Consider the following 72,089-nt stretch of genomic DNA (forward strand, 5'->3'; position numbering starts at 1 on the left):
AATAAATTACATCAATATTATATAAATAGTATTTCTACGAATTATTATCAAATAACGTAGCTCGAGAAAAAATGAGATTAAGACACTGTCATGCTTTGTATAGAACTGCGATGACAATGGTGAAGTTCTCATTAACGAGACTTTCATTAATGAACGTAACAAGCGGCGCTCATTTAATTTCGACATCGCTGCAACCGGATGCACTATTATGACGTATAATAGACATCAGCGATTTCCACACATCCGACAAATCGACAACCGATCGTATCGCGTTCGAGCGCGTGAGTCGCGTGCGGTTAAATCACAGTGTCTCCTAATTACAAAAATTCATAAAAATTGCAGTAGGTATACAGTGAGGATTCTACCCCCGGGTGGTGCTCGAGGGGGGTGAGGGACATGCCTATTTAGGCCCTTTACAGACTTGGGGCACGTCTCGACAAAATTCTACCCGGGATCCTTTTAAAGAGCTAATTACATTTGTCACTCGAGGAATCTGTTCGTCCTCTTCTAGATATAAGTCATAAAAATATTTTTGGATAAAAAACCAAACCGCACAACACTCCTCCGGATATGCAGCGTCCAATGCCTGGAACGCCTTGAAGCACGTATCTAAAGCCTTCAGTGGAGTACGAAGCTGATACCGCACAGTGTCTATTTGTACATAACTAGCATTAATATTCGACAAATTTGGTCCAACAAAAATCAACATTGGCTGCAAATTCAGACCTCTGTTTGCCAGCCACTTTCTATACGTATTAATTTGCCGATTCAAGTCTCCCGGAATCTGTAAAAATGTTTTTTCAAAATATGAGTTCATAGATTTTATTTCATAAAACAGAAATGTTTACTGCAAACGATAATTACAGGAACATGAAGTATAAAGGCTTTTACGGCTTCTGCGACCGACGATACACCAACACTTGCACCTCTTGTTCTCTTGCAGCAAAGTGATGGTAGCAAGTGAAACAGGATTACATCATTTTTGTCTGAAGATTTACATTAAGTAATTAATATAAAGTAACAAAAATTTTTAAGTGTTACAAAAATTGGACAGCAAATATAGTCTTTTCATTAATACCTGCATCTGTAGCAATAACATCTGTAAGTAACTTTCTGCCGTACTGATCTGATTTTGAAATCTCAGCTTTAAGAAGATCAATCAAAACGTTTTTGGTTATATCCCATTTTGACATAAGACCGTCTTCTCTTCCGGGATATAGTTCTTTAAAATCTTGCTGAATCTGTAAATTATTTAAGTCAAGCATACGTTTTCTTTAAATAGCAAAGACATTAAAAGACAAATTCTACATTCTCACCAGCAGATATGCATTAGGTAATTGAAGCACATTCCAATTTTTCAAATAATCGTTCACTAAAACGTCAGAATCTTGCGATACTTGAGAAGAAGATTCTCTTTCTGATTGTGATGCCAAAGGTCTTGTTTTTCTGAGATATTGAAATCTTAAAAAATGTGTCACTGACCAATTACGTAAGATTTCAGGCCAAGATTCAGTGCCGTCATGCTTCAAGCAAGCAATTGCACTTTTAATTGCAGGATTATTTAGATCACAACTGCCTAAAAAACGTTATATATGAGACTTTATTTCAGATGAACAGTTAAAAAAAGTTATATATCTTTAATTATACTCAAAAATGAAAAATAAAATCAATGTAATGTAAGAACGCCGTAAAGTTTAAGCTAGGATCTAAGTAGCCAAATAATTTCCGTGTGAATTTTTAGTACTTTTCCAACTAATACTGCGCGCCAACTTGAATTATTGATCTTGAAACAGTTTTTTTTTGTTAAAACAGTAAATTTACATAATTAAATTGATAATAGATTTAATTTTTGATGCTGATACACATCATATCTAACACTCCCCGACCCTCTATATTACTGTAAAGAATTTATTGCAAAAAATATTATCTCAGCCAAAAAAAATAAATTTTTTGGACCAAAATAAATAATATAAAAATAGTAAAATAAAATTATTATATTTGCGCAAAAAATTAATATTATGTGGCATGTTCAAAAATGTGGTGCAAAACAATAACATGTTACCCTGCTTATCTCTACTATGAATACAAAATATACACAAGAAAAAAAAGTTTTCACAAAGTTATTTTATTATTGTATCAAAAGATAATAAAAAAAGATTTAATGATGAAAAATTTAGACTTCAATATTTTTAATAAAATTACTCAAGACAAAGAGCAATAGATTTATACCTACTACTACCTTTTAACTTTGCAGGATGAGTGATTTGCCCATGACTACGAATGAACGAAGATCCTTTGGAATAAGATGCTGCTGAAGAATTAGTAGCTTTCTTAACTTGATACTTAATATTTTTGATTTTATCGGGAAGTTTTCCCGATGCGTTCCTATGTTTGCCAATAGGTGGACAGTAATATGATTCCTAAATTTCAGACAAAAAATCTATTAACAATTGTAAATCCATTGATCACACAATCAAGAAGAAAGTTAAATAAATGTGATAAAAAAGACAGAAAATTTTGACACTCTAGAATAATAAATAAAATTTTGACTATTCCAAAAGAGACAATTTATTTTTTCTTTTTTATTAAGGCTCCTGAGTACTCACCGTAGCCATGTTGAATCGTGCCGTCAGAAGCGAGAAATGAAAAAAGAAATCGGACATTTTTAAAAGTATGTTGAAGCGAACTGGAGTGTTTTTTAATCCAAATATTTTTTTATATGAAAATGGCACGTAAGAATTCTCAGCGTGTTATTTCTCGCCATTTTTCGCTTCTGACGTCACAATTCAACATGGCTGCGGTAAGTACCCAGGAGCTTTAAGTAGTTAGCAGTAATTATCATTGGTAACTCAAATCTGCAAGAAATCAGTCATAAGTCAACTGTTATATATTTAAACAAATGTCAATGAAAAAATTTGATATATAATTGTTTACTTATAAAAACTTACCTTTGTTTTGCACGGAAACAATTCGCATAACTTAATTGCTGCAATATTATATTCTGAAGCTGTTGGTCTGTTTAAAGAAAACAAAAAAAAAGAATGTAAAATTTCAATATTTTGCTTCTTTTTCTTGAAAGAGCTGAAAGAACTAATACTTACAAATCATTCAACTTCAGAATTGCATTTGCCACAGCTTCAGTTATGGCAGATCTATCCGAATCTGTAAGCATTCCCTTTTTTGCAAAGTTTTGAAGTGCAGCATCACTTTTTAAGGAATAGTTTTTAAGAAGTTCTTCAAAATCCTATAAGAAAGTACAAGAAATAGAAAGATTTTAACACTCCTATAAGATCTGACAATTTTAAAATTAATTATAGGAGCAGAGTAAAGTATTATCTATAAAAGTATAATATAATTTGTTACAGTATTGTTTAGATTACAATTTTAAAATTGCAGGCACGTTAATTAAGTTATGACACTTATCAGTATATACATATGTACTTCCATTATAAATATCGAAATTCCAGCGTAACAGCCAAGAGAGTAACGTTTTTCCGTTCATGCAAAGTATAATAAATGACCATTTGTTTATTTATATGCTATTTGTGAATGTGCACATGGATTTGTGTGCAATTTTTAACGAAAATTAGTGCTATTGCCCGAGTCGAAATTTTGACCCTTCATTAAACCTTTAATTCTAAAATTTAGTAGGAGCTAAGATGTAAAGATAGGCTCAATTATAATGATATAATTTGCTCCTACTTTGATTCTAACGCTGTCTCAAATTTCCCTTTTCACTGTTTTTAGCGTTAAAATAGGTTGATTTATATTAGGAGCTAAGCTAGCAAAATAGGTTTAATTATAAACCTCTATTGACCCTTCATCTGCTATCTAGAATATACGTTCCCCCCACACTGAAAAAAAAAGTAGTTAGATCCAAGAAAATATTTTTTCACATAGTACCAATGGTCTTATTTACTTAATATAATCACACACATATATATATATATATATATATATATATATATATATATATATATGCAGGAATGAGTGTAACACATTATTTTCAACGCCAAATTTATATAGAAATTCTGAAAAATTACATGAAAAGTTCTGAAAAAAATTTTATAGTCCTGGTGAAAATTTTTCTCAGAATTTTTCATATAATTTTTCAGAATATACATATAATATATTTATATTTTCGGAACTTCTGTATAATTTTATATTTTTTTCATATTTTTTAATATAAATCTTAGATTATAAATCAGAAGTCAAATATTTCATGCGATTAGAATTTATTAGAAAGAATATACAATCAGAGGCTCGTTATGTAATGATTTACAATTTAATAATAATAGTAAAAGAACTTGTAACTACTTTTACAATTGCGTTGTATAATATCTAGTAACTTACAAATTAATAGCACAAAAAGAAATGACAAAAACACAAAAATATGTAACACATAACAAAACACAAGAATGTTATAAATTAGAATTATTCAGAATATTATAAATTAGTCAAAGAATACTGATGACACGAATCTGAAAAATAGAAATATTTTAGTTATATATTTATTGACGTTTTTTTAATTTATTTTTGTTCATGAAATTGTTTTTTTACCGTTTGTAGAGAGAATTGTCTCATTATTAAGTTGTATTATTGCGTTATTATTTTCTATAGGTTCATGAATATTATTATTATTTAATGATGATACATCTTGCTTAGTTTTTTTTAATTTTTTAATTTTTCTTTCTGATTGATTTCTGATTGATTTCTGATTTGTCTTTCGATATTTTCTTTTATTTGACGCCATTTTATTAATGAAATCAATTAATTCCTTTTTCGTAATAACAAATTGTACGTTTATCCATTCTACAAAACATATTTATTAAAATATTTATTTTTTTATTTATTATTTTTTAATATATTAATTTTTTATTATTCAAAATATTTTTATTATATATTTATTTGTTTCCTTTATATATTACAATTTGTATTTATCCCTTCCGAACCCTTAACGAAGGGTTAATTAAATGTATAAATATTTACCATATAATCTTTTAAATAACATATGATCAATTGGAGGTCTCTTTGTCCTTTTACCGGTAGCCGAATAATTTGCAATGCTTGAACCGTATATGTTTAATATTACTTCGCGCACTATAATTTTTCAATTTTTGTTTAATTGTGCCTTCATTTCTAAAAATGTTTTTTGTCTTTTTGTGATATAGAATCCTGAATTGGGTGATATTTCTTCCTAAAAATGAAAAAGTTACAAAGCAACCCTGTATTAATAGATATGTATTATTTATTACATTTCATATTCTTACTTTGTCTGCAGCCGCTTCAAAATAATGTTTTGGTAACTGCAAAAATGAAATAAAATAATTTTTTAATTTGTTATTATTATTTATTTATTATTTGTTGTTATTATTGTATTATTATATTTATATACATTGCTACATTTTTATATTTTTTATTTTTATGGTTTTTAACTGTTTACAATTGTTGATTATCTATCTTAACCCTTAAATGCCACATCTCTCAAGAATCTCGTAAATGACATGAGGGGTCTAAAAGACTCCAGCATGAAAAATGTCTCCTTACTCATTGATTTTTTGATCTTTAGTTATAAAATTTTTTTTAATGTTGTTCAAGGCTTAGAAAAGAGAATAAAATGTTTATATTGTTAAAATTTCAATTTCAACATAGTATAAAAAATTAAGTAAACTGAGTACTGCTAAGTGTACAAACGGATAGGTCAATCACTCAATGGGAGCATGAGCTCCATTTTTGGCAAGAACATTTAAAAACATATCATTGTAAAGGGTTTGGGGTCCGCCCCACGGGGCATTTAAGGGTTAAGATAAAATATTTTTAGAAATCTTTATAAACATTACTTGAAATATTTCTTCTGATTCAATGTCCATTTTTTTGCTACTTTCATATGTCTTTTTCATCATAATCAACAATTGTTCTTGAAAATAAATATCTCTTTTAGTAACTGTAAGTAAAAAATAAAAATTTGTAATTAATGCAAATAATTAAAATTTGTAACATTTAGAAACAGTTACTTATTAGGTCATTTGGAATTCTTGAAAATATTCCAATTCCAATATCTTCATTTCCTTCCTCATTTTCGCTTGAAGCTTCTGAATTGCAACTGGATCCAGTTGTTGCAACTGGATCATTAGAATGGGTTGTTGATGGTAATGTACAAAGAGATGATGGTGGTGGTGTATTGGTGTAATTATTTCCATCATGTAGTGCAGTCGAGGGATTGTATTTAGCCAATATATTGGCTGTAGATAAAATATGTGACTCATTTGCAATTGATGATGGTGGTGGAGTATTGGTATAATTATTTCCATCATGTAATGAAGTCGAGGGATTGTATTTAGCCAATATATTGGCTCCAGATAAAATATGTGACTCATTTGCAATCGATGATGGTGGTGGAGTATTGGTATAATTATTTCCATCATGTAGTGCAGTCGAGGGATTAGATGATGGTGGTGGTGTATTGGTATAATTATTTCCATCATGTAATGAAGTCGAGGGATTGTATTTAGCCAATATATTGGCTCTAGATAAAATATGTGACTCATTTGCAATTTTTTCTTCTGTTTGTTTTTTTGTAGACTTTCTTATATTTTCTGTTATTTTTCTTAATTGTTTTTCTTTATCGCGTTCGTTTATTACATCAGCAGAAAAAATTTTTGTAGAAGTATTATGGATAACACCATTAGTTGATATTATTAACTTATGCAATTTATTTTCATTATCTGTAATACAAATAATTTAATTAATTAATTAATTAATTGCAAAGAATTCGTTAAAAGTTCGTTAAGGGTTCGGTTTTATTTATATCTATTTAAACTTATTTTATTTATTTTATTTTATATTTTATTTATTTTATTTTATTTATATTTATTTTATATTTATTTATATTTATATTTATTTTTCTTCATACCTCGGTCGAAAGTTTAACATTTACTCCCTGTGAGAAGTACATGCGCGCTCTCTATAACCTTAAACCTTAACGCCCTTTAACCTTAAAAATAGTCATCAATATTGTTCTGTCGTCAGTTAATTTAATATTAAAATATTATTAAAGTCAATTCAATAATCTAGCACACAAAAATGAACAATATGTCATCTGATGAATCCGTAGACGAGGAAGAAGTTATACGAAATTTCGATGCAGAAGCGCGATTGGTAATAAATACAGATACGTTGCCAAAGAAGTCTGTTGATCGATACAAAGGCAAATACCTTAATAATCTACTGTAATATCTTAACTGAGGAATTGTAAGTCAGAATGTAATGAGGGATTAATGAGTGGGTGAACACGAGATTTATAAAATAGTCAGTATATATATTTCACGTTAAAACTGAGCCCATTGCACGGACTCTTACACGGACTCTTACACGAAGGATACGTTGGGAAGATTATCCTATCCTTCTTTCTTTGGGTATCTTCATTTTCTTATATTTAACGCCATCCATGGTTTCATTATCTAACTCATCTGCATTGCACCATTGTGCGGCAATGTAAACTGAAATCTTTTCTGGCGTAAAAGAATTTATTATATCATCGACCAAAGCCGTTCGCAATTCAGGTGGCATCAAAATGATTTCTTTCATGGGACACTTGTGCAGCCGACGGGCTGTTTTACGTATGTCATCAGTCGACAAACGGTGTATTTCCTTATATATATTATCCGTATTTTGAATATGTAGAAATTCCTATAAATGTAAAATTTCCATATAACTTCGATATTAAAGTACAAAGTGTTCAGCAAATTGCAATCCTACAATCTGCCGAGCATTAAAGTAATTGCCTAAGGTAATTTTTATCATTACTGTTGACAAATAATTAATTACAATTACGCGCGTTACTCATTAAAAAAAAAAGTAACTTGTTAGTTGATTCGTTACGTAACGTTCAGTAAAGATACGAGTTACTTTTTTTCAATAAGTAATGGTAAGTATCCGGGAAAAAAAAGATTATATATTTATGTATACATATAAATATACATATATATATATATACACGAATATACGGGGAATAACGAAAATATACACGAATATATATACGGGAATAACGAAAAAATATTATAGGAGGACTATGGACAGATTAGGTTTCAAATAAATAATACCACAATACCTGGCTTGGCCAATAAGTGTGCATACGTTATTGTTATATTGTCGTATACATTCGACATGAAATGGCAAAAATAATCTTTAATATATAGCTGTTATTCGCAAATTCAGGTAGTAGCTTCGTTTAAAAAAAAAATATATATATATATATATATATATATATATATATAACTTGTAAAATATTTTTTAATATAAATAATGTTACAGAAAAATGTTTTTTTATTTTTGCATTACATTTCACAATTTTTTAAATGTTATTTGATGTAAAACATAATATTACATTAAATTATTGTACGTTTCAGATTCTATTCTATGACTTATGGTATGTACTCTCTTGTTTATACTATGAGCAATTCTGTCGAGATCAAGTTACAACAGTCTTTGTACTTAGGCCTTTACTATATGTAACGTTAAACGTATATTGAAATAAAAGTGTACTGAGGAAAATGTAAATCTGGTTGACACTTATGAGCATGACGCAAAGATCGCAGTCACAGTCGAAATAATTGCACAAATCAAAAACTAGCATATCTTATCACGAGGAAATTTACAAGTAAATTTTCTGTTAAAAAAATAAATTGTATATAAATTGTATTCATGGCATTTCTCTTCGCAGTGATTTATGAAAATCACTGTAATAATTTGGGATGTCATGTGTTATATTGTATTTATGGCATTTCTCTTCGTAGTGATTTATGAAAATCACTGTAATAATTTGTGATGTCATATATTATATTGTATTCATGGCATTTCTGTACGTAGTGATTTATGAAAATCACTGTAATAATTTGGGATGTCATATGTTATATGTTGCACGGTATTCGTTGCATTTTTCCCTGTGTAATTATGTTGAATACCGTGTGTCAACGTGTAATATAACAAAAAATAATGTATTTCCTTAAAATATTTGTATCATTATTCGTATCTTTTAGAATGTCATTGGTAATAAGAAAATAGATATAATTTCTCAATTTCACAGCATGATCGCATTGCAACTTTTTGTTCTAGTGATAGATTTGCTAGTCTACTAGTCTACTAGTTCTCCGTAATAGATTTGCTAGTCTACTAGATTTATGCAATTACTTCAACTGTGATTGCGATTTTTCATGACACTGGGAAATTCATATTACTTTGTCTTATTACTGAAAAGTAATATTTGCAGTAACGTAGCATGATGTGCAAAATTCATGCTCAACGTACACGTTGTAGATGCAACATCATGTTACCATGCCGTCATATTACTTAACATAATGACATTAATAAGATACTAATAATAACAAAATATTCAAGGAAATATTTATGTATTTAAATTTGCCTATATAATATTAATCTTATACGTTCTACGTTACTTTTTTCTTTCACTTTAACTTTCTCGACTTTTTACATCCTTTCTCTTTTTCAGTACTTTATATATTTACTTTTTATTACTTTTTTACTTTTTATTACTTAGTTATACTTTTATACTTTTTATTTGTTCGACAAGTTTTTTAATTTTCTATTAGCTGTATTTATTGCTTTTACAGCACCATTATTATACCGTGTACGGGAATATATTTTAACCGTCATTAAGAATTTTAATGCTTGCATGCGATGATTGTAACACTTGTCATTAGTGTCAAACCATCCAGCATGCATTTTATTGGTTGCATACATACCCTCGTTTACAATTTTCTGAAGAACTTGTGTAGATGACCAGTGACGTTGCCATGTACTATTAAAAGCCATTAATTGCGTTTTGATGATCTCGTTAAAAAGGCTTGTTGGTCGAACTAATTTCGTGACTGTTGGAGCATCTTCGTCTGCGTTCGGATATTCACGATATTCAATATATTTTTCATTAGCCGTCGCATCATCCATTGGTGTTTTCGACATTGTTGTACGACAGTCATCACAATTATTTTTTTGGATACATCATCGTGCCACATACCCTGCAAAAAATGTAACAGCATTTTTATCATAATTACCAAGTGTATTTTCATTTTTGATGTCCATATCACCCATTTTTTCCAGAATGTCTCTAATAAATAATTCTGGATAATCAGCATCAGCATCATCGTCAGTAGATGATATTTTGACAGATCTACCCACGGAGCTCCGAGGGGGAAGCGGGGCGGGGGGGGGACTCGCGGCCGAGGGGTCTGCCGGGGGGGGGCCACTCGTTGGTGAAAGGAGGGGGGAGGGGGAGGGGGGAGCGACTCGTTGGTGAGGGGGAGCGGGGAGCGGGGGTCGGCGAGCGTGTCGAGACATGTTTATTAAATATTAATAAACATATCGTATTAACAAGGGGTACCGCCGAGGGTGGTCCGCGAGAGAGGGGGGTGGGTGTCGTCACTTTATTGGCGCGGGGGTATTACAAAGGCGCCGTTCGGCTGCTGAAATTTTATCGGCGAATATAAACAAAACAGCGAGTTAGACACTTGACTCTGCAATGATCTCACCCTTCTAGAACATGCGAGCCGCCATTCGGTTACGGCGTCTCACTACAAAAGCGAGCGTCGATGGCCCGACGACATAGGTACTTGACCAAAAATTTTATGACTTAACCGTCGCGGTGTCTCCTCTTTATTTTTTCTGTCTAAGAGAACTATCTAAGGAAGAGAATAGATAATTATTTATAATTATTTAATATTTTTTTCTTTTTATTTTAAGAAAAATTTCTAAAAAAACTCCGAGATATACGGGGTAAAAAAAGAGAAACAATGAAACGCCGGAAAAAAAGTTGGCTTGGGAGTCTCTCGGAGACCCCCGCTGTGCATGTATACCGCCGCAATGTCCTTTTCAGACATGTCTTTTAGGGCAATTTATTGAGGTTTTTTTTTTGGTGAACATGTGACGTTGCGCGTTATTTCTTTTTTTCCTTCTTTTCTTTGTCTTCCTCTCAAAAAGGACCGTCTTCGCGTTCGCGTTCTCTCTCGCTCCCGTCCCACGTTCGCGTTCTCTCTCACGCGCAGTCTCTCGCGCGCAGTCTCTCTCTCTCTCTCTCGAAAAGAACCGTCTTCTCGTTCGCGTTTTCTCTCGCGCGCAGTCTCTCGAAAAGAACCGTCTTCTCGTTCGCGTTCTCTCTCGCGCGCGTTCTCTCTCGCTCCCGTCCCACGTTCGCGTTCTCTCTTGCGCGCAGTCTCTCTCGAAAAGAACCGTCTTCTCGTTCGCATTCTCTCTCGCTCGCGCTCCTTCGCTCGCGTTTCTTTTCATTATAATAAATAATTGGGAGAAGGAAAGATAATTTTAGATACAGTGATATGCATTTTAATATATATATATATATATATATACATTTATTTCTCATGTAATGCATCATGTACAATATTATCTGCAGCATACGCCAACAGTTCACAATCAATAATTGAATTCTTATCATAAAATTCACGCAAGATTCTAACTGCATTACATTTATCGGTGATACAATTTTGACGTAAAATGATTACAAATTGTTTAAATTTTTCACTTACGCCATGAACATTTTGGCATAGTTGAAAATACACATTCTCGACGCAATGTTCTAGTTCGAACAAGAAGAGTACGGTTGACGGTTTCATGTACAAGCTGGTGTCGCACGAGGCCAATTTTACAATATTTGCGTCACGTATTTTAACGAGTTCCAGGTCTCGAAACGCTAGCGATGATGGTCCTGCATGCGATGGTGACTGCACGAGTTGCTGAATATCCGCACGTCTTTCGATGAACGTCACCCACGTTGCATGAGGCAGAATTTTCCGATTGCCTCGGTTATCGCCAATATGTATATCCACAGACGACATAGGTCCCACGTTGATCCCAATATCCAAATATTTATAAGCTGTTGCTGTCAATGCGTATCGTCTGCCTAGTATACGAACCGCGCGACGCTCCAACGAAATGCTATAGAAAAAAATAATGAGATTACTTTCAAAATAATACAATTCGCAAAAAAGATATAAAAAAAATATAAAGCTCTATAAATTATACAAAACTTACTTGTTTTCACACGTTGGAGTTTCAACATCGGGAATCGGCACGTAATAATTTATACGTCTACTGCCACTGCTGTTACCGCCGTTGCTTCCTTAAGCGGAATACATTCTTTCTCTCGGTTATGAAAAGTGAACACCGTTCGCACAAGCAGTCGATACGAGACTAGTCGTATAAAATTAATCGAATATACGCGGCAACTTACAAAACTATGATGAAGCAGGGGGAGGGGGAAATTAATGTTTCTGGAACGCCCAATTAGCGCTCTGAATTTTAGGAGAGGGGATTAAGGTAAGATGTTTTTTTCTTTATTAAGACGTATATCCTCCCTCCCCCCTCCACATGACATCAACCGCGAAACATGTTCAAACATGTTCGTCTAAAACTGATACCCCCATCGAAGCTATCAAGTTAGAATTCGTCACGATACCTACTTATTAAAGGAAATAAAGCATTGTAAAATTTACACATACATATAAAATTTATTTTTTAAAAAGATGACAATTTTTTCTGGCGTTTCGACCACCAGTTAAATATTTTTAATACATTTTGCAACGCGCAATTCTTAACGTGTTTTCCACATCGCATAGTATTGGTAGCATCTAGAATATTTAAAGATTCGATATCTTCGTAATCCGCATCCAGAGTCTCGATGTTTAGGTTTCTCGCTTTATTCCCAAGCAGATTCACCAGCCATTCTCGTTTCTGGCATCCCTTGACGTACACGAGAGTCGGCATCTTGTCGTCATCGTCGTCGTCGTCGTCATCGTTGTCGTCCTCTTTCTCACCGAGCACGGCCGATGTAATTAAATGCTTCATCTTGCTGTACGGCACGTTTTCGTCTTCCCATCGTAATCCATGATTGCGAATCAACCAGGAAGCGCACGATTTGTCGGATTTTGTGAGGAGATTCCACAGCATGAGGCATGTAAAGATGTAATGCGCCAGAACGGCCCCGTTTTTCAGCACCGCCGCCTCCTTTACGAGAAATTTCATCCCGACGACGAAACCTTGCAGGTCGACGAACGTTGGTGCGGACATGAAGAGATATCTTTCTTTTTTTGATGCGTGAATCGAGAGGAATGACGCGCGTTTCGCGACATTCTGATTTTTATAACCTGCTCCCCTTTGTTTCCTCGCATAAATTTGTATCGGGGGTTAAAGAGAGAGAAAATTTTCGTCGACGTTGCCGCGAACACTCAGACTATTTTGCGCACTACGTTGGTCAACGAATTGTACTCGAGAGTCGAATCTCTCGCGGTAATGCGTTTTCGCGCTTCCGCATCGAGTATCTCGTCCGCCGCGTGTCTCTCGGTGAGATCGCGGTTACGCGAATAGGCTACGTTGTGCACGCGACACGCCGCGTCCAATGGATTAATACCTTGATCGCTTCTCGCCAATCGTTCTTGTAAACGAGTTCCCGGACCGCAAAATTGATAGCTGGAAATGTGTAATTCGAACGGAAGTGCGTTTATCGCGCGATTTAACAGGCCTCCACCATTTTTTTTCGTTGACATTTGCCGCAATTCTTTATCATTGGCGCGGTACCGTCGATGTGCGTTCGCTGCCACGGTTGATTGTAATGTTCGTAACAGCGACGATATGCTTGAACCTCCAAATCCGCCTTTAAATGTTCCGGAAGCTTGTCCCACACGTAGTGGACGTGATCGCCGCACGTTTGCAACAAAACGGCTTTTGGCACAAATTGCAGCTGTTCGGCGCTCAAACCGTGAATATCGGAAGGTCTTGACAGTAGGACGAACATTTTTGCTACTGAGCAATTCGCGGTTCCGCTCGCCTATAAATAGGCGTTCGAGTCAGCCAGAAAGTCGGCAGTGTGGAAAGAAATGAGATTCGTGCGAAAACCGTTGGCGATTCGCGTGACGAATTGCGACGACAGATCACGGTCGATGGGGGGCAACGTGGAGAAACGCAAGCACTGTACGATGTTACCGACTATTATACGCGCGATCATTTGCGGCCCTTCGAATTGCGGTAAAACCAACGTTCTGATTAGCTTGCTGGAAAGTCCGCACGGTGTACGTTTCGAAAACGTGTACGTGTACTCGAAATCGCTGCAACAGCCGAAATATCGATATTTGGAAAATTTGTTGACATCGATCGACGAAATCGGCTATTTTACGTTGTCCAATAACAGTGACGTCATTCTACCGAGCGACGCACGTCCAAACTCGACCTTCGTCTTCGATGACGTGGCGAGCGATAAGCAAGACGCTGTGAGAGAGTATTTCTCAATGGGCAGGCACTCGAGCGTCGACTCCTTCTATCTCTGTCAGACGTACGCGAGAATACCTAAACATCTGATACGGGACAACGCGAATCTGCTGATCCTATTCAAACAGGATGGTACCAATTTGAAACACGTGTACAACAATCACGTGAATACCGACATGTCGTACGTTAAATTTTGCTCGTTGTGCCACGATTGTTGGCAACAAAAGTACGGATTCGTAGTGATAGACAACTCCAGTCAAACTCCCCGCTTGGCAGTGTCCTCGAATCGGATCACGCGGGAGTATTAACGGCGATCGGCCGCGAGGCCTCACGCCACTCTGACACGCTTGGCTCTAGAACACCGTGACCGCCGGGGCGCGAAGCCCTCGGGGCACGCGCTCCGCCTAACCGAGTAAGTAAGGAAACGATGAAAGTAGTGGTATTTCACCGGCGATGTTGCCATCTCCCACTTATGCTACATCTCTCATGTCTCCTTACAGTGCCAGACTAGAGTCACGGTGTTCTAGAGCCAAGCGTGTCAGAGTGGCGTGAGGCCTCGCGGCCGATCGCCATTAATACTCCCGCGTGATCCGATTCGAGGACACTGCGGCGCGAGAACGCCGATCGGTTCACCTCGCCCAGGCCCGGCACGTCAGGCAAACCCGCTTCCCGACCAAGCCCGACACGCCCCGCTCCTCAGAGCCAATCTTTATTCCGAAGTTACGGATCCAATTTGCCGACTTCCCTTACCTACATTAGTCTATTGACTAGAGGCTTTTTACCTTGGAGACTTGCTGCGGATATGGGTACGAACCGGCGCGACACCTCCACGTGGCCCTCTCCTGGATTTTCAAGGTCCGAGGGGAAGATCCGGACACCGCCGCAACTGCGGTGCTCATCGCGTTCCAAACCCTATCTCCCTGCTAGAGGTTTCCAGGGAACTCTTCCCGGATCTCCCGACGGCGTCTCCAGGTCATTTTGTGTTACCTCGACGAACACTCTTACGAGGGCCCGAATTGTATGCGGTTCCGCTGCCGGGTTCCGGAATAGGAACCGGATTCCCTTTCGCCCGACGGGCGAAACCTTTTGTTTTTTCCTTTTCAGTTTTCTTTACGTTATCTTGTTCCGAGTCTGACGAACTTAGCCCGGCATCTCCTTTCGTGGTTATTTCTTCTTGTTCTGTATGTTGTTCTGCATCGTATCGCATAAGCATGTTATAATATTCTGCTTTTCGGTTTTGAATCTGTTTATCGGTAAACTCATATACGATTTTTCCTAAGAACAAATTGTCCAGCTTGTTCTCGGTGAGGTTGCGAATATATTCGACTGCGTACAAGCCGCAGTCGTTGCTGTTAGCATTTTGTTGTGGCACCTGTGGAGCATAAAATATATGGCTAGTGGTTTCGGAATAATGCACAGCTTTAAAAATTTGTTGTCTTACTTTGGGCCTGTAAGATTGTTAAGAGTCAAGTATGACACAACCTGCGCATGCCCCCGTAACTGAGTTCTTTTTAATTATTACGGTGAAAAAATGACGATCCATTATATCACATATGATGCAATAATTCGTATTTTGTAGACTCTTACGAATCACGCATGATGGTTGTTTCCTTGTTTGCGCTGCAATTAACATTTGTAACGTCCCTGGGACACATATTTTGACTGTTTCTTCCAGTTCACGTGGAAAATAATGTTTTATTAACAAATGAATTGCATCGTCTGCCAGCATATCTCCATTTTTTAAGTGTCTGGCCCATGTATTATAAAAATTTGTTTCCGATACTAAATCAGTTCTTTGGGGATTGTCTACTTTCGATAACGATGGGATCAAGGCCGTTGAAATTTGAGGTTGTCTATCATTTTTGATATCCTCGCAGCTTACGTCCCAGTCAATTGTATTCTTGACATTGTTCCGTTTTGATAAGTCATACTCATTTACATTGCTTTTATCATAGACATATCGGATTGTAGAGCGTTTTGTCCGTATATTTTAGGATACAATAAATTCTCATGAATTGACTTATTTTGATCTTTTTTCTCTCCTGCCTTTAATCTGTTTGGTATGGGACTGATTTTTTCGGAGACGTACACTAATTTTGTCGCCTTTCTTGTGCTTAATAGGTTGGTATAGACTTTTAACGGCTCAAGATTCATTGTCGACGAAAATATATCCGCACTGCTTTCTGCATCCCTTTCTGAGGGATCCCCTTTCTGCATCCCCCGTGCTCTCGTTTCTTTTTTCGATTTTTCACATGTTTGAAGAGCCAAATCAACTGTTTTCTGACTTTTACATTCTGCAGGATTCGTATTGTAATTCGTTGAACTTGAAGTGCTTGATTCATTAGGTGCGCCTGTTTTTTCTTTAAATGATTGAACAGGCAAACCAGATATGTCTTGACCTTGACGTTCTGCAGAAGGATCCATAGTATTATCTGCTAAACTTGAAGTGCTTGATGGTTTTTCAAATTTATTTTTCATATCTACGTACTTTTTAAGTGTTTGGACGATTTTCTTACAATTTTTGCCTGTGGACTCATATAAATATATGGTAGATGTTAAATCCTCAGGTAAATGAATATTAGAACTTTCTTTGTTTATATATAAATTAATTTTTATTTCATTTACTGTCGATTTTTTGGGGTCTTTAGGTTTCAGGTTTAAATATAGTTTAAATCGCCAATTTTTCCATAGGCCATCGTTTATTATTAAACATAACGTTTCCCACATTGTATTTATTTTCGACCACTGTTTTTGGTCTTCTTTATCGGTCTTTTGATATAAAATATAGTTTTTAATCTCATAATGCTGCAACATATCATTTAGATATGCCAGGCATTTCGAATTATTCTTCACAAACCAGTATATATCTCTATTTATGGAAAAGTGCTTCAACAGGTTTGAGAGCTTGCCTAAAGCTCCTTTTTTCGCTGGATAAACAGCAGCTTTCATATTTACCGGATGTCTTGTACAGGAAATGAATATAATTATTTGTCCTTGCAGGCAACTCCATTTGCAATCGATCTGCTGCGACACTTTGCAACTGTTGTTGTTCTGATTGAATTCAAAGTTGTTCCGTCGTCGTCCGCTGTTTTCCTGGTCTCTTTTCAGATTCCTCTGTAGGTAGTATTCCTCACTCAACACTCGCGGAAACACAGTCGCGCTTATTACCCCGACGAACACTCTTACGAGGGCCCGAATTGTATGCGGTTCCGCTGCCGGGTTCTGGAATAGGAACCGGATTCTTTTTCGCCCGACGGGCGAAACCTTTTGTTTTTTCCTTTTCAGTTTTCTTTACGTTATCTTGTTCCGAGTCTGACGAACTTAGCCCGGCATCTCCTTTCGTGGTTATTTCTTCTTGTTCTGTATGTTGTTCTGCATCGTATCGCATAAGCATGTTATAATATTCTGCTTTTCGGTTTTGAATCTGTTTATCGGTAAACTCATATACGATTTTTCCTAAGAACAAATTGTCCAGCTTGTTCTCGGTGAGGTTGCGAATATATTCGACTGCGTACAAGCCGCAGTCGTTGCTGTTAGCATTTTGTTGTGGCACCTGTGGAGCATAAAATATATGGCTAGTGGTTTCGGAATAATGCACAGCTTTAAAAATTTTTTGTCTTACTTTGGGCCTGTATGATTGTTAAGAGTCAAGTATGACACAACCTGCGCATGCCCCCGTAACTGAGTTCTTTTTAATTATTACGGTGAAAAAATGACGATCCATTATATCACATATGATGCAATAATTCGTATTTTGTAGACTCTTACGAATCACGCATGATGGTTGTTTCCTTGTTTGCGCTGCAATTAACATTTGTAACGTCCCTGGGACACATATTTTGACTGTTTCTTCCAGTTCACGTGGAAAATAATGTTTTATTAACAAATGAATTGCATCGTCTGCCAGCATATCTCCATTTTTTAAGTGTCTGGCCCATGTATTATAAAAATTTGTTTCCGATACTAAATCAGTTCTTTGGGGATTGTCTACTTTCGATAACGATGGGATCAAGGCCGTTGAAATTTGAGGTTGTCTATCATTTTTTATATCCTCGCAGCTTACGTCCCAGTCAATTGTATTCTTGACATTGTTCCGTTTTGATAAGTCATACTCATTTACATTGCTTTTATCATAGACATATCGGATTGTAGAGCGTTTTGTCCGTATATTTTAGGATACAATAAATTCTCATGAATTGACTTATTTTGATCTTTTTTCTCTCCTGCCTTTAATCTGTTTGGTATGGGACTGATTTTTTCGGAGACGTACACTAATTTTGTCGCCTTTCTTGTGCTTAATAGGTTGGTATAGACTTTTAACGGCTCAAGATTCATTGTCGACGAAAATATATCCGCACTGCTTTCTGCATCCCTTTCTGAGGGATCCCCTTTCTGCATCCCCCGTGCTCTCGTTTCTTTTTTCGATTTTTCACATGTTTGAAGAGCCAAATCAACTGTTTTCTGACTTTTACATTCTGCAGGATTCGTATTGTAATTCGTTGAACTTGAAGTGCTTGATTCATTAGGTGCGCCTGTTTTTTCTTTAAATGATTGAACAGGCAAACCAGATATGTCTTGACCTTGACGTTCTGCAGAAGGATCCATAGTATTATCTGCTAAACTTGAAGTGCTTGATGGTTTTTCAAATTTATTTTTCATATCTACGTACTTTTTAAGTGTTTGGACGATTTTCTTACAATTTTTGCCTGTGGACTCATATAAATATATGGTAGATGATAAATCCTCAGGTAAATGAATATTAGAACTTTCTTTGTTTACATATAAATTAATTTTTATTTCATTTACTGTCGATTTTTTTGGGCTTTAGGTTTCAGGTTTAAATATAGTTTAAATCGTCAATTTTTCCGTAGGCCATCGTTTATTATTAAACATAACGCTTCCCACATTGTATTTATTTTCGACCACTGTTTTTGGTCTTCTTTATCGGTCTTTTGATATAAAATATAGTTTTTAATCTCATAATGCTGCAACATATCATTTAGATATGCCAGGCATTTCGAATTATTCTTCACAAACCAGTATATATCTCTATTTATGGAAAAGTGCTTCAACAGGTTTGAGAGCTTGCCTAAAGCTCCTTTTTTCGCTGGATAAACAGCAGCTTTCATATTTACCGGATGTCTTGTACAGGAAATGAATATAATTATTTGTCCTTGCAGGCAACTCCATTTGCAATCGATCTGCTGCGACACTTTGCAACTGTTGTTGTTCTGATTGAATTCAAAGTTGTTCCGTCGTCGTCCGCTGTTTTCCTGGTCTCTTTTCAGATTCCTCTGTAGGTAGTATTCCTCACTCAACACTCGCGGAAACACAGTCGCGCTTATTACCCCGACGAACACTCTTACGAGGGCCCGAATTGTATGCGGTTCCGCTGCCGGGTTCTGGAATAGGAACCGGATTCTTTTTCGCCCGACGGGCGAAACCTTTTGTTTTTTCCTTTTCAGTTTTCTTTACGTTATCTTGTTCCGAGTCTGACGAACTTAGCCCGGCATCTCCTTTCGTGGTTATTTCTTCTTGTTCTGTATGTTGTTCTGCATCGTATCGCATAAGCATGTTATAATATTCTGCTTTTCGGTTTTGAATCTGTTTATCGGTAAACTCATATACGATTTTTCCTAAGAACAAATTGTCCAGCTTGTTCTCGGTGAGGTTGCGAATATATTCGACTGCGTACAAGCCGCAGTCGTTGCTGTTAGCATTTTGTTGTGGCACCTGTGGAGCATAAAATATATGGCTAGTGGTTTCGGAATAATGCACAGCTTTAAAAATTTTTTGTCTTACTTTGGGCCTGTATGATTGTTAAGAGTCAAGTATGACACAACCTGCGCATGCCCCCGTAACTGAGTTCTTTTTAATTATTACGGTGAAAAAATGACGATCCATTATATCACATATGATGCAATAATTCGTATTTTGTAGACTCTTACGAATCACGCATGATGGTTGTTTCCTTGTTTGCGCTGCAATTAACATTTGTAACGTCCCTGGGACACATATTTTGACTGTTTCTTCCAGTTCACGTGGAAAATAATGTTTTATTAACAAATGAATTGCATCGTCTGCCAGCATATCTCCATTTTTTAAGTGTCTGGCCCATGTATTATAAAAATTTGTTTCCGATACTAAATCAGTTCTTTGGGGATTGTCTACTTTCGATAACGATGGGATCAAGGCCGTTGAAATTTGAGGTTGTCTATCATTTTTGATATCCTCGCAGCTTACGTCCCAGTCAATTGTATTCTTGACATTGTACCGTTTTGATAAGTCATTCTCATTTACATTTGCTTTTATCATAGACATATCGGATTGTAGAGCGTTTTGTCCGTATATTTTAGAATACAATAAATTCTCATGAATTGACTTATTTTGATCTTTTTTCTCTCCTGCCTTTAATCTGTTTGGTATGGGACTGATTTCTTCGGAGACGTACACTAATTTTGTCGCCTTTCTTGTGCTTAATAGGTTGGTATAGACTTTTAACGGCTCAAGATTCATTGTCGACGAAAATATATCCGCACTGCTTTCTGCATCCCTTTCTGAGGGATCCCCTTTCTGCATCCCCCGTGCTCTCGTTTCTTTTTTCGATTTTTCACATGTTTGAAGAGCCAAATCAACTGTTTTCTGACTTTGACATTCTGCAGGATTCGTATTGTAATTCGTTGAACTTGAAGTGCTTGATTCATTAGGTGCGCCTGTTTTTTCTTTAAATGATTGAACAGGCAAACCAGATATGTCTTGACCTTGACGTTCTGCAGAAGGATCCATAGTATTATCTGCTAAACTTGAAGTGCTTGATGGTTTTTCAAATTTATTTTTCATATCTACGTACTTTTTAAGTGTTTGGACGATTTTCTTACAATTTTTGCCTGTGGACTCATATAAATATATGGTAGATGTTAAATCCTCAGGTAAATGAATATTAGAACTTTCTTTGTTTATATATAAATTAATTTTTATTTCATTTACTGTCGATTTTTTGGGGTCTTTAGGTTTCAGGTTTAAATATAGTTTAAATCGCCAATTTTTCCATAGGCCATCGTTTATTATTAAACATAACGTTTCCCACATTGTATTTATTTTCGACCACTGTTTTTGGTCTTCTTTATCGGTCTTTTGATATAAAATATAGTTTTTAATCTCATAATGCTGCAACATATCATTTAGATATGCCAGGCATTTCGAATTATTCTTCACAAACCAGTATATATCTCTATTTATGGAAAAGTGCTTCAACAGGTTTGAGAGCTTGCCTAAAGCTCCTTTTTTCGCTGGATAAACAGCAGCTTTCATATTTACCGGATGTCCTGTACAGGACCAGGGTTGCAAAACTGGTAATTAAGAAATTAAGAAATCATAAATCAATTTTGATTTGTGAATTAAGCAGTATTTAATTCACAAATCAAATTTGATTTGTGAATTACACAGGCTTTAATTCATAATTCATATTTGATTTGTGAATTACACAACTTTAAATTCGCAAATCAATTTTAATTTGTGATTTACACAGCCTTTAATTCACAAATCAATTTTGATTTGTGAGTTTCACAGCCTTTAATTCACAAATCAATTTTGATTTGTGAGTTACACAGACTTTAATTCATAAATCAATTTTAATTTGTGAATTACACAGGCTTGACAACATAAATAAATTTTGATTTGTGAATTACACAGGCTTTAAATCAAATCAATTTTTATTTGTAAATTACACAGGCTTTAATTCACAAATAAGTTTTGATTTGTGAATTACACAAGATTTAATTTACAAATCAATTGTGATTTGTGAATTACAAAAACTTTAAATCATAAATCAATTTTGATTTGTGATTTGCATCAGTCTTTAATTTATAATTAAAATTTGGTTTGTTAATTACACAGGCTTTAATTCATGATTCGTGTTTTAAAGCTGGTATAATTCACAAATCAATGTTGAATTCTGATTTACAGGTGTTTAATTTACAAATTACCTAATATTAACTTGTAAATTAAGACTAAAGTAGACCATAATTACATAATAAATTATTGTGTACATATCACCTCTAATTAAAAATTCAGATTTGAATATTATTAATTAAAAGGTTTTACATTTAAAACTTACAATTAAAGTAAAAAATATACATGAGAAGTATATCTATATATTTATACAATTTCTGTAATTTTTAAAGCAAATATCTCAGAAACGGGTTAGACAATCGATCGCAAATTTAACACAGGTTTTTGGGATATATAAGTGCACAATCTCTGTAAATTTCAGCTCTATCCCTTTATTTTGACATACATCTTTAAATGTTTAAATGCATTGCAATCCAACGTATTTTATAACAACGAATGTTAATAAAATCGTCTCTTCTTTTGCAAAAAGAGCTCGCAAATTATATCCTACCCTTTAATAATTTTGTGAAGGAGAACTTAAAAATTTATATATATATTTTTTGTATGTAATCTGCCTGGTACGTATTCCCTCCCTCTCGTTGCGTACCAATTTCGCCTACTTCGCCCGGCAGCTCTTCGCCATCTTCCTTTTCCTATAAAAAAAATACAAAGATTACATTATTTCAACATCTCTTATACCGATTGCACTCTAACTATTTCCCGATTTTTATACCACTTTTATTAAAGATTAATTTTTTTACCTCTAAAGGGGGTCGACGCTCCTTCAAATATGATGACAGTTTGCGGCTGAGGTGGTGAAGTAGGCGAACTTGGCAGCAGAGGGAGTTGTAGTTGCTGTTGCTGATGTAGCTGTTGTTGCTGTTGCTGTTGTTGCTGTAGCTGCTGTTGCTGTTGTTGCTGTTGCTATTGTTGCTGTAGCTGTAACTGTTGTTGTTCTAACATTTTTTTAACTATTTCTTCTAAATTTTTTTTTCTTGCTCTTTTTTATCTTCATTTTTCTGCTCTTTTTCCTGTATTAGTGTACAAATATTATTTTATTATTTTTACAACTTGACAGTAACATTAAAATTTTTGATCAGTAGAAATCGGAGAAACCGAATTTTATTTAACATTAAAAAAATATTCGAATCATATAAATATATAAATACCATAAACTCTAAATCGAAGTAAGAAAGCAATTGCTTATTAATTTAAAGTAATAAAAGCTCTAAGTTTTTCAACGAAATGACCAAGGTAAAGTAAATATTTATTAACAGCAAATGTTTAAATAATAAAGAAGTAAGAAGTTGTTTTCTTTTTTAATAACAAGGAAAAGCTATATTTTGAAGATTTAAATAAAAAAAAAGATTAATGTTTAAATGAGAAAAATCATAAACTTTTAACTTAAAAAAGCAGGAAAAGACATTTCTTATATATATATATATATATATATATATATATATATATATTAATAATAAAAGTTTAAATAAGGAAAAGGAAAATTATAAATTCTTGAGTCTGGTAATCAGACAAATGGAGGATTCACACTGAGTCCGGCGTCCGACATACGACATCTGACGTCCGACGTCCGATTGGTCGTACGTTAAAAGCAGTTCAAATTGTGCACGATCAGCACATACGATTAGTAATCGGATCCCGTATACAAATATCAAAGTATAACCTAAACACAAAGGATTTTAAAAGCGTTTAAAATGGATATTTCAATGCTTTTTTAAAAAAAAAGAAAACTATTAAATTTGTTATTGAAGATAAATCAATTACAGAGAATAAATCAAATAAGAAATAAAGAGAAAAAGAGAAAAAGAGTATGGATTAGAGCATGTATTCTTGGACGAGAAATTAGAGGTGAAGCTTCAATATTGGTGCAAGAAATGCGTTTTCGGGACGTGGTTTGGTATTATAATTATACACGAATGATGCCTGATTCTTTCGATGAATTACTTAATTTAATTGAACCAATTATACGAAAACAAGAACAAACTGTCGAAAACCAATTCCACCTGCTATCCGGTTGTTAATAACCTTGCGGTATGTTGACATTATATATTATTATGTATTTTATCCTGTCAATGAAATATATTTTTATTTGTATATATATTTTTACTTTTATATAATGTTATTCTATATTTACAGATATTTAGCATCTGGTGATTTAATGTCATCACTCGCAATGTCATATCGTTTAGGTAAATCTACTGTTTCTGGTATAATTCAAGAGACATGTGAAGCTATTTGGGAGACTTTGCAACATCGTGTTTTATTTCAACCTTCTCAACAACGATGGAAAGAGATAGCAGATGATTTTTCTACAAAATGGAACTTTCCGCATTGTATAGGAGCTATCGATGGGAAGCATGTTGTAATACAAGTATGGCATATAAAAATTTTTGCATATTTTTATCTATATTAGATAAATTTTATCGATATTTAAAATAAACATTTTTTTACAGGCACCACCACATGCAGGGTCGACTTTTTACAATTATAAAGGGCAACACAGCATTGTTCTCATGGCAATAGTATCAGCATCTTATGAGTTTTTGATAGTCGATATTGGTGCCCAAGGAAGGCATCATGATGGAGGAATTTTTAAAGGATCTATTATGGGACAGCGATTTGAAAATAGACAAATGGAGTTACCACCTCCATGTTCGCTGCCAAATTCTAATATTCTTGTTCCATATATACTTGTGGGTGATGCCGCTTTCCAACTTAATGAATATACTCTTAGACCATATCCCGGTAATCGATTGAACAGAATTAGAGAAATATTTAATAAAAGACTGAGTTGAGCCAGGCGTGTTGTGGAAAATGCGTTTGGTATTATGGCTAGTAAATGGAGGATTTATAGGAAACCTATTAATGCATCACTAAAAACAATTGAAAGCATAGTTAAAGCAACTGTCTGCCTTCATAATTTTTTATTATCAACGCCATATTATGCAAATAGTATTAATACGTGTCAAAATTTTGTACAAGAAAATGCAACTGCTTTTGAAAATATTCGTTCAATGGGAAGTAATACACATTCGCGATTAGCAGCACAGATTAGAGATATATTTACTCAATATTTTGTAGAAGTAGGCTCTGTACCTTCGCAAGATGCATATGTGTTAAATGCATCTACATAAAACAATTTAATGTTATATTTTAAGAATCATAGCAATTACAAAATATATCTTTTTAGTATAAGTTGTATAAAAATAAAATGTACACATACAGGAAATAAATATAAATGTTTTTTCTCTGAATAATATTTATTATAAATCTTTAAATCCTTTTCTTACATAATTATATATCTTAATGTAACATTTGTTATGTAATAAATTTTATTATATAAAATATATATAAATTTTATATAAATTTATATAAATTATATTTTATATAAATTTTATATAAAAAATATTATATAAATTTTATTATATAAAATTTATAATAATATAAACGAAATTTATATAATATAAAATTTATGTATGAATTTTTAACAAAACTTTTGGTTTTCTTTAAACGCAAATTATACAGCAAAAACTTAATATAATTTCTTGCTTTTAATGTCGTAATTCAACATTTTTGCAATGAATCAGAAGCTTTTAAAATAAAGAATTCAGTTATATAAACTTTAACTTAAAATGGGTTTTGTATGTTTTGAGCTTAGTTTCACAAGTGTCGGTTAACTTTTAACCTTAGATTAACTCACTTTTCGTCTCCTAACATCTTCCTTAAAAAGAGACGAAGAATGAGTTAATCTAAGATTAAAAGTTAACCGACACTTGTGAAACTAAGCCTTAATGAAAAAAGTGAGTAAACATAAACTTAGTACAGTTTTGCTATGTTCATTTGAACATGGTTACATAAGATTAACCACATTGTATACTGTACGTAATATAATTGTACGTTTGCCTCTTTTAAACTTATTGTGATTATAAAATTATAAAAAAATAGCGTTTCCTAACCTTGTGTGAACATAAACAATACTCATAAACAATAAACTCATATAGTCTCATCTTTGGTTTTTCCATTTTTGATAATTAAATATACGAATATTTCTCACTTATCTTGAAGTTCAAATACAAATGATAATATTTTTTTTGACATTTTGAAAAGTCATCCTGTGATAATGTACGAAGCTGTGTTGTTAAATAATTACAAAAAGTTATCACTGGATCAGATTTTGTAACGTTTATGGACTTATCTGTCGCTCTTATTTCTGACATAACAGATTGCTGAAGTAATAATAAGTCATCATTCTTTTTGTTCGTATCTATACGTCGTTTCTTTCCTGCTTGCAGATATATACATACATGCACACATAAATACATAAGTAATTGCAATATATGTATAGAAAATATTAGGAATACAATATTCATAGATTTTATAAGTTAAAACATTCATACCTGACATTTGAACATTTGTCCTATCTATATTCTTGCAGCTGCTATTCGGTATCTGTATATTTTTTAATATTTCAGATTTTTCTTTTTTTATAGACGGATTTCTCTTTTGTTGTGTTGATGAATAATCTGATGTTATCGATCTACGTTGATTAGAATAATCAACATTTTGTTGCTCAATATAATGTTTATCACTATTAGTACTGCAAGATGCAGGTAGCTGTATGTTACTGAATGTCCTGAAAATTAATTAATTTAAACATCTTACTTAAAGACTATCATATAATAATATTATTTACGAACTTTCTACGCGTTACTGTTGGTCTCAAAAATCCTAGCAATTCAAAATATGGCCATGATACTGGTTTAGCCTTAGCTTCAGCACCGCTTCCACTTGGAATATACTTCTTTTGTTCGTTTAATTTCCTGACGTAAGTATCTCGTAAATTACGCCACTTAGTATTCGCAGTACCTGGATGTAAATCTTAAAAAAGAAAAAAGACATAACATCTATATATATATAGCAATTCTAAAAATATAAAAATTTCTAATTAATATATATAAAAACCGTTAAAATATACAATCAACAGACACAGGAAAGAGCCATTTACGGTCCAAGCTTGGATCTTAGGTAGCTTAATAATGTTTCTATATTATACGAGTATTTACTAAACTAATAAGTTGGAAAATATGCATATAATATAGAAATAATATTATTAAGCTACTTAAGATCCAAGCTTGGACTGTACATTTCTCTTTCCTTTGTCTATTAATTAGAAAAAAAAATATTTTTCTTCTTTTCTGCAAAAATTGAACAACTTACTTAATATTTTATCAATCTCTGACCATAAGAATTTAGTCACAGTTGGACCTCGTTTTTCATACGGTATAGTACTGTCCCACAATGGTGCCCGCTTAAAGACTTCATTAATTAATTCTTCTATATTCTGGACTTCGTTAAATAGATGAGTTTCTTCAGTTGGTGATGTCAAATTTGAATCTTCATCAGAGTTTGCATCCTGCAATTTTGAATCTTCATCAGAGTTTGCATCCAGCAATTCACACACATGGTCATCTTCGATTATATATAAGCCACAATCTCCGCAAAGCTTGTACTAAAATGTGATAAATTAAATGTTATATACACTAATTTATTAAATAATATAAATATAAAAAAAATGAAAAAACGTTCATAACCTAGAATACATTTAAATATATTTTATGATAAGCTTTATTAATTACCGTATTATCATTCATTATACAATCAAAATTTTTCTTAAAAAATATTCTTATTAATCCTTCTTTCTCCTCTTTATTAATCCTTTTTATTCTTTCTTTCTTTCTGCTTGTCTGTGAATCTGTCGTGCGTCGTACGAAAAACTTGACAAACATTTCGTACGACGAGCAGCATCGTACGATGAAAATGTCACGTGATACACTCTCTAGAAATCGAGCTCTCCTATTGGATATCGGACGTCGTACGTCGGACGCCGGACGCAGTGTGAATCCTCCAAAATGCAATTTCTCAACAATAGGGGAGACTGAGGCAAAGCGAGCCTAGAAAGTTTTTCGGTAAAAAATAAAAGTTTTTTGCGATTAAAAATGCATTAAAATAAATTTTAATTATAGTTTAAATTATTCTCTATTGTGCGCGAGTGGAATTAAGAACGATTAGGCGTGAGTAAGAGTAGCAACCCAAGCAGCATTTTTCGGTTAACTTTCCGACTAAGGACTACTTTTCTACTAATCACAACGTTGTAAACGGTTCAAGAAAGTTATAAAATGTAACTTATAATTACTAACGTTTTTTGGACGTTGTCTAAACGTTAAAATTACGACGTGCTTTTTTTATCACTTTCCTAACGTCAAATTCGAAACAGTTTAAGTCCTATTACCCGACGTTAAGATATTTAACGTTCGCCTGACGTTATACTCTGCACTACACTTTTCGAGCGACTTTAATACGTAATTCCCAACGTAAACCAACGTTTGGTTATCAAACGTTGTAAAACGCTAACGTTGTAAAACGTCGCCTGTGGTCATTTCTGACTGACGTTAAGAAATCGCGAGAAATGGTAACAAATTCTGCCTAAATGAATGTAGAGCAGATTACTGCTGCATCAAGTGGGCATCGTCGACGGCAATTCGCGGCGTCGTGCGTAAGCTACGAGGACTATGCGACGAATGTTGACGATCCACGGCCGAACCGGTCTATCTCATCTCACGCGGTTATCGTCGCGTCGTCGGGAAACAACGCGCGCGCGCCGCGCGATTCACAGCTCGAGAGCGCGTTCGCTCGGCTGCACGGCTGCCATAACCATGCTTTAGATCACCATATAGATGGTATTGCATAGGTCGGATTTGGTTAAGATATACGACTCATTCGCAAATCTAGTATAGAATTTTTAACTAATTGATACTTTATCGACATGTTAAGTCAGTTTGGCGACCTTGTTAAGACTTTTAGTCAATATAGGTACAATTTTGCCTACAGTGGTATACTACTTAGTTTGGAAAAGTCTGAAAAAGTTAATTATTTTATACGAGAAGACAAATTTTAGTAGAATTTATCGCACCTTTTACTACGTAAAGTTTGATATAGTGTGGAACGCTGACTTCGCCATTTTCATTCCTCAAAGAGGAAGGCAAATAATCCGCCATTTTCCAGTATATTTAGATTTATATTTTTTAACGCACTTTATTAACAATTTAAAGCATTTATATAATATCTGTTGTTAAGGTTTTGACAACATATTTATCTTAAAAGTAAAAAAATTAAAATCTACACTTTGGAAAATTTTAGTTATTTATTAGAATATTTAGTAAATTGGAATATTTTAGAAAGGATTCGTCTAATTTCGACTTATCATTTCTACATTTATCAATAAAGTGAGTTTTGTTATACAATTTCAGTGCTGGGTTCGTGTATTTATGGCAAAATTACAATAGTATCAAAGACTGCGCAAACTATATTTTTCCTATAAAGCCATTTTATTTGTGCCAAATTGATAAGTACGTGTTACGATACATTTATTACACCAATGCCGTCATATGGTTTGAATGGAAGCACGAAAACTACACCTAAAATGTACGTTGTGAAAAAATAACCTCAGGTCTAGCAGAGTGTACAAAATCAAAGTTTACATACCAACGTTAAAACTGGTGGAAAAAATGTAACCTCAATTTAACTTATATAAGTCGGATTCCAACGTTGGTACAACCTAAATTTGATTCCCCAAATTAGTGCAAAAGAGGGTTGAAACGACGTAGCGAAAACGTTGGATACCAACGTTAAGTGTGTTTATCTTAACGTCGGGCGGACGTCAAAATGCTGCTTGGGAAATGCGAAATTATGAGTCAGATTATGTACAGTTTATAATGTTTAAAAGTCAGGACAAAGGAGGGAGTCGACTTCTCTGCAAAAACAAGACTCGGTTTTTCTGTCTCCTTTGTGGAGAATCGCGAAAATAGCTTACTTCTAAAAATATAATCCAAATTCATGGTTTTAAATTGTAACGATGCGCCCCTTACGCCAAGGCATCGTCCCCGGCCACCACCCGCCGGATGCCGCCCGACCAATCCTCCGTCGGGCGAGGACCGGGCGCGGTGCGCCCACAAATTTTTAATTTTTTAAAACGCACCGCGTGCGCGGGAAGTCCGCCGCACCGGTGCCATCCCGCACGACGCCGACGAGCGCCGAAGCGAGCCGATTCTCGCCGAAGCGAACACGCGGGATCGCGCCGCTCCCACCACTGCACCGTCGCCTGACGATCGGCCTCCCTCCTGCCGAAGCTCATCGCGCCGAGCGGTATAAAAAGCCGGCGCGCTCGACGAAAAGACACTTCGTCTTTCCCACGGTTTTCCGTTATTCCTGACGAAGTTACCTTCCGCATCCTAGGGCAACACGCACAACGAGGTCCAGAGTTCTGGTTCTCGACTGAGGGTTTTCAGAGTGTTCCCGAGCTCCCTGAACACTACCCCGACGGCCACGGCACCGTGGAGTCGAGCGTGCTCGGCCTCGCCGCGAGGGTTCGGCTACACCCAGTGACTTGGTCGTTATCGCACGATGAACTGCTGCATAATAGAGGTCGGGATACACACGGTGATTGAGGTTCTCAACACCATCCAGGGGATATACCCTTAAGTATGCAAACTTATCCCCATGTCGCGCACGGAGATTGCCTAGAGCTCTCTTCAAGTCAGCTGCTTGTTGCGCTATAGCGGGTATGAATATAGCCTTACTACCCACGGACATAAACGCCTCCATCAATAGAGCAGACTTCAACCCATAGTTTTGTAGTATAAGTTTAACTTGTGCCAACGCACCAGATATCATGGGTATTTGCTCAGCATTTTCCAGCGTTGCATCCAGCAATATTGTTCTTAGCTCCGCAAAGGGTTTTACCCACGCCTGCCAAATGATTAACTGATTTACAACAGAATCAAAAACAGCTTCCGGCACGGTTCGTGTTTCCCACATGTTGGGTATATTGATTGTGGCGCACAATGCTCTCCATCGAAGTTTCAAATATTTCATGTTGGCACCTGGTTGCGTTTTCTTCACCTCTTTGGCAAGCGTCATAAGCCCGCACATACCTATGAACACAAGAAGCTGGTCCCCTTCTACACGTTGTTGTGCTTGCGGCGATGTTTCGTCCATCATAGCTGCGGTCGTTCTGACGATCGGCTTGCCCTCGCCTTGGTACGCCGGGTATCTCGGTGCTTGTTGTCATTTTGCGACGGTTAACAATGTTTTGATCGCGGTCGGTCGCGTAAAAACAGTTTGTTCGTCGGCGTCTTCGTTTCGGCGCGTGTTGTTCGGCCGCGTACGGTTGAACGGCGGCGGCGGTCGGCGCGAGCGCGTCCCCCACGCTGCGGTCCGGGCCAGGTACGTCGGGTGGTGCGTCGGTAGGGGCGCGCTTGAGGTCTTGCACGTGTACGTGCCGATACCACTTCCCCGAGCGGCTGCGGAGGTCCACGATGACGGGCGAAATAATGCGGCGTATTTCCAGCGGGCCCAGAAACTTTGGCGCGAGCTTGGCGTTGAACGCCGCTTCCTTGTTGGAGAGCGGGCGGTCCCGCTTCCACACCCACTCCCCGATACGCAGTCTCCATTCCCTGCGACGAAGATTATAATGTTTTTCCTGGTGCTTGAACGCGCGGGCCAGCTGAATTTTCACTAGCTCGTAAGCTTCGGTCTGGCGGCGATGCAGGTGCGTCGGCGGCGTCGGTTCGTCGCGCGGCGCATCCTCCCCGGGGCGGCGCAATTCGCGGCCGTGGTTTAAAAACGGCCTCGTCAAATAAATGTTAAAGTGAATACGTTTTATTAAAGTTGTTAGCATATATGTATTTAACTTTTAAAACAAAAAATAAGCACTTGAAGTACATTTCTTCACTTATAAAATTATTGATTGGGTAAATGGGCCTTGATAGCCTTGAAAGTTTTTGTACTACAAAAAACACATGACTGTACACGTCAATAACTAAATGCACATTTGTGACAAAATAATTTATTAAAACATTTACAGTGCCGGCTCTTATTTTATTAATCAATTAATCAATTATGATTAATTTACAATAGCATAATAAAATATTGTTAAAAAAATATGCGTGTGGCCTCCACGCGCGGCAGAAGTAAAACTTCCTAGCTGTGAGGAATAGGATAGTACAGGGTACACTCTCCCGTACAATTTCATCGTTTCGCGTTTCAGCGCCATTTAATAAATTGCCTTCGTGAAAATGGAACTACGTAGCAAAATGGCGTCATCCGTCGGTAAAAATGCGCAACGTTTTAGTATCCATAGGGCCAGTTTCACCATCTCCGATTAACGTGATCTTTCGAAACTCATTCTTTGTCCTAAGGCCAGCTCAGCGAGGACAGAAACCTCGCGTAGAGCAAAAGGGCAAAAGCTGGCTTGATCTCGATGTTCAGTACGCATAGAGACTGCGAAAGCACGGCCTATCGATCCTTTTGGCTTGAAGAGTTTTCAGCAAAAAATTAAATTTAAAAATGTCATTACCATGCGCTTTCCCGTATTCAACTTCACGGCGATGATACTGACAATACACCAACATTAGCGATTTTTTTTTAGGTAGGTCCAATTTATTCACTTTGCACGATGTGGCTACACTTTGTCGTCGTAGACACAGCAAACCTGTTGGACAGATGAAGAAGAGATGACTGACGGTAAGTATATTCATACACAGGTGCTATTCCGAACGCAGCCTTAGTTAACTAAAATGCTATAGCGTACGTGACGTAACTATATCATTTTAGTTAACTAAGGCTGCGTTCGGAATAGCTATACAATATTCATGTGCTAATTAAATTTAAAAATGTCATTACCATGCGCTTTCCCGTATTCAACTTCAAGGTGATGATACTGACAATAATATAAGTTTTAAATTTAATTTAGTCTCGTATCCAGTTTTGTATCACTGATTTTTTTTTGAGTATTTGGTTGATAATCTTTTTGCCATTTTAAACATGTAGTTGTTTGAATCTACATCAATTTTTTTGAAAAGGATGTTATTCATATATTGGCACCATGCTTTTATGAATTCTTCAGCAATTGTAAGTACTAATGCTTCTTTTAGGTGTGTGCATTGCTGCCGACAAGAAAGAAAACATTGATCTTCCAAAATCTTCTTCGTCTTTTGAAGCAGAAGAACCTCGTGACATATGTCATTAAATTGTGACTGTAACATTTCAATGCCTTGTCTGATATCAAGTAGAACTTGTGCGGTAAGTAGGTAATTAACACATTCCTGACATTGTGCAATAACTTTATTGCGCTTAATAATGTCAACAATTCGTTTTTCATTTATTAAATTATCACTTGTACTACTTTTAGGTATGGCTGGTTGTGCACATTCCACTTCATCTATTTCATCGACATCATTCATTTCTTCCCTTCTTTTACTGAGATTCATTAAATGAGAAAAAGCAAATGTCGTGCCCTCTGCATTTTCTTCACAATTTGCTCCGATAGAATGTTTTGAAGTCATGTTACATATTAGTAACGTTTTGAACGCACCTTCAAAGTGTTCGCAAGTTGGATTTCGATCTGCACCTCCGTGGCTTCGTATCTGACTGAAGAAATTTTCTATCACATCTTGACTTAAAAATTTCAAATTGAAAGATTGGAAATTAGCTTCGCGAAGGATGTTCCACACTTCTTGAGCACCTTTTATAGTCCATATCCAATTTTTTAAACATTTAGGTGCATTTCTTGAATTCTTCTGTCGACTCTTTTTTTCAATGTAGCACATTCTGTCTAATTTTTTATATGCTTCTTGCCAAAATGAAATATGTCCACTGGTAGGAGTTATAAAGCTACTTAATCCTTGCCCACTTTTTCTATTAAATGAATCAAAAAGATCATTAAACTTATCGTTTCACAAGTTGCGGATGCGACAAGGTTATTGCGCCTTGCTGTGTCTGGACAACTCCTGGAACAAAAAATACAGTACAAGAAATTAAAAATAAATATGTATTATTAGGTATTATTAAATATTATTTTAAAATTGATCTCATATTGCTTTACCTCTATTTAAATTCAATATAACGTCCATAAAATTTGAAACCGTGCGACTTAAAATTTGGGACGCATGTTTTACTCTTATTTTGGCGAATTCGATTGGATGCACTAGTGCGCACTAGTGCGCACTGAGTGCGCCCTCTGTCAGTATTTAGTGTTCGGTTGGCTTGCCCTCCGCTGGTTCAGAATCTACATGTGTTCGGTTGACAGTGCACTGAAAACATGTGCTAGTGAAAACGTGTTCGATTGAACTACACTACCCTAGTCCAGTGCTACTTGTACGTTCGGTTGAAGTGCACTGCACTAGTGTGGAAGGCACTGAACTGCACCGACAAATTTATCAGTGCGGTTCAGTGCGCATATATATTCGTTAAAAGAGAGTGAAATAGAGAATGGGTAAAAAGGATATGTACGAAGGATAAATACGGTAAATACAATTAAAGGATAAATACAAAGAATAGATACGGATAAATACACTTAAAGGTTAAATACAATTAAAGGTTAAATACAATTAAAGGTTAAATACAATTAAAGGTTAAATACAATTACAGGATATAAATACAAAGGATAAAACAAGGCTACACACAAAGGATAATTACAAAGGATAAATATAAAGAAAAAAATGGCAGCTGAACTATTGCGTACTGCTTCGTACAATGTTTAGTTCTGTTAAGATATCATTAGATATTTGTATCCACATTGATTTTTTACATTTAAATCGTTTCATAGGCCCAATTAAAGGTAAATATTGCTCATATTTATCTAATAATAAGCGTGTACTTTCGTCACACCAAGCAGTTGTTAATTCGTTCTTATCTTTGAGGGATGGATCCTTATCTTTGCTAGCAGCCATGCTTTTCTTTGAAAATCTGTAACTAATAATAGAAAGTATAAAGTATAACATATTTGAAGTTGTAATTATACAAAAATATATATTACACAATATACAATAAAGATACTATAAGATGTCATAAACTAGTAATATTGATCTCAATTATAAAAAAATCTTAACTCTCTTGTAGATATTTCTCTTTATTTTACATACCTATAATGTTTCACTTTTGTAAAGAAAAAGTTTTTACACCGTATTATAAAATAATATACTTCAGCCGACTTATTAGCTCGATTAAAACGGTCGTTTAAAAGCCGTTAAAGGTTAAGTTGAAAATGGTTTTCAAGGTTACGAACGTCGCACGTTGCACATGTAGGCATTGAAGAAGTTACTAGTTGCACTGCATTGGGTCAGTGCAAGTGAACGCTCCCAGATCAGTGCAAGTGACCGCACTCGGGTCAGTATAGAACTACGCACTCCGAGCACGTGCGCGTAGTAACAAAAAGTTACTAGCCACTGGAACGGAGCGAGTGCACACCAATCGAATTCGCCATTAGGAATAAGCCTCGGATATACATGTCTATCCCTGATTTTCTCCATTTGTCTATATTGAAGACAAGAGTTTTTGTCAATTTTGTATGCCGTTACAATATTGTCCCAAGACGCGTATCTTTTACTACATTTTATACTTGTATCCACATCCAAATCTTTCGTAAGAAGGTTATTTCTAACCCCTTTAAGCAAATGTACGTAATCAAAAATCGGTATAATTTCCCGATTATTTATAATGAAGCTATTTTCTGAAACAGTAAAACGTTCAAATTCTGTACTGTATATGTAAAAAAAAACGTATTAACAAAATGTATACTGATAAAGGTATATATAAATGTAAAAAAAAACGTATTAACAAAATGTATACTGATAAAGGTATATATAAATATACATATATTATTGAAGTATACACTGTAAAAAAATGTAAAATTACAACTATTATAGTGGGTAATTTTGAGACCCACTAATAGTTGTAATTATACAATATAATGGTTGTAATTTTACAAAATTACAGTACGGAAAAAAAAAGTAATTTTGTATTACAATTACACAAATTAAAAATGTGTGAAAATTTACATCTATTATAGTGGGTTTCAAAATTACATGTAATTATACAACATTTTTTTACAGGTGATATGTGATCCTTACTTGTGCGTAAATTTTTCATTTTTCGCATCTTGTTGGTCTCGTCTATTAGAGCGTTTATCGCTGCAATATTCGTACCACCTTGATCGCATATCACCGCAACGGGAATTAATCCACGCGCTGAAATTATGGACAACCATTGCTTGACACATCGGACCAGTTAATGTGTTTTTGTACTACTTTGGCAAAAACCATATCCTAATGGCATTTTGTTACCAGAATGAAGACATCGTAAATAGAAAGTTATGCAATGATCTGCTATTTTTCTTGTTCTGTTCGTTCCCCAATCTTCGAAACCAATTATTTTTCCTTGTTCTTTATTATAAGACAAAGATGGACAACGATACCTCATCCCACACGAGGGCAACATATTTTTCTCTAACGTCTCTTAAATTTTTCATTATTTCTCTAAGGTACTTCATAATTAAAGTGTTTGAGATCGCAAAATTTAGCATCGCGACGAAGTCGCGTTCGGCTGCATGTCAGCACATGCACGCTTGCAGTAAATTGAGTAAATTAATATTCGCGTGAAATGCCGCTCAAGAATTGTCACGGAAATATTCGGTATAGCATGGATCTTTCGGGATTAGCTTCTAGAAACTTTAACATTGTCATCAATAATAAAGTCAAACAACAACGCTAGAATAAAGGAACGATCCATGCTATACACAAAGCACTCGAAAACAGGTGACGACCCCGTCGGGTCACCACGTGAAACCGGTGACGTCAGCCCCATGACGCGGAACTCCGACGGCCAATCACCCTCCCGAAATTCTGAGAAATCTGCAGGGAGGGAGGCTCGGAGGTGTTAAAAGGACCGCCGCTGCGCCGCGGAATCGATTTTCGCTCGCAGATTACAGAACACCGCTAGTACTTCTATACAACCGCTTTGCTTTACCGCTCATCACCGCTTTACGCACTCGCATGCTTAATTGCTATATCGCCGCTTTTGCCGTGCTAGACTCTGTGCGCGCTCACGGCATTTTGCCTGAAAGGGAAACTCGTGTAAATAAGTGTACATATTGAACATTAAACTTTGTATTCCTGCACTTGCTGTTCCTCTCCGTTTCTTTTGTGGTCGTCCTCTACCGCGCGCTATCTCGCGCTACCGCGGGCTCTCGAACAAAAGGATTATATCCGGTTTGCAGAGGAAGATTTTGTAGTTGTAATTTTAATGTTTTAATGGACGGGCAATATAGATATTTACGAAGAAAACCATAACATGCAGGAGACCTTTTGTATAAACTAATGCAAAACACTTTGTCATTAGTCGTAAATCTTCGAGCCTATATCAAATAAATATCAAACACCATAATTACACAAATGTTAAATAAGGTAATTAAAGTAAAGTAATTAATACAAATAATGCAATTAATGTAAATAACACCATTAAACACCATAATTAAGAATGGAAGTAAATGAACATGAGCTTTAAAGGTTATACATATAAATATAAATATATATTAGTAAAAGTATTATATGAGCGAAATAAATAAATTATAATGATGCTGAAACTAGCAGCCGAGCGCTGGCGGCCAAAGTAGAAACAGTCACAACGATGCGCGGCGTACTTCATGCACACATTCAAAAAAAATATAAAAAACTATTTCTTTACGTCGCCGCTTGCTTCTATTAATTATTAATTGATCGCCATCTGAAATATTTTACATAAAACAAAATTTATTTTAAATTGCCACGACGTTTGGCATCGTGCAAAAGTGCGAAGCAGCGCTCTATAAAGATATCAAACAATTAAAAAAATAAAAATACACGTTGCTCCCACTTCCTACAAGACTTAATTTGTTGCTGAAGGTGTCTAGAATGCTGTAAATAAAAAATAAAAAAATAAAAAAAATGTCCGTGCTTTTGGCAATGTATTAACGGGGCGCGCGGTCTCCAGCAGCTGTCACGACACCTGAAGAAAATATACAAATCTATTTCTCTGCGTCGCCATTCGTTTCTATTACTTGTTGATCGCCACCTGAAATATTTTGCATAAAACAAAATTTATTTTAAATTGCCACGACGTTTGACATCGTGCAAAAGTGCGAAGCAGCGCTCTATAATAACTTCAAACGCGTAAAAAAAATAGAAAGACACATTGCTCCCACTTTCTACATGACTTAAATTGTTCCTGAAGATGTCTAGAATGCTGTAAATAAAAAATAAAAAAATAGAAAAAATGTCCGTGCATTTGGCAATGTATTAACGAGGCTTACCACAAAGTATCAAGGGAATGAAATCAGAGGGGATAGGGTGTTCAGCTTTCACGGTAGCTTATATTTTCCGCATGTTTTTACATTTCTCTCTACACATAAATGTATATATAGTGTTTCGACGGAACAATTCTCGCGTTATAGGACTAGTTATATGTGTAAGTTTTACATTAGTTGATTATTGTATATTACATTATTGTATTTTACATTAGTTGATTACATATATATTATATGAAACGAAAGTTATATGCTATTCGGCTAAAAGAAGTGAAGAAGAGAAAAGTAAAGTTTTTGAACATCTTTTTGTCTTCAAACTTATGAAATGACAAGTTAGCGTATATACACACATAAACGTTATTGCACGCGATAGCAAATTGTACGAAAGTTTACCGATACCACTTCGAGAACAATTTCGTAGTGTAAATGTACTACTAGAGACACGCGAATTTAATACGGTTATACAATATACGGTTGGAACATAAACATATCGCAAATTGACTATAAAAAAACTTGAATTAACATTATATTTTTTGCAATCGAGTAAAATAGGGTTGATTAGATAATAAAAATGTTAATGAAGCGCAATACTCAAATGTGCTTTCCGATCCCATAGGAGGTTCTGTAGATATAGTGAAATCGAACTGACTTTTAATAGTTGATTTCTCATTATCATCAGAGAAAAATAATGCTCTCAGATGACTCGTCGCTGTTTTTTTCCTCTCCAAATTTTTTGTTTCCATCAACATGCATGCAATCCCTTTTCTTGCTTCCGGCATATTCTCTTCAGAAAATTTGCAGTGGGAGCTCGTCACAATAATGTGACCCCATGTTATTACATGCACGCCGCAATTGTTCGATGTGTATCGCATTGAAGGATATTGGAGTGGGACATCATGTGGTTGCACGAGTTGCCAATCATTCCAATCCACCTGAGTTTGGCTACGTTTTTTGTTTCGCCGATTAGTTGTTGTGAGGACTGTCGTAAATGCCTCAATGAAATTCGAAGGAGGATTTCGATGGAGGGAGTCAAGGTACAAAAATAATTTGTGTTGCGGAACGACAACGAGCAATGCCCAATGGTCTCCACCTGAATGCACTGGAACTAACCAAATGTTATAGCTCCAGACATTAACGGTTACTAACCATTTTTTAAATCCTAATCGCAATTTACCATAAGGTAAATGCACCTATTTGCGTCCATGTAAGGGTTATAGCAGAATAGAAGACCAATATATGAGTATAATCTATTCCAATTTGATTAAAAATCATTACTGATTGAAAAATAGATACTTCTTTATGGAAAAAAGCTTTTGTTTTGACAAATTGCTACATATTGCACCGGAAAATTTTAAAATTACGCGAAGGTATCATTGTATGTCGTTGCGTCCGCCTGATTCGTTTTCGAACTTATTTGCGTCCATTGCGTTGCTCCGTTTGCGTCAGGACGCAAACTAGTACACGATTTGACTGCACTATTTTGCGTCCGTCATGGATAAAATGAATATGTATTGGATGTTTTACTATCTACACTCCTGATAAAAATAATTTATAAAAATTATATTTATTATAAAAATGAGTCCATATTAGTTAAGGCAATTTCCAAATTTGATGGTTCGTAATTTTACTGTGAAAATTATATAAATATGACTGGTAATACATCAAAAACATTATAAGGACGTAACTTTTGTTTCAAAATATTTATTCGAGCTACTTAATTAGTAGTGATCGAATTAACATTGTTTATTGAAAAAATAATCATCAAATAACAGCTGCTATTTATGATCGATTATTAATCATTTATCATTTATGAAAATTGTCGTTAATATTATTTTGTTATATTTATATTATTAAAAACATAATATTTAAAACATAATATGTAACGGCCTGCCTTTTGGCTGTTTATATCGAACGCGGACTAGCTCGCCGGACCAGGAGTTCGATGGTAGGCCCAGAGACAGAAGGCAGTTTTGATACGGAACGTGGTTTATTACAGTGGTTCAATTACAGAGTACGGAAACGCATCCGGTTTATGCGGCGGACGCGGGCGGATTATATACTATGAGACGGCCGCGATAATTACAATGCATTCGGTGTATGCGGCGGACGCGGGCGGATTATATTCTATAAGACGGTCGCGATAATTACAAATTTCGGGAGCGCATTCGGTTTATGCGGCGGACGCGGGCGGATTATATGTTATGAGACGGCCGCGATAATTACAATGCATTCTGTTTATGCGGCGGACGCGGGCGGATTATATTCTATAAGACGGTCGCGATAATTACAAATTTCGGGAGCGCATTCGGTTTATGCGGCGGACGCGAATCAGGTGGTCCGCACCGGCGCGATGCGGTACGCGTGCGAACGGGCCTTGAGGCCGGCCAATGGCTGGTCGGCCCGCGGCGCGGGAATCGCGGCGCGGGCGCGTGTATGTTATCCGGCGCGGTTTCTTTCTCGCGATACGATCCGGTGTTAATTATGCGGCGCGGAGGTAAGGGAAACGAACGGCCAGGGGCTAGGCTGGTCGATCGGTTGACGAGGAGGTCCAGCTGTTCCGGCGGCAAGAACTCTTGTCGAGAGGCCGAGCACGCTCGACCCCTGGTTACCGTGGCAGACGGGGTGTCCCGGGTAGGAAGGCGGTCAGCGCTCGAGAACTCTCGAGCGAGGCACAGAACGCTGTACCCCGTTTCGTGAGCTGGCCTAGGAAGCGGAAAGGTACTCGTCTCCGAGGGTAGCGGAGCACAGGTAGCTAGACTCGGATTGGAGTCTCTATCTGTCGCGGCGCCGGTATTTTATACTCGCCCGGGTGGTACGCTAGGGAGGGGAGGCCGATTCCCGCGTGAGCCGCGCCGCCGGCGGAGCGGAGCGGAATCGGCGTGGCGGTAAGCGTGCTCGCGCTCGGCGGCGCTCGGCTCCCCTCGGTTTCTGTCGGAGACCCGGGAAGATGTCAATGCGGCGGAGTGCCGCGCACACGATCGCAGTTACTTCGTTTAAAAATAAGGTGGGCGCACCGCGCCCTTTCCTCGCCTGACGGAGATCGTCGGGCGGCATCCGGCAGTTCTTTGCCGGGAATGATGCATGTGTGGGGGTGCATCGTTACATCACTTCCCCCTTAGTATGCCTGAACTTTGAGGCATGCGTTGATGGCCGGTCGGGGTAGTCGGCTGACCTTGGCTGGACCTACTCCGTGGTGCTCTGGGATTTCTCCTTAATCCATCGAACGGACCCATCTCCATTGAATCGGATGTGCCAGCGCCTGTTCCCGAGTCGGGCTTTGTATTCGCGGGAGACGTGGCGTGCGAAATGTGGCACGTCCACGGTAAACCCGGGCGCGACGATGATCGGTATCGGCGGCGGTGGCAGCGGGCCCATCACTCGGGCCGGGTTGAGGGCTGGTCGTAGCCTTAGCGGTGCCGTATTTCGCGGTTGCAGTCGCCGGTGTAGCGGTGGCGGCGGCGTGGTCAGCCACGCTTGCTTCGCTCTGTTGGCTGCGTCGGACCTCTGCACGATGGTGCCGATGCGAGGCCACGTCCGTGGAGGTGCGGGTCTCTCCGGCGTTGGTGGCGGCGTGGGTTCGGGATCGCCGCGGTATAGCGTGGCCCACCCGTGCCCGATCCCGGGGTTGGCGGGATCGTACGGCTCGGGGTCCTCTCTTAGGATTTCCTCGATCTCTCGCAGGATATTTCGCTCCGTAGCTTGCTCCGTCGCTGTGTCTTCCGTCATGGTGACAGTCGATCTGACGGATCGGTGGCCGCGTTGTTCGCTCGCTTCCTATCGTCGCCAGGTTTCCTGGCTTATCCGGGGGGGAAGGTCGTACCATCTTTATTTTGTTCGGCGTGACAATAATATTCCACGGTGATCTTACCCGTTGACAATAATATTCACGGTCCCTGACAATAATATTTTTGTCGGCGCTAACAGTTTCAGCGCGCGTCGTCGGCGTGGATTCGTAATGTATGGTCGCGGCGGCGGTTTCGTCGGCGGGCTCCCCTTCCAGGTCGGGATCGTGTACGACGGGTGTCGTATCGGTGGGCGCGCGTTTGAGATCCTGTACATGCACGTGACGGTACCATTTTCCCTGGCGACTACGGAGGTCGACTATTACTGGCGAGATGATGCGACAAACTTCGAGTGGACCGATAAATTTTGGAGCGAGCTTCGCGTTGAATGCGGCTTCTTTGTTAGACAGGGGTCGGTCGCGCTTCCACACCCACTCCCCGATTCGCGGTCGCCAGTCCCGGCGGCGGAGATTGTAATGTTTCTCCTGGCGTTGGAAGGCGCGGGCTAATTGAACGCGCACGAGCTCGTACGCCTCGTTCAAACGGCGGTGCACCGGTGTGGCCGGACCGGCCGCGGACGGTAGGCCATTTTCCCCGGGGCGGCGTAATTCGCGGCCGTGATTTAAAAACGCGGGTGTGTAACCGGTCGCGTCGTGCGTTGCGGTGTTATATGCGAACTGGAGTTCTGGCAGGTGCTCGTCCCACGTTTTATGTTTCTTGGCGTACTGCGCTATCATTGTTTTAATGACACGATTAGTTCTTTCTACGGGGTTGCAGTGGGGTGCGTATGCCGGCGTGAAACGTTGTCGGATACCGCACTCGTTTAGTAGTTGCGCGAGTTGTTTTGACTTTAGTTGCGTACCATTGTCTGAAAGAATCTCCTCCGGACAGGCGTGTCGGAGGATGATGGTTTCGGTAATATGCTTTACGATCGCGGGCGCGGTGGCGCGTCGTAGCGGGCGGAGCTCGACCCATTTCGTAAAACGGTCTTGCATATTGAGCAACCATATGTGCCCGGCGGCGGATCGTGGCAACGGACCAACGAGGTCGATGGTGACCTGTTGCCATGGTCGTTTGAGGGCGGTCGGGTGCAGCTGGCCGGCTGGTTTTTTCTGCGCCACCTTATGTGCGAGACAGGTCGCGCATTCGCGGACGTACCGTGCGATATCGCGGAACATGCCGGGCCAGTAAAATCGTTGCGCGATCCGCGCGATTGTTTTGGCGATCCCCAAGTGGCCGGCGGTCGGGGCGTCGTGGTAACGCGCGAGAATCTCGGGGCGTTGATCCTTCGGCACGCACTCTTTCCACTGTTCGTCTGCCGGTGTATCTTTAAAATCGAGACTGTGGAGCACGTGCTTCCACAGTCGGCCCTGGTTTATTCGGAAATCGGGCGCCTCGTGTGGCGCGGTTTCGGCTGCATGCCACATGCGCGTATACCATGGGCACTTCGGGGCGGTGACGCTGAGGAGCTCGGATTGCCTCGACAGCGCGTCCGCCACCTTGTTCAGTGTCCCTTTACGGTATTTAACGTCGAAGTCGTACTGCTGCAATTCAAAGGACCAACGTCCCAATCGGCCGGACGGCGACTCTAGTTTCTGTAGCCACTTTAACGATTGGTGATCCGTGATCACCGTGAACCGGTACCCCTCGAGGTAATCGCGCATCCGCCTAATTCCCTATACGACTGCCAGACACTCCAGTTCGGTAGCGATATAGTTTCGCTCGGCGTGATTCAATGTGCGGCTAGCGTACGCGATGACACGCTCGCCCTCCGGAAAGTACTGCGTGAGTACGGCTCCCAGACCCGTGGTGCTGGCGTCCGTCTGGAGGTGAAATTGCCGCGTAAAGTCCGGACAGGCAAGGACCGGCGCGGTGGTCAGCGTGCGTTTGAGTGTGTCGAACGCGTTTTGCTGGGCCCCCCCCAGGCCCATCGGGCCTGCTTGCGTGTCAGCGCGGTGAGCGGCGCGGCGAGGGTGGCGAAGTCTTTGATGAACCGGCGGTACCAGCTCGCGAGCCCTAAAAATTGTCGGATGTGTCGTACGCTCTGGGGCACGGGCCAGTTCGCGACGGCGCTAACCTTGTCTGGGTCGGTGCGGATGCCGTCGCGGTCGACGATGTGGCCGAGATACTTTATACGGTCGGTACAGAAACGGCATTTTTCCGGGTTAATCCTTAGCTTCGCGGCTCGGAGTCGGCGGAAAACTTCGCGCATAACGCGTAGGTGCTCCTCGAACGTTTCAGTGGCGATCACGATGTCGTCCAAGTATACGAACACGTGCGGCCATAATTCGGGACCGAGGATCGAGTCAAGCAAGCGCTGAAAAGTCGCCGGGGCCGAATGCAAGCCGAATGGCATAACCCGGAATTGCATCAGCCCTTTGCCGGGGACCGTAAACGCGGTTACGGGTCGGCTTTCCGGCGCGAGGGGCACCTGCCAGTACCCGTTTTTTAGATCGAGGGTTGACAGGTACCGAGCCCCCCGTAATCTATCTAGCGTCGCGGTGATTTGCGGTAGTGGATACGCGTCTTTTTCGGTAAGCTCGTTAACCCAGCGGAAATCAATGCAAAAGCGCGGTTTGCCGTCTTTTTTTCGTACGATCACGATCGGCGAGCTCCAAGCGCTGTGCGACGGCTCGATGATGCCGTCCTGCAGCATTTTTTCGACTTCTGCGTCTATGATCGCCTGCATCGCAGGGTTCCGCGGTCGATACCTCTGCTTAACCGGGCGGTCGGTTTTTACGCGGATTATGTGTTCCCCGCGGTCCGTGGGGCCCTGCACCCCTTCGAACTGCGCGAGTTCGTCTGCCAGAAAACGGCGGAGGCGGTTCTCCTCGGTCGCCGCGTCCTCCTCGTGAATGCCCCCGACGGTGGCTGCTATCGTGTCGGCGCTGGGCGGCGGCGGGGGCGGGATGGCGAAATCCATTTTGCCCCACAGGTCTACGCCTATCAACATGTCGCAGTCTAGCTTGGGCATGATTTGGAACCGGTGCCAAAACATGCGTCCTTGTACGGTCACGGGGAACGTAATTAAACCCGGGATGTCCGCGCGCGTCCCATCGGCGAGATATACCCGCCCGGTAATTGTCGTGATTGTGAAGTTTGCCGCCAACGTTTCCGCGGTGCTTGCGTTCACGAAGGAGGCTTCGGACCCGGTGTCTAAGAGAGCGTCGAACGTTTTGTCCGCTACGCGGACGCTCAGGTGCGGACGCGGTTTGTACGTTATGCGGAGGACCGGGGGGCGGCCGCCTCTTCCCCGGCCCGCGTGGCATTTCCCGCCGGCGGGTGACAATCACGCGTAAACACGCCGTCCCGCCCACATTGTGAGCAAAACCGTTTGGGTGGCCGGCGGCAATCAAAACGGGTGTGCCCGCGCTGTTTACAGCGCCAGCAACACTCGTGTCGGTCGTATGCGGTAGCGGCGAGCGCGGGTTGCGGGGCGGCAGGCTGTCGCGCGCGAGTCCGCTCTTCGATGCGCTCGAACTCTTCCGCCTGGCGCAGGATCTCGCGCGTCCGGGTGACGGAATCGCGTCGGATGTAGAGCTGGTACCGCGGGTGCATATTATCGTAGAGCGCGTCGAGCCGGTCTTTCTCTGTGAACCCGGTCGCTCGGCGCATCATGGTGAGCATTTCGGTGGCAAATTTGCGGTACGGTTCGTCTGGTCGCTGCACTCGCGTCTGTATTTCGCGAATGAGTTGAGCGCGGTATCGTCGCGGGAGGTAATACTCGCGGAAATCGGCGTGGAAGTCCTCCCAGCCCTGCCATGTGTGCCGGTTATTTCGGTACCAAAGAAGCGCGTCGCCCTTAAGTAACTCCGGAAGCCCCGCCAGTATTTGCGCGCCGGAAATCTGGTACGCGTCTTTAAGTTCTTCTAGCCGCTCGAGAAACGCGACGGGATCTTTGCCATCAAAATGGCACCCCCATTTTCTTATTTGATCCACGACTTGACCGGGGAATCCGGCCGGGCGATCGCTTGCCGCCGGAAAAAAAACTTCGTACGGGGTTGCCGGAGCCGACGGCGGGCCGGTCGTTGTCGGCGCGAGGAGCGATCCCGGCGGCTGTATGACGATCGGAGGCACCGTTTTCGTCTCGTTGCCCCCCGCGGCGTCGGTTCGCGTCATCTCGGGATGATCGGTCGCATGAGCACTCAGGCGTTGCCGTAGCTCGTCCATCGTGCCGCCGGCGTCGAGTTCGCGTCGCGTGAGTTCTTCGATTAGCTCGTTTTTCGGTAGTTTATATATCCACGCTTTGGCCATTGCGTATCCTGGTCCTCTGTCTCTCGGAACGATCAAAACGGTCCCTGTTCGGGCGCCATGTAACGGCCTGCCTTTTGGCTGTTTATATCGAACGCGGACTAGCTCGCCGGACCAGGAGTTCGATGGTAGGCCCAGAGACAGAAGGCAGTTTTGATACGGAACGTGGTTTATTACAGTGGTTCAATTACAGAGTACGGAAACGCATCCGGTTTATGCGGCGGACGCGGGCGGATTATATACTATGAGACGGCCGCGATAATTACAATGCATTCGGTGTATGCGGCGGACGCGGGCGGATTATATTCTATAAGACGGTCGCGATAATTACAAATTTCGGGAGCGCATTCGGTTTATGCGGCGGACGCGGGCGGATTATATGTTATGAGACGGCCGCGATAATTACAATGCATTCGGTTTATGCGGCGGACGCGGGCGGATTATATTCTATAAGACGGTCGCGATAATTACAAATTTCGGGAGCGCATTCGGTTTATGCGGCGGACGCGAATCAGGTGGTCCGCACCGGCGCGATGCGGTACGCGTGCGAACGGGCCTTGAGGCCGGCCAATGGCTGGTCGGCCCGCGGCGCGGGAATCGCGGCGCGGGCGCGTGTATGTTATCCGGCGCGGTTTCTTTCTCGCGATACGATCCGGTGTTAATTATGCGGCGCGGAGGTAAGGGAAACGAACGGCCAGGGGCTAGGCTGGTCGATCGGTTGACGAGGAGGTCCGGCTGTTCCGGCGGCAAGAACTCTTGTCGAGAGGCCGAGCACGCTCGACCCCTGGTTACCGTGGCAGACGGGGTGTCCCGGGTAGGAAGGCGGTCAGCGCTCGAGAACTCTCGAGCGAGGCACAGAACGCTGTACCCCGTTTCGTGAACTGGCCTAGGAAGCGGAAAGGTACTCGTCTCCGAGGGTAGCGGAGCACAGGTAGCTAGACTCGGATTGGAGTCTCTATCTGTCGCGGCGCCGGTATTTTATACTCGCCCGGGTGGTACGCTAGGGAGGGGAGGCCGATTCCCGCGTGAGCCGCGCCGCCGGCGGAGCGGAGCGGAATCGGCGTGGCGGTAAGCGTGCTCGCGCTCGGCGGCGCTCGGCTCCCCTCGGTTTCTGTCGGAGACCCGGGAAGATGTCGGTGCGGCGGAGTGCCGCGCACACGATCGCAGTTACTTCGTTTAAAAATAAGGTGGGCGCACCGCGCCCTTTCCTCGCCTGACGGAGATCGTCGGGCGGCATCCGGCAGTTCTTCGCCGGGAATGATGCATGTGTGGGGGTGCATCGTTACAAATAGAACAATCATAGAAAATTGAAAAAATAATTATTTACGACCAATTTGCTTGCATTAACGCTTCCTTTTTTTCACATCTTTAGTTTTAGATGTTTTCTTTTCAGCTTTTTCAAGCTCTTTCTGGGCTTTCTTTTCAGCTCTTTCGATTTCTTTGCGTTTCTTCGTTTCTTCAGCTATCCTCTTCTTTTCCGCAGCTGCTTCTTGACGCATTCTTTTTTTATTTTCCACTTTTGCTCGATGTTTCCTTTTTTCTTCTTCAAGATGATCATGATGAGCTTTCCATTCGGCTGACGTGGCAACACTCGGTGTTTTGATCCTCGCCTTCCTTTTCTTTTCTGGGCCAGTTTTTGGTTTAGGCCAAAACAAGAATTGTTTGAAAGGGGACGACACGTTTGGAGGAATGTGGTTCGTATTCTCTGTAAAAAAAAATCGCAACTTTTTCATTATCTTAAGATTCATTGTATTGCTGTGAGAAATCCTAATTTACCTTTATTGTCACTCTCTTTTGATACATGTGGTGCAGTGGTTACATCTTCAGTGTCAATATTTGTTGGCCTAAAACGAAAAACAACTATAAAGCAACAAAGTAATGTTATGTGCATTGCGCGTGTAAATTATAGGTGTATGAGGGTATCAAAAAAGTGTAATTCATAAATAAAATGTACTTTAAAATTGACTCGCAGTTATCGTTGTTAATCTCGTGAATTTCAGACAACAGCGAATTTTTCTGCTCGTCAACAACAATAACAAGATCTTCTACATTTTGCTCTGCCGACTCATTAAAAAGTTCTTGAAATGTTATGTCGAAAGAAAAGCCAGAGTTTTCGTTGGGGATAGTCTTACAATCGTTATCATTTTCGATGACAATCGAATCGATTTTTTCGTTTTTTTCTTTACCAGGAAAACTTGATGGATTCCCTATGTGCAGAAAACAACAATTCTAAATTAAAATGATTGCCAGAGATAATGTGGAATAATTTTTCGAATGATAAACTTTTTATGCCAATTAGACATGGTAAAAAAATTCGTTTAAAAATTTGAAGCTCAATTTTGATTGTAATATTGAAATCGGGTATCGTCGAGATTATTAAATTTATTAATATATAATAAAATTAAATTTTATATAAATTGAAAGTCTACAAGCCACTATTCAAAAAATAAATATAATTATTAAAATCAGTAAAATTATTAATTGGAAAGAAATTATGCGATATACTGCACACAAAAAACCTGAGATTTGGTGAAAAAATTAAAAATATGTAAAATGTATCGTACTTGTGATTCCAGCAACTTTTTGCCAAAATAGAAAGAGACTTCGATCGTCGACAGCGCCTTCCCAAACGCCAGTTTTACCAGCTTCTTTAAAGTCTTCCAGCAATTCGCTATCGATGTTTTGTTCGATGAATTCCAAATGACTTTGATGGGCAATTTGGATGTTTTTTGCAATTTTACGACTTTCACGAATACGTTAAACGTTAGAGCACAAGCACTGAGCAAATAATAAAGAAATAGCACGCACAACAAAATAGGTTGTCAATATGTCACAAGACAGAATTCTCCATTGGAGAGAGTGAGAGGAGAGAGTGGCGTCGCCACCGTCAACGCAGAGTTCTCGGCTCAGGGACCAGGAGCCTTAAAGCTGACTCCGTAATCAAAGCTCGACTTTTGCTCAAATTTTGAGCTACACGTTGTGAAATCTGCGGGTGCCGACGAAAAAACCCTTCAAGCCACCTACGCCCTAGGCGTCCTTCAGTAAAGGGAGTTTCTCGTCTTATTTTTTTGACTAATTCTGCCACACTGTGCACGAGAATCGTTTTTGTGACTGGAAAACCTCTCTTACTAAGGTATAAAATCCAATTTTCCAGCTCTTCTTCCTCTTTAGTTGTTAGAACTGTAGCAGGTCCCGATGATGCTGCCAAAGGTCTTCTCCCTTTCAATTTGTCGAGAAGCGTTGTTTTTAGGATGCCGGTGATTTTGCTAACTGAAAAACCGATCTTCCGGATCTGATAAGTCCGAGAGCATCATTTACTTCAGCCTGCGTCCATTTTTTTCTAATTTTTCCCATTCTTGATTGTTTACAATGTCGCACTGCAAAAAATATAATCGTATTCTAACAGACAATTATATACTTCCCGATATATATTATAGAATTCTCTTTATTCTCTTTATTTTAAGCAATCCAGCTCAACAAGCTATTCAAAATGATTTCATCACACGAAAGGTCAGTAAATTATTAATTTTACACAATAGTAGCAAAGCAGAGCAACAACATCCTAATGTACATGCGTACGTCAATTAATGTTATCCTGATTTCTTGTTCATCATTGACGTATCTTGAATGATAAACTAATGAGTAAAAAAAATTCACATTTGACAGTGAATCGTTCGGTCGCAAATAGAAACAGAATGTGTAGGGCCCCCATTTGCGTGTGCTCTTCAGAGGTTATGGTGGACTTGAATTATTCTGATAAAAAGTATATTACTTTATAGGTTGTGCCGCAGAAAAAAACAGTGCACATCGAAAAAGTGATATTTTTCGCATCATTCACGACAATTTTTAGCATGAATACACTGACGATTCAATTACTTTGAATATTCGAAGCAACCGGACGCACGCATGAACATTAGGATGTTGTTGCGTTGCTTTGCTATTATTGTGTGAAATTAATAATTTACTGACCTTTCGTGTGATGAAATCACACGTTTTGAGTAGCTTGTGGAGCTGGATTGCTTAAAACACTTGGACTTATCTCGTGATTATTTCTCAGGATCCGCAACAACAATACAAATGACAGTCACTTTCACCGTCCGATCTAGTAAGAATTTGCCCTCAGCGCACGCTTATACACAGATGGTCACTCACGGCGCGCACTATGAAAATTGAAACCGTGTTATAATTTTTTAATTTCAATGAAACACATTTTAAAATAGACACAATTATAGAATATTGTCTATAGAATGGAATAAATATTCTTCATGAATCAATAAGTGTGGATATTAATTGATTTTATTATTTTTTAATCAGATTCGGACGCAAATAGGTGCACGGACGCAAATAGGTGCGTTTACCTTACTCAATCAATTGTGTCGCTGCAAATGTCTCGAAGCAAATTGCGTTGCAATTATTGACTCGAGCTAAATCTTGTAATAACAAAAACGACGCGTTCAAAATATTGTCATTGAGCTGGTGGTTTGGTAATAAGGTGGACAAACTAACATGGTCGAGAACTATTCCGTGCATAATTTTTTGTATAAAAGGAAAACACTCAGGATATTTTGTTTTGCGCAATAATTCTCTTGCAGTCATAGATTCGCCTAAATTATCCACGGGTACTCGACGCTCCTTATCAAATTCTTCTTGTTCTACAGCAATATCCGGTTCAACATTTTTCGCGGCAACAGAACTCGCACAATGAGTATTTTTACGTTCAGTATCTGCATCTTGCGTGACATCGGAAGACCGCGTGTATTTTGGCTGAGTAAAATATACCCGACCTGTGCTCCGATTCCATCCTTCTTCAGCTAGAGACCAATCGTCCTCTGAACGTCTTTTCTTATTTTTTTTTGCCGTTCTGTATCGAGTGGAAATATTCGTTCTCGCAGTCTGCCCAATAAAAAGGTCCTCTATTTTCGCAATAAAACGTGCTACAAGAACATTTTTTTTATCCTCGAAAAGAACGCATTTCATTAATTTAAACCACGTTTTAGAATAGGCATTATTATATCGGCGAGCACCAAATCGTGATGCAATCAATGCTGACCATAGCGGAAAAAATGGAAGAATGTGCTCTATCAAATACGCTAAGAAATCTGGAGCATAATATTTGTTAGATATTTGGCTATTTTCAGATGCAGCTTTTAATTTTACGTCATGGAAAATAACATTAAAAAAGCTGTGGTACGGTGAGCCGTGGCGTAATCCTTCTGATTCTTCAAAAACGACATCATCCTTCTGCTCAGTTTCATCTTTATTAGATAAATCAATTTTTTTCTCTGCTATCTCTTCTTCACTCATCAACATCTGCTCGACTGATGTTCCCGTAATTTCACACTCGTATTCACATCCAAAAATCCAACAACCCTGCCGAAATATATCATCCGCTTCGCTCAAATTTTCACAGTGGATCAATCGGGAGACAAAATGCAAAGCAACTTTGCGTACATCACGATCACCTACGCAAGCTCTTAATTTTTTACGCGTTGTACCTAAAGTATGTGTGGAGCACACGTGCACTACGGTAAATGACAATTCGTCATTCGATTTTTCAGTCGCTATTTCGTATGTAATTTTGAGGTATGCTTGTAAAGACATTTTATTAAACGCGTATAATGTGCTTTGTATTAAAGCAAGGCTGAAATCGGTTTCAACCTTGTTAATAACCAATTTTCGATCACATATTCGCGTAATCACGTCATTAACTGCACCAAGGAAAATGGAAATGTAGTATGTTGTGTGGACCGTTGAGATGAATTCCCCGATTGGCAATGGCGCGAATTTTTTACTGCACCCCGGCAAAGTGAGAGCATAATAAAACACAGGGCCTTTTGATCCAGGTATTCTGGCTATTATTGACCTGGTCGCGTCCAAATGTAAACATATAGGAGACTTTAAACCTCGCAAATATTCAATTTGCTTTACTGTGAATAATATTATATAAAATGGGACCAAAGAAATAGCTCGAATATATCCCGGATGCGTTCTATGGGGCCAAGAAATTTCAAACTTATCTTTCAACTTCAATAAGAAGTTGATAAGGTCACGATCTAAATCGTCACGAGTGTTGTTGTTTGAAATTGCTTGAAATTTTTTGTAGAACTGTGGAGCTCAAAGCATCATTGCGGTTACCAGATTTCAAAACATTTTCATTAGCGGAACCGAGCATTTCTAACTTTACTACATTTGGTTTCTTGCCCTTCAGGATTTGCGCGATGTCGGCACGATTTTTACTCTTCACAAAACGACGATGAATTTCGTCTGGGTCATGTTCTACATTTCCGCTGAGTAACACTTCTAGTGTTATGTCACGGAACGGCTTTAATGGCACATTACTTACAAATGTAAACAATATACAGAGACTGTTTTTACATTGCGCTTTCGCCACGAAAAACTTTGTGTTCAATTTTTTATTATTGTAGCATTTATGCTCTAAAAAGCGCAAGACGCAATTTGGAAATGACTTCTTAAAATAATCATTAAACGCGTCGGTCCAGCCACTGAGTAACCTTGTACCATTATTTAAGTACGTCTCCCAAAATTCCCGAGGTATCAAAATACTACAGCACGTATTTTCTTTAGATGAGTCATGCGTACGGAATTCTTCACTATATTGTGAGGTGTTTTTAAACTCATCGCAATCGGCAGAAGATGAAACACTTTCGTGCATATGTGCGGAAATAGCACTATCATTGTCCTTAAATTCGTCGTCATTTATTTTGAATTCATATACGGGCTATTTGTAGATTGGGTAATTTATTGACTCATTGCAACCGAGAGAAGGCAAAAGATTTCCATGCGTAGATGCGGACATAAGACTATCACAGTCTTCGAAGTCGTCTCCATGCATTTCAAATTTATCTATTGGCGATGTGTATGCTGAGCAATGCATTGTATCATCACGATCGGTCTGCGGGGAAAGAGGAAACGATGTTGTAGGGGAGACCGAAGCTATCTGTTTACGGGGGCTATGTGTCCACAATAGGAAAGACCGGGGCTCGTTGGCATAAGAGCAAATTACCAATGCATAGCCCCAGTCTCCCCTACTTATTTTTGTATTAACCCTTGGAGAACACACAGAGTCAATTTGACCCTTACCTCGAGTTTTATCGTAAAAAACACATACACGTAAATTTGTAGCCAAAAATGTTAAAAATAAAAAAAATTAAATTTTTTCGCAAATTAAATTTTTTTGTAAAAAAAAAAAATTAAAAAAATTTTTTTTTAAATATGTAAATAATTCCAACGGCACTTCTTATTTATATCAATTGATTTAACAATGTTCCAAGTACATCTGAAAATTTTTTCAAGCTGATCGCACTCGTCAATTTAAAATGGTAGATGATCAAAGTGTGTGTAGGGTCAGATTGACTCAGAGTGTTCTCCAAGGGTTAACGGAAGTCGTATTTTCCGCCTTGTCATGCAAAATTTACGTTTCATTATTATCATTACACTCGCTTAACAATTTACTTACGCGTGGTGGCACAGGTGGAGAACCCAATCGGTGATATGATTTTTCAATCTCGTCGAATTTTTTCTTAAAAATCCAATAACACTGCGTGGTGTGCGTTTTCACAGTGTTTTTATGAGGGTTTGGAAATCCAGCTTGAGCCAAAATATGACGACACACACGCTCAAAAAAACAATTTCCTATTTTATATGATTTACAATCGGGTGACATCTTGAAACACTGCAAATTAGTCTTTGGCATAAACAAAAATAGCGCTTCGGCCAACTGTTCCACTGAGAACTTCATAATTTTCAACAATTGCGCGAACAGTATACTGCACTTACAATATAGTAAAATAAATAACAATTTCTGGACAGCGATCAAGATCCCCGACGTATAAAAGAAATGCTTATTTTGCACCCACATAAACGACTTGCATAGCAACAATGCTAAACATCCACGATGAAACAAATGACGCTCACCGCTTTCCTCGTCGTCGAAACAGACACATGTTTATATTTTTTTCAGGTGTCGTGACTGCTGCTGGAGACCGCGCGCCCCGTTAATACATTGCCAAATGCACGGACATTTTTTCTATTTCTTTATTTTTTATTTACAGCATTCTAGACACCTTCAGCAACAAATTAAGTCTTGTAGGAAGTGGGAGCAACGTGTATTTCTATTTTTTAAGCGTTTGATATTGTTATAGAGCGCTGCTTCGCACTTTTGCACGATGCCAAACGTCGTGGCAATTTAAAATAAATTTTGTTTTATGCAAAATATTTCAAGTGGCGATGAACAAGTAATAGAAACGAGCGGCGATGCAGAGAAATATATTTTTATATTTTTTTCAGGTGTCGTGACAGCTGCTGGAGACCGCGCGCCCCGTTAATACATTGCCAAATGCACGGACATTTTTTCTATTTTTTAATTTTTTATTTACAGCATTCTAGACATCTTCAGGAACAATTTAAGTCATGTAGGAAGTGGGAGCAATGTGTCTTTCTATTTTTTTTACGCGTTTGAAATTATTATAGAGCGCTGCTTCGCACTTTTGCACGACGTCAAACGTCGTGGCAATTTAAAATAAATTTTGTTTTATGCAAAATATTTCAGGTGGCGATCAACAAGTAATAGAAACGAATGGCGACGCAGAGAAATAGATTTGTATATTTTCTTCAGGTGTCGTGACAGCTGCTGGAGACCGCGCGCCCCGTTAATACATTGCCAAAAGCACGGACATTTTTTTTATTTTTTTATTTTTTATTTACAGCATTCTAGACACCTTCAGCAACAAATTAAGTCTTGTAGGAAGTGGGAGCAACGTGTATTTCTATTTTTTTAATTGTTTGATATCTTTATAGAGCGCTGCTTCGCACTTTTGCACGATGCCAAACGTCGTGGCAATTTAAAATAAATTTTGTTTTATGTAAAATATTTCAGATGGCGATCAATTAATAATTAATAGAAGCAAGCGGCGACGTAAAGAAATATTTTTTTATATTTTTTTTTAATGTTGTGTGCATGAAGTACGCCGCTCATCATACACGCCGCGCATCGTTGTGACTGCTTCTACTTTGGCCGCCAGCGCTCGGCTGCTAGTTTCAGCATCATTAAATTATATATGTATTGTCACGACTTTTTCACTCCCGGACCGCTCCGGGACGTGTGTCGGATCAAAAGGAGTAAGGAGAGCGGGATGACGGGCCTCTCCGACGATTCCCTCGCACCTCCGGCACTTCGCGAAACGAATTTACCGTTGGGCGCCAGACGCGTCAACGCGCGTCCGCGAAACCGCGACAGAAAACCAACACGAGACGCAAAGCGAGACGTGCGGATGTGCGAGGAATCGGCTAGCTCGACCTAAGGGCTGGGGCGGGGGTGATGAAGGGCGGCGCGATCTTCGGCGGGGTGACACGCCATAAAGAAGGCCACGACTCAAGCAATTAACAAATCAAAATAACATTTATTCGGTCGGTCAGACAATCATATCATCAGTCGCGCAAGCGCCAGAAATGAAACAAAAGAATTATTAATAGCGCGGACACCAGAATAAACGAAGCGCGGCGTTGTCGTATAATAAACGCGCAGAAGGCGCTGAGAGATACAGTATGACAAAACTTACAATTAATATGGAACATCAACCGTAAACGCGAAATGATCACGGAATTAGAAAGTAAGATTTCGCAGGAAAGGTCGCGAAAGGGCGATACCTCCCGCTCGGAGCGCGTGAACGCAACGCCGGGAGTCGCGCGAGAATTCTGTCGCCAATTATCTTAAGCCTAACGCAAGTATGAATCGGGGCGTAAGCCACGTCCCAACGTAATGAGGATCGAACGCAACACAATAACGCGAGATCAATTTCGGCGCGATCGCAAGGAGACGCGAAATACTATAACAAACGCGAAAATACGGACTTAATCTAACGCGAGAAATGACCAAAGGTAGCGCCAGTCATTCGGACAAAGACAATACTGTCCTCAGTGATTTCCGAACGCGAAAATGAGACGCCGAGGCAATCGGCGTAGCGCGAAATACCGGAAGAAACGCGAGGAACATGTGCGGGATTACCGCGAGCAATAATAACACGCGATCACACGGCCGATTAACGCGAATGGTGTGCCGACGCATGCGAAACTCCGCAAGAGCGATGTTTGGTAATTTGATACGCCGGGAATACGGAAGGCGCGAGGCACAACCACGAGCGCGGACATTATGCGAAACGGACGCGCAGTAACAGATTTCGCCACGAATCTATCGCGATCTCCAGAGGCTCGCAATCGCGTCTGTACTTCAATTCCGCGGCCACGATACCATCCCGAGGCCCTTCGCTCTCGCTGTCGATCGCCATTCGATACGCGGTCTCAAGGGACCGCACGCGTCGCGATATTACAACGTTATCCCGGACGAGAGCGTGCACCGGAGGGCGGCGTCGTGGCGTTACATTTCGCGATTAATTACTGCGGGCAATCTCACCGGTGCGATGTCTCCTCGTAGGGCTCCTTGCCGTCACCTCGTACGGAGGATCGCCGCAGCGCAACAAATTTTCCCGACTCGGGGCGGCTATCGCGTAGCTTTTAAAGAAAACGTTCGCACTCGCCGACGGACGACCAGAGAGTGTCTCGCTATATTCGCTCGATAACGGAATCGATGCGGCACCCCCTTCCGTAGGGGCGTGCCAACCAATCGAGAGCGAGCGTGCAAGCTCGCGCGATATTCTCAAGCAGGATCGTCGTAAGGTGGATCCTTCGGGGGCGCGCAACGGTCCCTCGGCGGCGTAGCGACTTCTTCAATTTGTCCCTGGGCAGCGGACTGGACTTTGTTCTGACCGGTGTGCCTCCGGTTGCCCTCGGGGCGGTGATCAGTCACCCCGCGGGCCGGTATTTCGTGGAGGCAGCTTGCTGAGGCCGGGTTTGCCCCGGTACCTGGGGCCCCGCTACCGGCGGCCTTGTCCATCGCCGCCTCATTCGCCGCACGCCCGCCGCGTTGCTCTCGCCGCCCGTGATCCATGTAGCTTCCGCTCTCGCCACCCCTCCTCGGTCCTTGGTCCTCCCGGACCCCTCTCGTTATCGGTACTCTCTCGAAGATTCGCCGTGGAGCGGGTGAGGCGCCGTGCGCATTACAAGTTATACATGAAAATAAGAGAATAATCAAAACGCGGAAACGATATCGATTTCTGGCCTCTGGAGATCTCGTCGTCGCCTCTCTGGCTCGTCCCTGGGCGCAAATTTCCGCGCCTTGTGACGGCGGCGGGGCGCTGCCACGAAGCGGCGGGCCGCAACGTCACAGTATATATAAGGGAGACCGGGGCTAAACCGCCAGTTTTTAACAACAAAATAAATAATTTTAGTTACATGTGGTATACCACTGTAAAGAGTGAACCGTTACCTACAAAATTAGAGCAATTTTTTTTCCATTTCACGAATAGCATATATACTTGCAGGAAGGTAAAATAACATACCTGTTAAAGTTGTAGTATTAATATTAATATTAATATTAATATTAATATTAATATTAAAAATAAAAAGTCACTATGAGCGACCTGTTAATATTAATATTAAGAGCTAAAACTTTAACAGGTATCTTATTTTACCTTCCTGCTAGTATATATGCTTGCTAGTATATATGCACGGGGGGGTATGAGGCGCTTCCCGGATTTGCGATTGGTCAACAAAATTTCTCGAAGGACCAGAGGGCCCGTGCCTCCGCGAAAGTGAATAAAGCGAAGCAAGCAAGCGAATATCAAAAAAATGCGAGGCGACTCACCGTGTCGTTGCCCGGCGCCTCCTGGGTGTCGACGTCGTCCTCCCGTTGGCGAGATCTCTGGCGTGCAAGGCAAAAGCATGCAACAGTCCGGTATAGCAAGCGGGCACGGACAGGCAGGTATAGCAAGCAGGCACAGATAGGCAGGATAGCGAGCAGTCACAGATAGGCAGGATATCAAGCGATTAGGCCTTCGTGGTCTGCGATGGGCGACCGAGCACTCCAAGTTTGCACATGCAAAACGGTAACGTGTGAGCTTCACGACGCTCGACTGATTCTTCTTCTTCTTCTTTGCGCCCCTAGTGGATCTCCGGCTCAACAGGCCATGGTACCACGCTTTCCATACAAGACAGTGGACCCAGTGGCGGGGAGCACTGGAGCCCTCTTGTGTCAATTACAGGAGGCTTCAAGCCGATTCAGTTATTACTTTGACCAACTGAGAGAGAGAGAGGTCGATAACTATTCAAAAAATAAAAAATGTGCCATGCGCACGTATCTACAACCCGAGATCACAATCCTTAATAAAGGAGAGTATCGCCTTAACAATCTTGTAATTTAAGTTACTATATAAATATAGGCAAGAAAAAGGAGCCAAGAGTTTAAGGTCAAAAAGAAATCGTAAAAACCTAGATCTACCACTATCAAACCGGCTACATGCCCAGACTAAGTGATCAACATCTTGATACTCACAGCCACAAGGGCATGATGGGGATTCACCGATATCAAACTTATACTTAATAACGTTAGTATATGGGTAACCAGCAAGCAAACGAGCCATAATCCAAAATCTCTCTTGTTGATTCTAAACTTTGATAGAAATGACAGATTCAAATTTAGATCGGCCAGATTTTCCATGTAAAACCTGCCCAATCCATTATTAATACGGTCCAAGAACCCCGCATCAATATTGTAGTAAGCATACAAAAGATGAGATAAAATATCCTTATGAGAAATTTTGTTACCAAGTAAGGAGCCACTTAGCGAAGCCTCCTTAGCAGCCGAGTCGGCCTGCTCATTACCCAAAATTCCCTTATGTGCAGGACACCATGGAAATCTAACCGTCAAGCCGCTTGCGGCGGCAAGACAGAGCTTAGACTCTAAATTCGGAACCAAAGGGCTAAGTTTGCCATTACTAAATGGTTTAATATTTGCGATAGTTTGCAAGACGCTCCACGAATCCGTACATATGTTAACATGTTCCCACGAATTGACCAGCGTCAAATTGACAGCAGCAATAATCGCCAGAGCCTCCGCGGGGACAGAGCTTGTATATCTATTCAATTTACTTCGTTGAGTAATATTTCTAAAAGCGAGGAAATCTTTAAAGGAAAAGTAATACCTCACATGGAGCCAAATCTCCTGCAAACACACTACATCGAAATCATTAATCATATTAGAAAATTCTTGAAATTTACCCATAATACCCCTGCTGTTCCACTGCAAAATCCTCATAACTTATGCCCTACTAAAGTTTACTAAACAAAACACGCAGATACTGCGACACGGTATGAGCCCTTATATGTTCGGATTTTTCACTATTATATAACATTCGTATATCATTAAGAATAATATCGGAATTCGGGAATAAACCAGATAATGAAGGCAAAACATATTCCGAAATCAAATCCGAACGAGGTTCGATTTGGAGGTCCATAGCCTCGCCAGACATAGACCCTTCGCCGGAAGGACGAATAGTCCTGCAAGCACACTACATCAAAATCATTAATCATATTAGAAAATTCTTGAAATTTACCCGTAATTCCCCTGCTGTTCCACTGCATAATCCTCATAATTTATGCCCTATTGAAGTTTACTAAACAAAACACGCAGATACTGCGACACAGTATGAGCCCTTATATGCTCGGATTTTTCACTATTATATAACATTCGTATATCATTAAGAATAATATCGGAATTCGGGAATAGACCAGATAATGAAGGCAAAACATATTCCGAAATCAAATCCGAACGAGGTTCGATTTGGAGGTCCATAGCCTCACCAGACATAGACCCTTCGCCGGAAGGACGTATAGTAGATTCCAAATCAGGGGGGGGTGGAGACAATTCAGATCCATCGCTAACACTAGTCGACTGACTAATTCTCTTATTCTTACGACGAAGATTACCTTCCACAATCTCATTAGGAACCACCTTAATCCAGGCATAATAGGCTTGGGACCTAAACTCACTAATGGCTAGGTGAGGCATAGAGTCTTGCCAACAGGCCATTAGTGAGTTTAGGTCTAACCAGTCTTCTCGACTGAGAGAAGGAAGAATTTGTATAAGCCATAACGGTATTTATTATCCGATGTGCAGAATAGGTAGGGCAAGAAAGATCAGATGAGACATGTTTACCCCTGCAATTGATGCAGCAGAGAGCTGAGTTACAGGCTTCAGGCGTAAGGTGTGACAATCCACAGCTCACACACAGAGGTTTACCTCTGCAAGCAGCCGCAGAATGTCCCCATCTATGGCAGTTATGACAATTACGAACTTTATTAACAAAGGGAAAAACTCTACACTTAACTCTCCAAATATATACAAATTCCGGAAGGAGATTAGATGCAAAAGAGACTTTAATCGAAAACGAATCCTTGATTTCACTACTTGTTCTATCTCGATACTTCATTCTTTCAAGAGAGAGAATTTTCACCGGAGAATCAGGCCAAGAAATACCATCCATAATTTCCTCACAGGAAAGGTGAACATCAACATTTCTGATAATTCCGGTTCTGAACAACTTATAATTAGGGATATAAACATACAAATCCGAGGGAAGGAGGTTTTTAGTTTCAACAAACGAGTTAGCTTCCAAGTAATCCTCAAACTCGACTTTAATTAAATTCTTGCCAAGTCTTTGCAGGGTATTAATATTGTATTTATTACATAAAAGTTTGCCAATTTTCATAGGATGAGCATTACCAATATTATCAGACGAGTTAGAAACACTCTCAATATGAACCGAAAAAGGAGCAAGAATACCATCCGAATATCTATTCCCCAACTGAGACTGAATAAAGCGAAGTCTAGAAGAAGCCGGGTCATTATTAACTGAGACCAAGGCTAAGGACGAGGACAAGGACGACTCATTATTATCGTCCTTTTTAAGTCGTTTAGAAGAGTTACTATTTTTATTCTCCTTAGGGGAGGAGGGAGAACGATTCCCTCGATTCCCACCCTTAGTCATGATGGGTACACAATAAATCGGTATGCGAAAAATATATTTTCCGCATATATTAGTAGAAAGACAAGAATAATAAAAAGAGAAGTGAAAAATAATATTTTATTCACCATATAATATATTACTAGAGAAACAGATATATTTTCCGCATATATTAGTAGAAAGACAAGAATAATAAAAAGAGAAGTGAAAAATAATATTTTATTCACCATATAATATATTATTAGAGAAACAGAAATATCAGAATAAGAATAATAAGGAGTGTGGAACAGGAATGCGAAGAAAAGACTCTCATAAATATTCTCGACTAGACACACTGTTACAATAACACAAGAGGGAAGCAGCCCGCCTCTGAAAAACATGCAAAAACCAAGGCGAGCAACGGAATGTAAACACACAATTTGAAATAACGAGTTCCGAAAGAACCTATCGCAGGCAATAATATAAATATTAAACCATTTAGCTGAAAGAAAAATACCATTAAATTATAAATAATAAGGCATATAATGCAAAAAGTAGCAATGTAAGGAACGAACATACAATAAGTACTCCGAAATATTGCAAGTTCGTAATATAATTAATAAGGCAAATATAATGTTCTGATATGAACAGTATACAAAATGATCCCGAATAATAAATACAGATAGAATAACGACAGCACATACAAGTATAGTACAAATTAACGAAATTTCAATAGATACTAGTTATTCTGAAAAAATAGTAATAATAATAGAAATAGAAAATCAAATAACTCCATCTCAAAATGACTATATTTAATTAATTAAATATATAAGCATAAGCATGAAATCAGCGAGTATGAGCATACAGGCGAGAACGAAGTAGCAGATATAGTAGCTTAACAGAGAAAATATCCAAAGTGAATTTTAAAGAACGGTAAGGCCAACGTACGGAATGCTCCAGAATGTATCTAAGAATGACGATAATTAACTAAAAAAGTACAGAAGAAAATGAAAAACTGAACCCAAAGTATAATAGCAAAACGGAGTAAAATAAAATATCTGGAGTAAATTTTATTTTTTTTTAAAGAAAGGTAAGGCATATAAAAAACAGACATAGTTATCTCGCTCGTCAGCTCACAGAATGTCCTCAGCGTTCTCAAGCAAGCGGCCAATACTCCTGCGTCATGTGCTCCTCCAAGCCATTCCAGAAACACGTGCAAGCATTCCCATGCAAATGCGGAGCAGGATATATAGCGAAGCGCAGCAGGATATGTGTGAAGCGAATGAAATAAAATTACAAATTTATATAAGCAATAATCGGATAGAATCCGCCCGAAGAGAGTAAACTAGACACGTCCTACTCGGAGCATGTCCCAAGACGGACTCCCGCTCGACTGATGAGTCCCTCTCTTCGGCGTTCTCCGGCTCGCGCACCTGCGAAGTACGGCGCGAGCGAGTACCGAATTCTTCTCATAATTGGGGATGCCACCCGTGGGCGGGCAGCACGAGTCGGGTGAGTCGCGCGAATATCGACAAGTGTACTAATCGCGATCCACCGACGTTTCGCTAATAGGCGCGATAATTTAACCCGGTATAACTAATCAATACAAGAACCGTACAATTAACAATGTGAAGCGACAACACGAAATCGATCCTATAATTAACTACTATTTACACTATGATACACGGCGGTGCGCCAAACATTACCGCCCACCAAAATACACCGTATTTTCTATGTTTGAGCGAGTCCCTCCGGTGAGCCGTCCATCGGCAGAGGGCACAGCTTCACCAGAGGGCGACTAAGGAGGCCATCCGCCGTCCTCACCGTAGCGACCCGGGCGACCCCGTCACGACCCGGATGCAATTCCTCGACGCGCCCTCGTCTCCACGCCAGAGGAGGGGCGTTTTCGGTTTTTAGAAAGACCAACGTGCCCTTTGATATCGCGTCAGCCGGCTTTAACCACTTTGGTCGTTGCTGGAGGGTGTGTAGATATTCTTCATGCCACCGTTTCCAGAACTGTTGGTGCATGTGCTGCACCAGCTGCCATCGATCGAGTCTGCCTATCGGCACCGGGTCTAGGTCGGGATAGGGAACCGCTACGAGCGGCTCTAATGTGATAAAGTGCCCCGGGGAGAGCACCCCGAGGTCGTGGGGATCCGAGCTGGTGGGGCACAAAGGTCGGGAATTCAGGATGGATTCTACCTGTGCTAGGAGGGTACTGAATTCCTCCACTGTGAGGATCTGCGCTCCCACCACGCGTTTCAAGTGGGTTTTTGTCGCCTTAACCCCCGCTTCCCAGAGGCCACCAAAGTGTGGCGCGGAAGGGGGGTTAAAGGACCACTGGATTTGTTCTCGCCCTGAGGCCGCCTCCATGCAGCTGACGAGCTCGCGCTGAGCCCCCACGAAATTGGTGCCGCAGTCGCTGTAGATCCGCGAGCAGCGACCGCGCCTAGCGATGAAACGCCTCAGAGCCGACAAAAACGAGTCTGTAGATAAGGAAAAAGCAAGTTCCAAATGAACCGCCTTTGTGGTAAAACAAACGAAAATGCACACGTACGCCTTGAACGGCGTTGCCCCGCGAGAACGACGATTATATACGAAGAAGGGGCCCGCGTAGTCGACCCCGGCGATTGAGAAGGGTTTGGCCTGACGTACCCGGTCGAGCGGTAGGTCCGCCATGGGCGGTTGCAAGGTACGCGGGTTCGCCCGGAAACATTGGTAACAACGCGACAAACAACGTTTGATGGCCTGATGGGCCCCCAGCATCCAAAAATGCTGCAGTAGTAGGTAATGCAACGCTCGACGCCCCGGATGCAAGTGTAGGCGGTGGGTGCGCTCTACTATAAGTTCCGTGAGCCGGTGCTTACCGGGCAATAACGCGGGATGCTTGGCCTCATGAGATATTGCGGAGTGCGTGAGTGTACCGCCCACCCTGAGGACTCCGCGCGCGTCCTCGAAAGGGGCGAGTTGTCGCAGAGGTTTGGAGCAATTCTGATTGCGTTTCAATCTATTGAGATCCTCTGCAAAGCGACAAGATTGAACAACTTTAACGAGGTATAACAGGGTCGAATGGAATTCGACTTGGTCTACAACAAGAGTTCTGTGAGGTGAATTCGACTTGAGTCGATTAACAAAACGAAGACAATAAGAGAATATTCTAACGAGTTTATCCAATGACGAAAAACGATCGAGAAGCGAATCAACAACAGAAGCAGAGTTTACGACATCAGCAGGATTTACAACAACAAAAGCATGAGCTTTTTCTTCCTCCGGAAAATCGTCAGTTTCCAATATCGTTTCTGGAGTGGGTTCGAATTCGGCGAGCCACGCAGGGCCAGTCCACCAAAGCTGGTGATCCACTAATTCTTGAGGAAACAAGCCCCTTGAGCAACAATCGGCGGGGTTAGACTTGGTGTCGACATGTCTCCAGCAAGAGATATCTGTGTTGGACTGGATGCGGGCCACACGATTACGCACAAACGTTTTCCAATGGTGGGGGGCCGAACGTATCCAGGCGAGCGCGACCTCGGAATCAGACCACGCGTACGTGCCGTCGATAGTAATCTTAGGCCGGAGGATGTTTCTGATATACTCCGCTAAGTCCGACAGTAAAACGGCTGCGCAAAGCTCGAGTCTCGGCAAGGTGATGGCCTTAAGCGGGGCCACCTTTGACTTGGCGCTGAGCATTCGAATCAGTACCCCGTCCTCGGCGACGATTCTAATATATACAACGGCTCCGTAGCCCTGTTCACTCGCGTCACAAAATCCGTGTATCTCCCGTCGGATTACGTTGGCCATGGCGATAGTACGAGGTATGCGAATGGAAGCTAGCGCGGGGAGTTCCGATTTGTATCGTCCCCATCGAGAACATACTTCCGAAGGAGGCCTATCGTCCCACTCTAATTTGAGCACCCAGAGTTGCTGTATCAGTCTTTTAGCTGCAAACGTAAGGGGAGTCAGAAAGCCTAACGGGTCGAAAATACGAGCCAGTTCCGAGAGAATGGTGCGTTTGGTACAATCTCTGTCCAACGGGTGGACCTGAAAGCCGAAGTTGTCCGTTTGAGGATACCAACGAAGTCCGAGAACTTTGAGAAACTGATCTTTCGAGGATTCAAACGATAGCAATGATTGACTGCAAAGCTCTGGATCGAGATCTGTTAAGACTGACGGATGGCTGCTGGCCCATTTCCTGAGCTCGAAACCCGCGGTTTTAAGCAAAGCTTGTAGCTGCCGCTGAAGCTCACGGGCTTCCCCCTCAGATTCGGCGCTCGCCACCACGTCGTCGACATAGACGCTCTCCTCCAAGACCGCCGCGGCCAGAGGGTAGCTCACTTTGCCTTCCGTTGCCAATTTCAACAAGCAGGCGATTGCCAGGAACGGAGAACACGTCAATCCAAAAGTGACAGTCAACATCAAGTAGTTTAAGATTGGATCATTCTCCGAGAAACGCCAGACTATTCTCTGGTAGTCACATTGACCGCGCTCGACCAAGATCCGAAGGAACATTTGTTTGACGTCCGCAGTGAGCGCCACGCGGCCTACCCGGAACCTCAACAATATCACGACGATATCCGTCTGTAACTTAGGCCCGGATCGCAATACGTCGTTCAACGAAACGCCGTTCAAATCCTTCGCCAAGGCGTCAAATACGACCCGCAATTTTGTGGTAGTGCTATCCGATTTAACTACCCCATGATGGGGCAAATAGAATACAGGTCCGTCCACCGGAAACGGCCGTTCAATCAGTTTCATATAACCGTTATTCAAATAATCCTGCATGAATTTGTTATAGTTTAATTTAAACTCTGCATCTAATTTAAAGCGACGCTCAAGTGCGCGAAATCTATTTAGGGCTACTTGACGCGTACCGACAAAACAAGGTTTATCCTTTTTGAAAGGATACGATACAACAAAACGACCGGACGCGTCCTGACGCGTGGTCTGAGCGAATAATTCCTCGCAACGTTTATCCTCCTGCGAATACGGTGGGACCGATGGAATCTCATCTAGTTGCCAAAATTGACTAAGAGATGCGTCCAACGAATCGAGAGTCATAAACGAATGTGTGGATCCCGGCGCCTGCGTCGATACCGAACCGACGAGAACCCAGCCGAAGACGGAATTGAAGGCGTCTGGTTCGCCCTTCTTTCCCACGCGACGGCCATCCCGAAGTAACGACGCGAAGATTTCTGCGCCGATCAGGATGTCGATGGGACCGGGTCGGTGATACCGCGGATCAGCTAGCCGCAATCCGTTCAAATGTTTCCACGCTCTTCGCTCGACCTGACTGCTAAGTAACGGGGCGAAGATGCGCGGAAGAATCGTAGCCTCTACTGGGGTGCGCGTGCTTTCCCTGCCCTGTGCTTGTATTACGAGTGAGGTGCGGCCTCGAGTTGCAGCCGCCTTTGTATCATTTACCGCGAGAACTACCGTATGGCACTTGGTTCGTCCGAAACCACCCCTTTGCATGCAACTTTCGGAGATAAAGTTTAGCTGGCTCGCGCTATCTAACAGAATACGAACGGGGAAGGGATTTCCGTGTGCGTCGAGCGCTTCGGCTTGTACCGTCGACAACAATACGATCGGGTTCGACCGCGCGACACTAGCCATGCTAACGAGGGGTTCGCTTCTCTGCGATGACGTTGTCCCCGATTCGGAGGGTGGTTCGGCGTCCGTGGGTGCATTCGCCGAGCCCGAGTTCTGCTCAAAATGCAGGAGCGTGTGATGTTTGGCCTTACACGATCGACACGTCCACGACGATGGACAGTCATTAACGCTGTGGCCCGCGCGGAGGCAGTTATAGCACAAGTTCGAAGCTTTAGCCGTCGAATGCCTCTCTCGGGGTGCTAACTTTAAGAACCGAGAACATTTTGCAACGAGGTGTTGTTCTTTACATACCCGACACTCGGCGGTTCGAGTTGCGAGCGACGAAGCCGACGCGGAATTCTTTGACGAAGTCGACTGAGACTTTTGCGACGTATTTTGTGAGCCCGATACCGACGCGAGAACCCGGCAGTGATCAGAGAGGAACTTTGTGAGCTGCGTGAATTTCGGTATTTCCTCCGCCCGGTGTTCAGATTCGAACTTCTCGCGGAGCGAACGAGGGAGCTTCTCCAGCAAGAATTTGAGAAGGAGATAATCCCAAGCGTCTGTAGGAAATTCTAATAGATTCAATGCTCGCGTGTTCTCGGTGAAGGTGCTCAACAGCGTGCGCAGGGGGACGGCCGACTCTGACTTCAACGGCTGAGCTTTCAGCATCAAGTCCACGTGATAATCCGCCAAGTCTCGTTTGTTTTGATATCGCGAAATCAAGGCGTCATAAGCTATCGCTTAGTTATCGGCGGAGAGAGGGATGTTCTTGACGACGTTCAACGCTTCTCCTTTCAAGCAGGATATTAGATATTGATACTTCTGTATGGTAGGGACGTTCCGGTTCTCGTGAATAGAGATGTTGTATAACGCGATGAACGAGGGCCAAAGCGTGAGATCTCCCGAAAATTGCGAAAGTGAGATCTTGGGCAATTTGACCGATGACGTCTGGGCCGGGGCCTGCGGGGCCGGAGCGGCTACTCGGTCGGCGCCCACAAATCTCTCGTAACGCCCGATTACCGCGAAGCGCATCTCGTCAAAGTCTCGGCGAATCGAATCCTCCGTTTCGAACTCTTCATCTGAGGCGTTTTGTATTATCTTGAGGTGGGCTGCCTCAAAGTCCTCGACCAATTTGGTCACGATGGGATATCGCACGAGAAAGTTCGGTCTCTGATTTACATTGTCCGCGGCGAGCATCGACAGCTCATGAATCTCCCGCATACGTTTCACGCATAACTCGCGTTTGGTTACATTCCCTCGACTCATGATGCCCGGAATACAATCACTAGGTCAACCAAGATGACGATAGCAGCTCACTTCGATGTGAGAATATCAACAATGCCGGAAGCTAACGGTCTTCAAGTTCCGAAATGTTCGCAAAACGAAACAACTATCTCCTTGTTATGATGACGAGTCGGCTCGGCTCGAATTTCTTTTCGAAGGCACGACGGATATTTTCGAGAGGCTATAATAACGATTCGTACAATTTCAAAACGACGGTAGGTTGATGCAAAATAATAGGGTGCGAGCACTGGCGGTAGAGGGGGATCAAGTAGGATAATTAACGAGGAAGATGGTTGCAAAGGATACAAAATAATATAATAGTTAGACCAATAATAAATCAACAATCAGTAATCAATAATCAACAAAATCAAAATTATCAATTAAATTGGCACAGGTACCCGGTTACGACGAAGAAATTGCACTCAGGTACTTATCTGATCGAGCCTCAGTAATACGCGTTGCGCGCGGTTTTACTACATAAGCGGAATATACGACATGAGCATACGACATGAGCGGTATACCACACGAGCAATCCACGACACAAGCACTAATTTATGTGGCTCAATTACAATCACAATCTCCAATGACTAATTGAAATATCATATGAGTGCTGATATATTTTATCCCGGGGACCAGTGCCGCCAAACAGTGTTGTCGATCGATGGCAAATATTCGCAAGCGTTCCAAACGATCGAGAAAGTGTGTATGTACGCGTGTATTTTCGAATTGTATCGAAAACACACCCGGTAGCGACGAACAAGTATCGCGTGTTATTATCACGCGCGCGTCTATATAGAAGAACACGATGTGCACGCGGCCGGCACGTGACCGAGCGCCCGGGCCGCCGACAGCGAGATGAAAACGTATGGCTTAACCGAGAATATTCCAATGTTGAATATTTCGGTTAACGACAATATTCAATAACGAACGACAAAAGCAATTAACCACAAGGCGATCAAACGACAAGTTTCCCGCGCGTATTCTCGTCGCGAAGCAATGTTGCGGCCGAGAGATATCGCGGCGGGTGTAGAATACGCGACTGATCAATTGTAATGCAATCGCGATCAAAACTACTAAGAAATGCTATCCACGAGCGAAAGGTCGGCGTTATTACTTTAGCGCGCGAATCCGGCTCGAAGGACCACTGCACGGGGGGGTATGAGGCGCTCCCCGGATTTGCGATTGGTCAACAAAATTTCTCGAAGGACCAGAGGGCCCGTGCTCTCGCGAAAGTGAATAAAGCGAAGCAAGCAAGCGAATATCAAAAAAATGCGAGGCGACTCACCGTGTCGTTGCCCGGCGCCTCCTGGGTGTCGACGTCGTCCTCCCGTTGGCGAGATCTCTGGCGTGCAAGGCGAAAGCATGCAACAGTCCGGTATAGCAAGGGGGCACGGACAGGCAGGTATAGCAAGCAGGCACAGATAGGCAGGATAGCAAGCAGTCACAGATAGGCAGGATATCAAGCGATTAGGCCTTCGTGGTTTGCGATGGGCGACCAAGCACTCCAAGTTTGCACATGCAAAACGGTAACGTGTGAGCTTCACGACGCTCGACTGATGAGTCCCTCTCTTCGGCGTTCTCCGGCTCGCGCACCTGCGAAGTACGGCGCGAGCGAGTACCGAATTCTTCTCATAATTGGGGATGCCACCCGTGGGCGGGCAGCACGAGTCGGGTGAGTCGCGCGAATATCGACAAGTGTACTAATCGCGATCCACCGACGTTTCGCTAATAGGCGCGATAATTTAACCCGGTATAACTAATCAATACAAGAACCGTACAATTAACAATGTGAAGCGACAACACGAAATCGATCCTATAATTAACTACTATTTACACTATGATACACGGCGGTGCGCCAAACAATATATATTGCTAGTATTTCTCTGACCATTATCATTATCATTATTATGATTTTGGATAACTTCATTCTGAGAATCTAAACTATCTGTCTCTTGCCCTGAGATTGTAGGAACTTGATTTTGTTCTACATCTTCATTCTGAGAATCTAAACTTTCTGTCTTTTGCCCTGAGATTGTAGGAACTTGATTTTGTTCTATCGTATCAACTACCATGACAGGTATGTCTTTATCAAATAACGATTATGTAAACAACAAGAGTAATCTGTTGGTGGATAGTGCTTATGGCATACTTTAAATGTTTTTAAATCCTGAGCACAATAATTTATTAAATGATGCAATTTTAAACTGTGTATCCATTGTGAACATCTCTCAATATCTTTTGGAAATTTGTGTGAAGACACTTTTACTCCTGACTTGCAGCCAGGAACGCAACAACTTTTGCCCATGTTCTAATAAAAGTTAAGCAGTTTTGGAATTTTTGTATAAACTCTTACAATTGTACTGTATTTAGGGATGTGCAACTCCAAAGGATTTGAGAAATCAAATCGAATGTCACTATTTGTTTCGAAACCACCCAGGTAGCACATACACTTTTCAAAAATGTTTTATAAGCGTTTTCCGAAACGTGTTATAACCGATTTCTAGAAACGTTTGTCACGAGTGAAAATGTACATTTGAAAAACGTTCGAAAAAACGTTTCTTTCCCGATAAAATAACTATTCCGTTTAAAAAACTGTTATACAAACGTTTTCTTTTAACGATAAAGACGTTTTAGATAAAGACGTTTAAAATTCCTACTTTTCACGTCTTTTGAACGTGTTTATGCCGTCTTTGAGATATGCGTGAGAGGCTTCTAAAAGCTTTATGCATATAGCATCATATACCATTTCAGGAAGTTCTTCAAAACGGAACACACGTATAAATGTTTTTTCAATTCGTTCAGCAGAACGTTTATTTTGCAACTGTTGGAAGTTTTCTAAGCGTAGATTTGAAACTAATATGTGCTACCTGGGCAAATCAAACCAAACCGACAAAATGGCATGTAAATGTAAAAAAAAATCAAATTGACAATACGGACCCGGCTTAATGGTTTGCACATCTACTATTTACGAATTATGATAATAAACTTACCAATATCTTCCGTTCTTTCCGAATGTGGAAGTGGAATGCGTCGATGGCCAAAGCGAGAGGCTGACGCAAAGTTCGAGCAACGATCAAGAACGACAAACGAGGTACGTCCGTAGAAGATAGACGGAGGAAACGCCGGTCGTCGACTCTGAAAAATAGAAAGACAACAATGACATTAATTTGTGCCGATTCTCGCTGTATTCACTAATTTTCGATTTATGATAATAAACTTACCAATATCTTCCGTTCTTTCCGAATGTGGAAGTGGAATGCGTCGATGGCCAAAGCGAGAGGCTGACGCAAAGTCCGAGCAACGATCAAGGACGACAAACGAAGTACGTCCGTAGAAGATAGACGGAAGAAACGCCGGTCGTCGACTCTGAAAAATAGAACGACAACACTTACATTACAAGCAAATTCAGTTGCGATCAGTCGCGATGCTCGTGATTGTTGGTGATTGCCCGTTGTTGCCCGTTGTTATGTACGACGTACGTGACTCGGCTCACGTGACTGAGTTCAACTGACGCCATATTGAATTTTGGCTACGTAGTTCCATTTTCACGAAAGCAATTTATTAGATGGCGCTGAAACGCGAAACGATGAAATTGTACGGGAGAGTACGCACCCTGGAGAACCCTCAGTCGAGAACCAGAACTCTGGACCTCGTTGTGCGTGTTGCCTTAGGATTCGGAGGGTAGCTTCGTCAGGAATAGCGGAGAGCCGTGGTAAAGACGAAGTGTCTCTTCGTCGCGCGCGCTGGCTTTTTATACCGCTCGGCGCGGTGAGCTTGGCAGGAAGGAGGCCGATCGTCAGGCGACGGCGCGGTGGTGGGAGCGGCGCGGTCCCGCGTGCTTGCTTCGGCGGGGATCGGCTCGCTTCGGCGCTCGTCGGTGTCGTGCGGGGAGGCCCCGGTGCGGCGGATTTCCCGCGCACACGGCGCGTTTCAAGCAGAGTTGGGCAAATA

General features: G+C 40.6%; 2 protein-coding genes and 1 pseudogene across 3 annotated transcripts; all 3 read right to left on the minus strand.

Annotated features, from left to right (window-relative positions):
* Positions 1–25,680: 25,680 nt before the first annotated feature.
* Positions 25,681–28,413, minus strand: LOC143896069 (uncharacterized). The gene is made up of 5 exons (XM_077403616.1): positions 27,834–28,413; positions 27,415–27,706; positions 26,895–27,075; positions 26,595–26,830; positions 25,681–26,479 (listed from the first exon to the last, which is right to left on the minus strand). Exons 1-5 carry the CDS (start codon positions 27,981–27,983, stop codon positions 26,229–26,231), a joined length of 1,110 nt encoding a protein of 369 aa, XP_077259742.1. The 5' UTR covers positions 27,984–28,413; the 3' UTR covers positions 25,681–26,228.
* A 4,195-nt stretch (positions 28,414–32,608) lies between these two features.
* On the minus strand, positions 32,609–37,161 carry LOC143896072 (uncharacterized; annotated as a pseudogene). Its single transcript, XR_013256550.1, has 5 exons — positions 36,165–37,161; positions 35,522–35,764; positions 34,139–34,222; positions 32,938–34,043; positions 32,609–32,746 (listed from the first exon to the last, which is right to left on the minus strand). The product of XR_013256550.1 is annotated as an uncharacterized LOC143896072 (transcript).
* A 25,835-nt stretch (positions 37,162–62,996) lies between these two features.
* On the minus strand, positions 62,997–67,523 carry LOC143896074 (uncharacterized). Its single transcript, XM_077403619.1, has one exon. It carries the CDS (start codon positions 67,521–67,523, stop codon positions 62,997–62,999), a length of 4,527 nt encoding a protein of 1,508 aa, XP_077259745.1.
* Between the last annotated feature and the right edge of the window lie 4,566 nt (positions 67,524–72,089).

The sequence above is a fragment of the Temnothorax americanus genome, unplaced genomic scaffold (genome assembly GCF_048541705.1).
Source record: "Temnothorax americanus isolate GAGA-0224 unplaced genomic scaffold, ASM4854170v1 Scaffold178, whole genome shotgun sequence".
Classification (NCBI taxonomy): domain Eukaryota; kingdom Metazoa; phylum Arthropoda; class Insecta; order Hymenoptera; family Formicidae; genus Temnothorax; species Temnothorax americanus.

What these genes read in the sequence shown, in the direction of transcription:
- LOC143896069 (XM_077403616.1), bottom strand. Translation starts at nt 27,983, where the DNA reads ATGTTTGTCAAGTTTTTCGTACGACGCACGACAGATTCACAGACAAGC. An exon ending in GTATAATGAATGATAATACG is followed by an intron (nt 27,707 to 27,833) that starts GTAATTAATAAA and finishes ATCACATTTTAG; the next exon opens with TACAAGCTTTGCGGAGATTG. An exon ending in CCAACAGTAACGCGTAGAAA is followed by an intron (nt 26,831 to 26,894) that starts GTTCGTAAATAA and finishes ATTAATTTTCAG; the next exon opens with GACATTCAGTAACATACAGC.
- LOC143896074 (XM_077403619.1), bottom strand. Translation starts at nt 67,523, where the DNA reads ATGCTGAAAGCTCAGCCGTTGAAGTCAGAGTCGGCCGTCCCCCTGCGC.